Source organism: Mytilus galloprovincialis, chromosome 1, assembly GCF_965363235.1.
Source record: "Mytilus galloprovincialis chromosome 1, xbMytGall1.hap1.1, whole genome shotgun sequence".
In the NCBI taxonomy this organism is placed as follows: domain Eukaryota; kingdom Metazoa; phylum Mollusca; class Bivalvia; order Mytilida; family Mytilidae; genus Mytilus; species Mytilus galloprovincialis.
Genome location: NC_134838.1, coordinates 127,428,225 through 127,500,313, shown reverse-complemented (window position 1 = coordinate 127,500,313; position 72,089 = coordinate 127,428,225). Strand labels below are relative to the sequence as shown.

The following is a 72,089-nucleotide window of genomic DNA, read 5'->3' as shown; positions in this document are numbered from 1 at the left end:
TTTTTTTTTTTAATTTAGAGCTTTAAAGAGGCATACATTTTCTCTGCAATTAGCTAATATAGGGTAAGATGTGTCGCAAAATGCATTGCAAAGATTATTTGAATCGGTATAACAATTTCCAAAATTTATCTTTTTCGGATGATAAAAAAGATAAAAGAAAAATAATTAATGACTTCAAGGCTATGCAAATTATAAAATATGTGAAAGTAACGATAGGTTTATGTCGTTCTTCATACATTTTTAGGGGAAATGGTATCATGGTATAGGTTATTGCAAGATTAAGAAAAATAGTTCAACCCCTGCCACATGTTCTTCTTCAAATCAAAAACCTCCCAAGTAAATATCCAAATAATTTTGTCGATTTGTTCAATAACTTGGTATTTCCTAACTTTCTAATTTGGTCAGATTATTTTAATCTAATGCATTTGCTTTGTAAAGGAATGTTTTCATTTGACAAGGTTAACTGTTTTTCTTAGTTATTACATTTTATGATAAATTTGAGTTTAAACTTGTGTATCGTTTCACTTGTTGACTGGTATATTATTCAAAGGTGATTTTGTGTGTAATAAGCTAGCTGTCTAATTGGCATATACCCACCATCTCTATTTACCGGATTAGTAATAACATAAGCAACCCGACGGGTGCCACATGTGGAGCAGGATCTGCTTACTCTTCCGGAGCACCTGAGATAACCCCAAGTCTTTGGTGGGATTTGTGTTGCTTAGTCTTTAGTTTCATATGTTGTGTCTTATGTACTGTTATTTGTCTGTTTTTTTTTTTTTTTGAATTTTTTGCCATGGAACTGTCAGTTTATTTTCAATCTCTGAATTTGGCTCTCCCTCTGGTATTTTTCGTCCCTCTTTTTTGAACAGTGGTATACTTCTATTGCCTTTATTAAACTATTTGAAATCTCGTTAATCGATTTGGAAGGCACAAAGAAGATAAAACAAAAAAAGAACCCCAAGGAATCTCGTGAACTTCAATAGGAACGAAACTGCACACATGATAAATAAACTCATCAAAGATACCAGGACTAAATTTAAAAAGGCCAAATAAAGTACGAAGTTGAAGAGCATTGAGGACCAAAATTCCTAAAAGATTTGCCAAGTTCAGCTAAGGTAATCTATGCCTGAGGTAGAAAAGCCTTAGTATTTCAACAATTCAATATTTTGTAAACAGTTAATTTATAAATGTAACCATATCAATGATAATTCATGTCAGCACAAAAGTGATGACTACTGGGCTGGTGATACCCTCGGGGAAATAAAACTCCGCCAGCAGTGGCATCGACCCAGTGGTTGTAAATAAACTCATCAAAGATACCAGGACTAAATGTTGTATATACGCAGACGCGCGTTTCGTCTACAAAAGACTCATCAGTGACGCTCGAATCCAAAAAAGTTAAAAAGACAAAATAAAGTACGAAATTGAAGAGCATTGAGGACCAAAATTCCTAAAAGTTTTGCCAAATTCACATAAGGTAATCTATGCCTGAGGTAGAAAAGCCTTAGGCATAGATTAATAATCACTGAACTATAATAATAATCACTGAACTATATATTGTGTACTCACAAACACAGGAGTTTCAAATGTCTAAAATATAGCTAATTAAAACAGAATAGTCACATTAGGATGTTGGCACTTTGTGTAATCTTAACCCAAACTACAACGATACATACCGCAATACTAACTTAATTTTGGATCTTTTATTTCAAAATATACTTTAAGTTTAAAAAAATACAATAAAAATAATGATAAATGTTAATCGTGATAAGTGCTTGCCCTAAATTTGAAAAAAAAAATATGACTGTCAATCTGTAAGTCGATACGTGGACGGATAGTATAATATGATTTGAATTGGGTCACTGAAAGTGATTATGTACCAGTATAGTTGATGTTATGAATGAGAACAATTATAAGAATCTGGATCAATAAGATCGAGGTAGTTGTTGATATTTGATTTAAGGTTAGATGGTTTTTCACCATTTTGGTTGAGATCAATCGAATCATCTTGTAATTTCAAAATGATGTCACCATTTTTGATTGGCTCTGATGTCAAATAACCGTTATTGTTAGATTGTTCCGATGATAAATAATCATTACTGTTCGATTGTTCTGATGATAAGAAACCATTACTGTTGATTTGTTCCGAAGGTAAGTAACCATTACTGTTGATTTGTTCCGAATGTATGTGTCCATTGCTATTGATATGTCCCGAAGGTAAGTAGCCATTACTGTTGATTTGTTCCGAATGTATGTGCCCATTACTATTGATATGTTCAGAAGGTAAGTAGCCATTACTGTTGATTTGTTCTGATGAGATGACATCACTGCTGCCATTAGAGACGATTGATATCCTATTACTGCTAGATGAATCTGATGAGTATGATTGACTAACTAGTGGTATTTCTGATGTTTGACTACTGAAGTTATAACTTGAAGGACTACTACTACTACTTGACATGGCTTTACGTTTCTCTTCAACGTCTTTTTTCTTCGGCATTGATAACACTAATTTCTTCCAGAACTTTTGTATTTTCAAGCTCTCCTCTTCACCTGGCCATTCCAGGTAAGTCACTGAATGTATAATTTGCTCTAAGTTCGGATCTAGTTCACCTTTTACAGAAGATATGTCATCTAAAACTAAGGGAATAATTCTGTGTCGTCTTTTTAACATTTCTGTTTGAGCCATTTGATATTCAAACTTTGTAAACTCGCTCTGTACATATCGTGGTGTTAACAACATAATTGTACGTCGACTCCCTTGAACTGCACGTATGATGTTGTTGGCGATTGCTGAATAAAGAACGGATACATGCTATTATACATACGAACATATAATAATCTTTATATAACCGCGACCTCCGTAACATAAGCGAAAAAAAAACCAGAAGAACTTGGAATACACTTCAATAGTCGAATATATTAATTATTTCCTGTATGCTTAAGATCAAAATAAACTGAAAATGGTGAATAAACGGGACCGTTGCAAAGGACGGCTTTGACGCTTACAATTTTTAGTTCTCGAAAGTAACACTAGCCCATTAGCTCAGTTTTTCTATATAGACATGAACTTTGGGATATTGTTTGATTTAAATATAATGCTCTTTCTTATTTTACAAAATCAATTCAAATTAAGAAATGTATCTTCCTATTTCCGGGTTTGGTTATTAGAACCATTTCGTTCATATTAGGTCTTCATTGTCTGTATTAAGTTTTTAATTTTCAAATAGTGTTAGCACCACTGAACAGCCTTGAATTGTTGAAATTCGCATTCAATGTAGTAAAATTGATACCACTTATGTCATTGTCATATACATGATGAAGTCAGATCTATTATAACATTGTTAGGCTGATTTTCTAGGCACTTCATGTATATCATAGCTTATATAAGTTTGTTAATAATTTGTAGGTCTAATTTTGAGACTGGAACCAGATACAATATATATAATCTAAAAGCAATTTATACATACAACAAAGTTACTTAATTTTAACGTGGACCTTCCTCACCTTACAAGATCCTCAACTGTCATATGTATATGTATATATGATTTGTAGTCGCTATTGTCTGTAAATCTTAACCACGATGTTTTGTTAGAGGAATGTAACATAGTTTTAGTGTTAACCTCAATGCATCATCTGTCAAAACATGTTCTTCCTATCATTTCAATTTTCTTATATCTAGAATTTAAGGCAAAATTTAATAATGATAATTGTGCCTAAAATGATGTTAAAGTTTACCTTATTTAGGTAACTGCACATGATGCATTAAATAATAGTAGACCTTCCTCATTTTTGTTTTTTGAACCCTTTACAAGCAAAATTTAACCGAGACGGACAAATGAACGAAAGTAGTACATATTTTATCAAAATAGTTCCGACTCAATTATCATGTTTTTATACTTTTCGCATGAAATGAAAGCTGAGGTACTTGGAGGCACTGTAGAAGCTTTATGTAATATTTCTTTTAAATAAAAATAAGAAAAACATATACAATTAAAATTGGAGAACATACTTGGTTTTGTTATCAAATTTTAATAAAGGTATGTTGAATTTTTCAGAACTAATCAGGAAAAGTATAGTTTATACAAGAGGTGATAGTCTCTTTATTTGAACTAAAGACAACACAGCTATGAATGCTTGAAGTTGCAGAAATTAACATAGACAGAAATGCGACTATGAATTTGGGAAATTTATTCCAAATTTCATGTTAGAACAATCAGCTTGGTAGTCGTTATCAGCATGATAGAGGATTTGGCGCCGCCACATTCTGTGTGTATGTGCATGTCCCGAGTCAGGAGCCTGTAATTGTGATAGTGGTTGTCGTTTGTTGCTGTGTTACATATTTGTTTTTTGTTCCTTATTTTGTACATAAATTAGGCCGTTAGTTGTGACGTATAAAATTTTCTGACGTCAGACACACAAATCAATGAATGTGTTTGTAAATAGATGTTTTTGTCTTCTGTTAACTTGTTCCTTTTAAAATTGTTATACGATGATGACTGATAGTGGAATTAACTATTTGTGGATTCTTATAAATTCTATAAATAACTTTTGGACTATTTTCAATCTCGGTCTATTTCTGAAATTTATTCTTACATACTTTTGATTTTTCAACTCTAAATGCTAACATTCATTTTGCCTATGTAAATTTTAAAATTGGTTGTATGCACATTGAACGACAAATTTATGTGACGTATAAAATTTTCTGACGTCAGACACAAAAATCAATGAATGTGTTTGTAGATAAATGTTTTTGGTGTTCTGTTAAATTGTTCCTTTTAAAATTGTTATACGATGATGACTGATGTACCCATATTTTGACTATTTTATTAATTGTGTCTGTTTAGTAAACGCATCAATGTAAATATAACGGAATTTGATGAGACTGTCATCAAAGTGAGAGGGTTAGCGCTATAAAACCAGGTTTAATCCACCATTTTCTACATTTGAAAATGCCTGTACCAAGTCAGGAATATGACAGCTCTTGTCCATTCGTTTTTGATGCGTTTTGTTATTTGATTTTGCCATGTGATTATGGACTTTCCTAATTGATTTTCCTGTAAGTTTAGTATTTTTGTGATTTTACTTTTTTCTCATTTGAATAGTGGTGTTTGTAATTTTGTGGCCTTTTATAGCTGAATATGCGGTAAGCTTTGTTCATTGTTGGTGGTCGAACGGTAGCCTATAGTTGTTAACACGTCCTCTTTTATGCATATATATCATATACATAAAGTATAAACTTACTGTCTCCTGGTATGAAATCTCTGAAGTGAAGACACAATTTAAAACCCATTTCCACTTCCAATTTGGAATATAGCTGTTTAAGAACAAATGATTCGTCTCTGTCGTCACACTTGTAAGATACAAAGGCATCCCATTCTCTGTCATCTAAAACAATAAATAATGATAAGGGTAGATTCGTGGTATACTGCCATCTTGGATTGCACAGTAGCGGTACAAAATTGGTCAAGTTAATTGCACTTATCTGCAAATTTGTTGACAGATTTGCAATTTAATGGTTATTTTGTATGTTTATATAAGGAAATCTTGATGATTTGTTGTACTATTTAAAATATTAAAACAAATATCAAATTTTGTGATTTTAGAATCATTTATCTCAAATACGTCATTCAAGGGGAGATAACTTTTTTTTAGTAAACGTTTATACTGGACTGATGAGGAAGTTTTTTACTTGTAGCAAGAAAACAAGTTCGCCGACACAATTTTTCTTTTTATTTTCTTAAAACATATTATAGAACTAATATTCTCACAATTTATTTCAAAATTCTATCTCATAGAAATGTTTATGCACACAAATGTGTTTTTTTCATGAACAATCTATCCAGATTTAGGCAATTTTCAACGACTCGTAGCTTGGAAAATAGCACGATGACCCATACTTTTTATTATATTTTTGAAAAAAAACGTACTAAAATCTTCATTTTGGCAAAGTATCAGAAAATTATATCTCAAAAAATATATACTTATATTCTACTTAAGTCGAACTATTTGTGCATGTGAAAATGCCACTTTAAAGTCCTAAGAATTTTATTAATATCTAAACTTTTTTTTTACCTGTTCCAGTTAAATCAACCTGTTAGCTGTTTGTGCTCTGACACATAATGAAGAGCAGGAATTTCGACTGCCACTTTCAAATGAGGGTATGATAGTAAGGGACAGAAATATAGTCTTTCAACATGAAAAGTACGGACCGTCAACACGTTCTTCATTTGAAAAGATCGTAGCACTTTCTTTATAAGAGGCACCAAATTTCATTTCCAGATTCGGAAAGTATTTTAGGTTTAAACAGCGGTATATGACTGTTGCCTTTACAAATCCCACAGACCAAAACAAATTCCAATCTCTTTGTGATGCAAAAAAAAAGATTATTTTCATCTTCGCTTCTTCAATATATTTTTGGGTCAATCTTATGGAGATCTGTTTCATCCTCTTGAATGCTCTGATAGCTTAAATGATTTAAGTCAACATAATCATGATTACTTAAAGTGATCTTTCGGGGTAAATGTTGAAACAGTAGATAATCGTTTTGTGCTATTTATGAAAACCTCTTTCTTCAACTGCTGAGTATTTGAATAAATGAATATGCCAGAGCTCAATTTGTAATGGTCAGGTTTTCAACAAATGTGGCTGAAGTAAAACATTTGCGTTGTCTTTGAATAAAACAGGGTTTGCAGTCCCTGTCATTTAAATGTTTTCAGTTTGTCTTCGACCTTTGAGTTAGAATAGCCTCATGGAATCTTCTGCATATCTACAGATCATTCTACGAACAAACTTATCTGGTTAATACTTAAGGAGCTCAGTTTTATAATTGTTTTATACTATGTTATATTTCATTCTTTTTAATATAAAAAAAATCAAATAATAAATAAAGTGCATGAACTTCAAAGTCATTTTCATAAAACATCTAAAATACCTGTAACATAATACATGTTCATTCAAGGTTACAATAAGACAATCAATTCAACAAATGTTCGACACAACTATTAGTACAAAAGACAACTCATGGATTTCAGTTACTTCAGTTTGCTATATTATGTATCGAAAAAACAATATGATATACGTATATATCTAGATAATAACCTATACTATTATATGTCAAACAATATTTAACCTACATAGATATGATTTGTTTTGTTAATGATATAATTATACTGATTAATAATGATGGTTTCTGTGTCACTTTTGTTTTTTCTTCCTTGTGTGGTATAAAGTGCTTGTAATCCGACAAATGAATGAAGGAATTGAACTTATAATTGGTTTGAATATCTAATATACTTTAATATATTTGCAATGTTTTTTACTACTGTTTTATATGTTGAGTTTTAAAAAAAAATGATAATTTAGAATTCCTATAGAATCACAAATAATTTTTTTTAAATAGCTAAAATGCATGGTTCCGAAAAGGACAAATGCTGTGAATTCATTTGTTCATTAAAAGAGTTTGGTTATAATTGTGGCGCATTCTACAAAAACATAGTGTTGTCAAGTCATTTTAATGATGATTAAAACAACACTTGTCTATTTTGATTTTGGACAGGAATTTAAAAACCACAACCGCGGGCTAGACTTCTTTTTTCAACAAAATGAATGCAATTATCAAACGAAATGATTGAACTGCGTTCGCCTATTTGCTAAGGACTCAATGTTGATAATCTTGGACCTATTTTATTTAGGCACGTTGTGGTGCGTTGTTTTTGTTGGATTCTGGTTGGTTTAGAAGCCAAATGTTTGGACAACTATCCAACAAAGACGAAAAAAAAAAAGATTTTTCATGAATCTCAATTTAACTTCATAGGTACCCCAACTGACCATTGATAGTTATTTTTATTGAAATTCATGCGATTCAAAACGGTTGATAAATTTAAGAATTAATACAAAAATGTATATTCTATAAGCTGTATTGCTTCTTTTGCAAACGTTTTTTGAGTTCGTTCTAATGTTGTACTGTAGGGATCCCGCTTACATTTTTAACCCAGACACATTCTGCATGTATGTGTCTGTCCCAAGTCATGAGCCTGTAATTCAGTGGTTTTCGTTTGTTGATGTGTTACATATTTGTTTTTCGTTCAGTTTTTGTACATAAATTAGGCTGTTACTCTTCTCGTTTAAATTCTTTTACATTTTTCATTTCGGAACCTTTTATAGCTGACTATGCGGTATGGGCTTTGCTCATTGTTAAAGGCCGTAAGATGACCTGTAGTTGTTAATTTGTTCTTTGTTTTTTTTTCTCTTGTGGAGACTTGTCTCATTTGCAATTATACCATATCTTCTTTTTTATATATGTAAGATTGAGATCGACGTCCGGTCTCTAATCGACGTCCGTTCCTAAAATCGACGTCCAAAGCTGACGTCACAATAAAATAAGATTCCAATTGTTGGCTCTTCTAATCGACGTCAAATATTTATCTTCTCTAATCGACGTCCGTTTTAATAGACCTATGGAAAGACCCAAACGCTGAATCATTTTGGGCCAACATGCCGTATTATACAGAAATACATCTTAAACATGCAAATGAACAAAACTGCCGAAATTGGGACATAAAAGTTTATAACAGAGCTGAAACTTGATTTGTCAGAAAGAGTAAAAAGACAGTTCTAGTTCGATATTTTTACAACCAAAACATAGTATATGTGGCAAAAAAATATATCTTAAATTTTTTTTTTTTTAAATGTATTACCGATGTTTGCAGGTTATCAATTTGTATGTAATTTAAGAGCTTATTAAAAATATTTAAATTAAGTGGATGTTAGCCATTATATAGACCTTTATTTTTATAGCTTGCTGTTGGGTGTAAGCCAAGGCTCCGTGTTTAAGATCGTATTTTGACCTATAATGCTTTTCTTTCATAAACTGTGACTTGGATGGAAAGTTGTCTCATTGGCACTCATACCACATCTTCCTATATCTATAGGCAAGCGTACGTCCTTCCAAAATAATAAAGACGGCTATTAAAGGTCACGACATTAAACATGCAAAACAAATGGAACCAAAAACTAACTTATAACAAAATAATTCCGAAAAACAAATATGCCAGACATAAACCAACGATACCACTCGACTACAGACAAATAAAATATTTGGCTGGGTTTTACATGTTTGTGAGCGCTTAACCCTCCCCAACCTGGAACAGTAGTGTAACAGCACAACATAAAATCACAATGCCAATTTATTTTGTATATGTTTCATCCCAGGTGTAAAACTATTGAATTTGTTGAAAAATACCTTACAGAGTTCAAATTATAAAAGCCCGGTACTCTCTAAACAGTTGGCATTACTTCTTTATTTTGTCCATTGTTGAAGACTGAGTGTTGCCCTATATATATGTCGTTTTGTTTTCTTTGTCGTTGGGTACTTATTTACGTATACTCACATACCTTTTATCAATATGCAAGAACATATATAAGTGTAAGGGCAACAATTTATTATTTCATTATTAATTGATATTGGACATCGATTATAGAGAAGACTACAATCAATAGGACGTCGTTTTGGAAATACAGGACGGCACATTGCATTGGACGTCGATTAGAGGATAAAACAATTGGACGTCGATTTGAGGAACGGACGTCGATTAGAGATCGGACATTGATCTGAGTCTAACATATTTCTTAAAATACAATAGCTTACCATTGTCTTCATATCTTTGGAAATAATGTACAATCTTCATTATGAGTATGACCCTGTTTCTCCACATCCAGTAAGGAAGGACAACTAATGCCAGAACTAAGATAACAATCAAACCAAGACATACGCCAACAACCCACCAATACCACGTCTCCTCTTCAAGTACTAATGTAAAATGATAGAAAATATTTATATTAAATTAACAATTCATTTCATATTTACAGAAATTGAAATTTGCCATCAATATTCATATTGATAATAATTGCTCTAATATTTTCAAGAACAGTGAAAAAAACATTTCATTAAAATTTTTAAATTTGTTTAAGCAAACTAATGGATTATATTACATGTGTATCACTTAAGCACATTGTAAAATTAAAAAAGTAGGATCAGACCTCTGAATATTTCATTATAAAAGATAGGATACATTACTAAATGATGGCTCGCATTTTTGGATTGATGTACACTATATTTTTGAAAATGTTATTGTTGTTTATTTGCGTAAAATATACAAATTGGATATATTTCAAGGTTCGGAAAATTAAATGGACAAATGTTGAAATGTGACAATATGACTGTAACACCATTTTACTCCAGGTAATATTATTTGCCCTAACTTTTCCTTAAAATGTCCCACCTTTATTGAGCCATTAGCAAGGTATTTTATATGGTTTGACTCCTATTTAGCATTTTTAAGTATGAGGGTTTTTTTTTTTTTTTTTTTTAATTCTTTAAAAAAACATTTTTTTCTTTCATTTAAGCCTTCATGTACGATGTTCGGGAAAGATTAACCGATTATCCTGCTATAAATATCCAATGCACGTACATGTAATACGTAGGCAGCGACATCACACAAACTCTAAATTCTGTTTCATTAAACATTTCTTTCATAGAGTTTTCGAATGTTAGTTTTTTTTTACATATTGCTGTTATTTAAACTTTTTTAACGGATGGAGATAGAAAAGTACTCGCTTGGTATTTTTCTTCATATAAGTGATTGAAGACACCAAATACTACGGAAAAGGGAGCGTTGAGAAAAAAATAATGTGTCAAAAATCATCAAAAATCTAAGTATTAATAAACAGTGAGTCAACACAAACGATTGAAAGATGTTGTATTTATGATTAATGCTTGACAAATACTTTAAAGATGTTTGGAGGGAATTGGAATACTAGTCTGGAGAGAATATCAAGGAATGTTGAAATAAGCATGATAAATTGGCGCTTGTTGAACTTCAAGTACAGTAGCAAGTATTTCATGAATATAAACGATAAGAGGTATTGGCGAGTATACTTCTTTTCTTATTGCAATACAATGTTGCGTATAAAGTCAAAACGGTATAGTGTATCATGGCATCAAAGTATGATGTATAATGGAAACTCTATAGTTTATCATGGCTAAACGATATGGTGTATCATGGCAACACGATTTGGTGTATAATGATAACTCGATATGGTGTACCATGCCTTCACGATTTGGTGTATCAATTCGGGTACCCAAGTAATTACGTACACATGAAAAAAAATCAAAAGCAAAGGAACAGTTCTTGTATTGTTTTCATCACCTCAAATTCATAGTGTTATTTTGCACGTAAAGAATGCTCTATTCTCACTACAAGTTAACACAGCCCCTAGTAACGTTTTTAACAGGGCTCTTTTCTATATGTCTTCTTATATGTTTAGAAACAGGCAGTTGTAATGTCAACAATTATATTTGGCAAAGAAACTTCACAAAAACGGTTATAAATATTATGTTTATGACATTTTACATGTGTTTCCTCTAAAGAGCAACGATAACACAGGTATTTAGTGTCTCCAACTGACTGTTCTAATTGTTGTAGGTCCTAAATATCGTTTAATGTTTTAACATTTGATTTTATTTCATTGTACAGTGCTATTAATATATAAATGCTGATACGTTTCGAAACTCGTAACTCATTATAATTAAATTGTGTATGCATAAGTGGTTTCGTTTATAAGGAGCAATTGATCAAAAATAAAGTAAACGTCGTGTCATTTGACCAGCGACTTTTGACATGGATGTTTTATTTACATACAGATAACATTAATTGTTAATATTCTTATGAGTCATGTTCAAACCTTTTAGTAATATATGATGAGTTTACATACGAAAAATGCGTAAAATATAATTCGACCTACATAATAGAAAAGACGGCATCCATGTTTACTGTCTATTTGTAATTGTCCGATTCAAAGTCTAGATGTATTTTTTGCTAGATTTTGCATTGATATTTAAAAAAAAGCATGCTGTATCAATTGAAAAAATAAAGACTCCTACTAGAATTTCGGTTTCTGTATTCGATATTACAGAATATTAAGATTATTTATCACATGACATATGTGTACTCCAGTATTAAGAAGGTCGTGGATTTTGAAAGGGAAGGCGTAGTTATCGAAAGTGGAAAATATATTGTAAATACTGCCATGCAGCATATTTTTTTTTAATGTTTTATCTTTTATAACAAAATAATGATATTTTTTTACCGATAGCAAAAGAAGTACGCCCTATACCACCTTTGATTCGCTACCCAAATAATAATGCTTATGATCAGATATAGAAAAGAAACTTAACGTTTTTTTCAATAAGATTTTAACTAAAGATAATAATAGAATACATTTTTATTTATTTTATATTTTATCCTTTGAAAATGTACGGAACCCATTCAATTGTTGGCAATTTGATATACTTTGCATATAAACAATTATATAATAATGTGATCTTACCTTTTGGAATAATTTTGTTTTCACAGAATTCTCCCTCATAGTCAAAGTTACAGTTGCAATATTCTGTTTCATTCATGTCCCTCCTACAACGGCCGTGGTCACTACAGAATTTACAACATGTTTTCTCACACATGTCTCCATCGGCTCCAGGATCACAAATGCATTTAATCAAATTGGAGCCAATAAGTTCATATTCACATTTTCCATATCTACAAGGGAAAATACCCATACATTTTGTTTGGTTTTCCGTGTAATTGCTGGAACAGACATGTCCGTCCGGAAATGAGCCATTTATCTGTCCAACAGTTGTTGTTGATATTTCAGTAGGCATTGAAGTAAAATCAGTCGGTGTTGATATTGGGTTAGGCATTGAAGTAAAAGAAACTAATAATTCTGTTGCAGTGTTGCATACTATAGATCCGTCCTCTAACTCACAGCCATGCGAACAGTGTGGACATTCTAACTTATCACAGAACATTCCTCCCCAATTACTGTCACAAACACAGTAAAAACGCAATCTCTCCTTCTTGCAAAATCCATGAACGCACACAAAAAACTTTGGTAAACATGTTCTGTTTTTTAAAGATTTAGGTAGCTCTTCGTCAATATCTGCTGCTGTACTTTGCACCATCGTTGATGTTTCCAACGTAACAGGACTTTGTTCAGATAGTTCGGATGCATGTTCTAAACATTTGACAACATTATTGGAGATGTTACAACCCTCGGAACACTTTGCCGGACAGTCGAGTTCATCACAAAGTGAGCCTTTCCAGTTGTCATCACAAACACAACTCAGTGTTTCACGTTTACAGTACCCGTGTACACATGCTATGGATCCATCTCTACATTTTCTGTTTTCTATGTCATTGTGGGTTGTTGTTTCTGTGATTCGAGATATCACAGCTCTCTGTTGAATTAGTGGAAGTTGTCTCCCTTTCACAGGGTTGCTGGTAATTAACGTAATGGCTGTCGATACTGGTTCTGTTGACTTACATTCTATTCTATTGTCAACCAACTCACAAAGTCCTTCACAAGACCGGGGACATTTCAACTTTTCACATTTCGCACCAGTCCAGTTAGGATCACACATGCATTTCATTCCACCAAAACAATATCCATGTTCGCATGCCAACATCCCAAAAAGACAGCTTCGAATAGACATAGGTCTTAAAGTAGTTTTTAATTCCGTAGAGTTTTGAAGCACGACGTTAGTTGTTTTTGAGACAGTTGATGTTGCTGCGGATGATACCTTCAGAACTGAAATTGTTGTTTCCTGAATTGTAACGTCGGCTATTTCACACTTACTTCCATTAAAAGACGATAGACATGTACACGTTTTAGAACAATCATTAATGTTTACAAAACATGTACCTCCATTTTTGCATTCGGCCGATTGACAGGTAATAGTACATTGTCCATTGACGTAAATTATAAATACTGAAGTCATAACAACGACTAAAACCAACGGTCTATTTTCCATTTTTACAAATATTTTATGAATGTTGTTTATACAAACTCATAGTTGTCATAAAATGCCGATACTGAAATAAATAGAAACTAAAATTTTCGATCACCTCGTCTATACTGAAAACATCATTACTATCCGTCACGGTACAATACGTACAAACTAATCATAAAGATGTCGTTAAATCAGAGTGACAGTTACAAATATCATTGTATATTGGCCCGGTTTTATAACATCTTACTGTATTATGCTTTAATTTACGTCTAAATACACATTTATATTGACATTTGATGTTCCCTAATTAAGTCATTTCTACGTTTCACAATGTGTTTATGTTTTTTCATCAAATAACTTCACACTTTTAAGTACCGGATAAAAACCATAATTTAGAAAGTTTACATGAAATATTATTACAGCGAAGGGTCAAGTACGCGTAATATGTCCGCTAATTCAACTTTACAATAGAAAAACTTCTAAGAGAAATGCTGAAGTACAGATGAAATAACATTCATTTTAACTCTTTATTTTTCCGGTCTCTAAAAACACCGCAAAGGACCTCCTTTGTGCACAAAGGAGCACAAAGGAGCACTTAGGACACCAAAGAGGTTTGATAAGAGCACAAAGGACCTGAAATCGTTTGTAAATTGGGGTAAAAGGGATTTCTGACGAAATTTTATTAAAATACTTGAGTTAAATTCGTATTAGAGTTGAAGATTTACGAAACCGTGTCTATAATCGGTACGGATGTGCATAAGATTACGGCCCTTTTCTATAAGATTTATTTTTACTAAGTTATACATTCATGTATTGAAAAATATTGAGAAAACACAAACATATAAATATACAGACTGGACATTACAACGAAAAAAAAAAAGCACAAACAATGTTTGTCAAGATTTCAACTCGACAATTAAAAAGTAATGTTTTATAATGAGGACTTGATTGCTCTTGGGATGAACAAACCGTTATAAATTCTTTACAGTTAGTTATATAAAAGACAGTTTTAAAACAATGACATTTAGAAAATAATAACAATATGTTTTTAATTTAATATATTAAGAACAAACAAAAAAATAACTTCAGACATATACACAATAATTTGAAAGTTTTCTAAATATAGATTTAGGCAATCAAAGACATCGTCTATTGAAGTTAAAAAAAAAGAGGATAAATTTAAACCATTTACCCAAAATTTTATAAAAGAATAAAAAATCAGAGAGTTCTTCATTGAAACATTCAACATGTTCAAAGCTATATATAAATTCTACATTATTTAATCTCAATACAACTACGTGTCAAGTCTATCTATCAGGTATATTTTTTTTCAAGTTTGTTTAAAATTATTTTTACTATCAGAGCATTTTATTTCTCATTATCATATTTTATTTTCATCAGCATTGCTATGGAAATTGAAAACTTTTTTCTTATTTTATATAAATATATAATTCGGTGCATACTTTGTATTGTGCAGAATAAATTTTCTGAAAAACGGATGGAAAATTCAAACAATTTCCTACCTTAAGAATAAATCCTATACTGTTCCCTTTGTGTCTTAGAAACGTTTTCGTTAAATCAACTAAGAATCGCAATGTAAGAAAATGTCGGTACATACTTTGTGTTTGTGCAGAATTAAGTTTGATTAAACAAAGTGTCTACTGAAATTTATGAAATACTATATATTCAAACTAACTTCCTACTTTTGAAATTATTGCCATACCATTCCCTTTGTGCCTTTAGAAACGTTTTCGTCATGGCAATACATATTACCATACATAAGGAAACAAGCTGATGATGACATACGAGACAAAAAAAAAAACCAGCAAAACATCGGTATTCTTACATAATTTTTGAAGTTTTGGTAAAGTCTCTTATCTTAAAAAAACATTACAATAACAAAATATTAAGAATAATAATTGACTTTTTCTTTCATTTGCATTATATTATAACTATTTAAAAATTCACATACATGAACATAGCCCGGATATAAAGTCGGTTCCGAACCGATACCGGTGATAACACCAAATCGTACATTATAAACATCGCAATTTTTATTGAAATTGTTTGATTTTTTTAACATTTTTCTTCAGGAATAATAATATTTATATGCTTTAAAGGGAATTTCAGGTCCTTTGTGCCCTTAACAAACTTCTTTGGGGTCCTTAGTGCTCCTTTGTGCACAAAGGAGGTCCTTAGCGGTGTTTTTAGAGACCCTTATTTTTCTCGTTATTAAAACATTAAAAACAGTGAGTGTTATCTAAAAATAAATATGGTATTGATAATGTAACATCATATAGCAAATTAAATAATTGAAATGCAGAATTTTATTGCGAACATCTTCACTTAAAATTAAAATATATATCGAACAGTTAAACTCATAAAAGATTCTAGATTTATACCAGAATATAAGCTGATATATATTTTATTATTTCCGGATCAAAACTGACCATAATTTAGAAAGTTTACATAAAATAATATAATATTGAACGGTCAAATATGCGTAATATGTCGGGAAATTCAAACTTACAAAAAAATAATATCTAAGACAAATGCTAATGAACAAATGTATTTCAACAAAATCATTTTTCGTTTTTAAACAAGAAAACAGTGCATATGCTCCACAAATGAATATGAGATTGTAGACGTAACTTCGCATTTCAAATGAAAAAATAAATGCAGAATTTTATTGAAAACATTTTGGATTAACATTTAAAAAATATTCAACAGTAAACTCACCAAAGATACACGGCTTATATATAAAAAGAAGATCTGGTATAATTGCCAGTGAGAAAACACTTCAAAAGAGACCAATATGACACAGAAATTTAACAACTGTATGTCACCGTACAGTCTTCAACAATGACCAAAGCCCATGCTACATAGACAGCTACAAAAGGACTCGAAATGACAAATGTAGAAAAATTCAAACGAGAAAACAAAAGACCTATTTTATGTACTAGTAACAATAATGAACGAAAAAACAAATATGTAATACAACAATAAACGACAACCACTGAATTACAGGCTCTTGAATTGGGACAGGCTCATAAATAATTTTAGCGGGCGCCAAACCCTCCTCCTAACCTTGAACAGTACTATAACAGAACAACATAAACACAAACTATAACAATCAGTTAAGAAGTTAAGGCTTTACTCATCAGATGGATACAAATAGAAATGCATCTAACAAAAGCACAAAGAGGACACATCAAAACGACACTAAATGCGGATCTGAGACTACTCGCAGTTATTGAAAGCTAGTTCAATGCCAATAACAACTATTAAAAAAATGGTCTGAGGCTAAATATTCCAGAGTGTTGAATGTGTACTGATTGATATTTAAGTCTTATAAATGAAAGATTTTTTTTATATGTTATTGACATTGAACTGACTTTTAGAAACTGAGAGTACTCTCAGATTTGCAATTTGTTTCTACTGTGTTTAGTTATTTTTATGTGCTTTTCTACGAACTGTTTTTTCTAATATTACACCACTGACCCGGATTAAGACAGGGTTCCAGCAAAAATGTTCAGTATAGCCTCATTTTATGTTTTATTTTTTATTTCCCAAGATAGGAACATGTAATTGAGTGGTTGTCTTCAATCGCTTTTTATTATATAATATCCATATGCTGTTTTGAACATGTTCCGGACATCATACATATGTGTACCATACGCGTATGGACATTATCATATGCGTATATGGCCCGACCAAACGAGTATGATCCGATTAATTCCTAAGTAACACAATAAACATTGAAATGTGTAAAGGGGCATTGGCTACGATATACAGAAAAAAAGACAAATTTTTCTCAAACACAAACCACTCCATTTGCTTAGCTTAGTATGTTATCTTTATAAACCACAGAATGACAAACCTGCCAAATTCAACTTTCAATCATACACATGATACATGTGCCTCGAGTATTATTCAACGACTTTGGGAGAAACAGTCTTAATTGACAGTTTTATACATGAAAGCGAGAAATATTTTTATTCAAACACAATCGTGTACGTGTTTTATAGTTTCAATGAAAACCTCATGTTTCGCCTACACTGTGACAGAGGACTACTTTGGTTAGTATTGTTATCTGTATATACAGTATACCATTGTTATTTTAATCAACTGAACTAAATCTCAATCGAGCGAAATACATTTTTATATAAATAAGTTTATTCATCAAGCATGCAACCCTTGGTGTCGAAAGATGTTAGAACTTTACCTAAATTATATATGTAAATATCTTTGAGTACAACCATGTATAATGCGTTGACAAAATAGAAAAAAGTCAATATTAAAAGTGTTTAATTTCACTTCATATTACACGGATAAAAATGTGCACAAATGTGTTCAAACCCTATTTTACTTCAGTTTAAAGTTGGCCGTCAAACAGTTGTATTTTAGTGAATTATTTGTTTTCATTTAAGCGTTTAGCTACCAAAATTGACTTCAAAGACATAGCATTGTGGCATGTAGTTTGACTTGTTATTTAAAGGCAGCACTCAAATTCATTTTTTTTTTAATCTTATTTAAACAGCACTCATAATGCCGATTTACTAGACGAAAAAGTTAACCCTTAAGGTCTTATGATGAACAATTAGGAAGATACAAATTACTGTAAACTGGGACATATTGTGTTTTACCGGATTCCAACATCATACAAAAAAGCATAGGCGGATTTAGGGGGGGGGGGCAGGGGGCCCGGGCCCCCCCTTTTTGGGAAAAAAATTGGTTGCTTATATAGGGAATCACTGAAGCTTGACTGGAGCGGGCCCCCTCTTAGGTCAGTCAGTGGGCCCCCACTTATGAAAATTTCTGGATCCGCCACTGAAAAGCACTGATGAATAAGGTGTATCGTCTCTGCTATAAATTGATAAAACTACAATTCTTCTTTACAAATTTTCAAATGATAATCAAACTTATTATTCGAAGACAATATCACAACGTCATGACAAAAGTCGAAGAACGACGTAAAGACAAATAAAATTCTACAAAACTACATAGAAAGCTAAGGATCAACACGAACCTTACTAAATATCATGGGGTTATCGCATGTGCTCCAGAAGGTGTAGCAGATTCTGCCCCGCATGTGACAAATGCGTGTCAAAAGTGTAAATACAAATTTTGTGATATGTAATGAGTTATGAGTAAAACCCGGCAACTCAAATAGACACATATGATACGTTTTTAGGTCAACATCACGAATTGTATAAGCTTTAAGCTTTGCCGTCTCTAAACTCACTATCAACACCTTTTTCCGGATAACGATCTTTTAGTTCCACATTTCCTTTCTCTATTTTATTAGTACCAGATCTTGTGTGTTTGTGTTCAATTGCTGTTTGATGCATGATGTTGACGCAATCAATCGGAACTCTTTCTGATAACATCGTACTATCTGAGTTTTGTTTTTAATTGAACATCGCTCAACAAATGTTGGCTCTTATAATTTTAGAGACAAACAGATAAGATAGCATCCGACTCATAACAAGAAATCGAGGTCACGGGTATCAAAGTTTAAATTGTTAACCCGTATTTATATGCTCCATATATTGTACAAGCAATACGGAGGGTTGCAGATATAACGGGGCTTTATTGTGTGTGTATGTGTTTTGGGACTACATGTCATTATTTCGGGAATATGTATCCTCTGGATCGATAACTCCATCTTGCCCGTTATATATAGCACTCGCATATCTTTCTTCATAAAGTCACTGTTAAAACAGCAGGTATAACTAAGTCTACGTAATGTTCACATCTTTAATCTTGTAACAGTACATGTATAGATAATATTCACAGTTTATAAATTCCAATATAAAACTACATGTTATTTCATTCTCAAATATAATGCAACTTGTTATTTCAAACTCTTTAAAACGACTGACCATTATAAAGTTTCTCACAAGATCGAGCTATAAACATCTATTCTTAATTTATAAAAGGCATTGATTAATGGTCTTATATTATTTGGATAAACTTGTAAATGCTATTGCAGTTCAACTGTGCAACTTGTGTATCGTATAAAGTGTCACATTAATCAAGATGAAAGATCATTAAACTGATTAAGAACTGACCATCAAATCTTAGCTGTAACTGACCACGCCACACATACTCTAATAATAAAATTTGATACATGCTAACTTGCCATACAACCACTGTAATCCTTTCAAGGATTCAAACTTTTTTCAATCATTACAAAGACAAATAAATAGACACAAGTGTCTTTTTTACCATAAGCAGTGCGAGATATTAATGATTACCCTAGTTCAGACATCAAATCAATTTGTAAAGGCAGGTAGGGCAGAACAATCACGACAATCGGACACTTTCTACAACTACAATTATATGATCATAGCGGGTGTATACAGTCGACCAGAGATGGCCTTTTCCTTAACTTTAAATGAAGGATATTAAAAGTTGCAAGAATCAAAACAAACAATCCCTTTTTGGACAGAATTTATTTGACATTCATTTGTTCTTGACGCGCAGAATGGTTCACTTTTTATGTTCCACAAATTCTAGATTGATATGATATACAAAGAAGAAGTCAATGCATTGCTAAAATATCCTGACTTGGTTATCTTGTCTATTTGTTTTGTACATACATCGTTGTCAACATAATGGAATTTGATGCGACTGTCGTACATGTGAAAGTGACTTTCGAACTTTTATATCTGGGCGTCACTAGTAAGTCTTGTGTGGACGAGGCGCGTTTTTGGCGTATTGAATTTTAAACCTTATGCCTTTTGTTATCTATTATTCATGTGTTTCTTTGCCTAATACGTTCTCCTATTTATTTGTAGTGTAGTCCTGTAATATCATGTTGTCATTTTAATGTTATATTTAACATTGCCATTAAAGTGCGAGGTTTGGTATGCCACAAAACCAGGTTCAACCCACCATTTTTTTCTTTAAAAATGTCCTGTACCAAGTCAGGAAAATTGCCATTGTTATATCATAGTTCGTTTCTGTGTGTGTAACATTTTTACGTTGTGTCGTTTGTTTTTTCTTATATTTTAATGTGAATTCACATAACTATAAGACGTACGTGTCACGGTACTTTTCTATCCCAAATTCATGTATTTGGTTTTGATGTTATATTTGTTATTCTCATCGGATTTTGTCTAATGCTTAGTCCGTTTCTGTGTGTGCTACATTTTAATGTTGTGTCGTTGTTCTCCTCTTATATTTCATGCGTTTCCCTCAGTTTTGGTTTGTTACCCCGATTTTGTTTTTTGTCCATAGATTTACGAGTTTTGAACAGCGGTATACTACTGTTGCCTTTATTTAGCTAGCTTTAAAACCAGCTTTAATCGACCATTTCCTACAAAGAGAATGCCTGTACCTAGTTAGAAATATGGCACTTGTTATTCATCCCGTTAATGTGTTTGAGCTTTTATTTTGCCATTTGACTGGGGACTTTTCTTTTATAATGTTCCTCGGAATTCAGTTTTTTTTTTTTTGTGATTTTACTTTTTGGTACATGTAACAAATTTTAATCATATATTGAAAGTTTTTTTGTGAGAAAAACATTGAGTTTCATAACAAGGTTATACATGTTGCACACATGAGGTGAAACATAACACCTGTAAACATAATTTGATTGAAAGAATGACATGTACATGTTTTAGTTTTGACAATGTAATTCAAAGTATTAATTTAGATACATGAAAAAAAAAAGAAAAAAAAAGAAACCTTTTAAGAAATAGATATCTCACAAATAGTTTGACAGATGTTTATTTTTAGTTTGTTGAACAAATTCTTAGTTACGTTATATTTTTTTGTCAAATTTCATTAAAACCGCCCAGAATTTCATAGCAATATATCAAATATTACATAACGCACATTTTTGTGCAAAACAAATTGTCATTAATATGCGGCAATATTTATATTGAAATAAACTCTAAATAAAGGGTCTATGCATCAGACCAATATCCATCCAAACACAAATGTGACAACCCATTTTATGACACTCGTTGAATTCAAGGTTTCTCGTTTGGGACAACCATATAAAGAAAGTGGCGGAATTTAACACCAGCATTCGGCCTAAGTTGGGTCAGTGGTTTAACTACAGAACACAAGAACCTGTCAAAATCAGCAGTTTTGAACGCAACATTGTAGTAGCTCTCCTGTTTTCAGCAGCCTTTGTCTTGTTGTTAAACAATCATGGAATAATTAACTAAACTAAAAATGACTAAAATGTTTAATTAATTACGAGTGTGTTGTTTCATGTCAAATCAGTTTAGGTGAAAAGGGAATGTGTTAATAACAATGTATAAGGCTTTTCTACCCCAAGAATAGATTACCTTAGCTGTGTTTGGCAAAACCTTTAGAAATTTTTGGTCCTCAATGCTCTTCAACTTCGTACTTTATTTGGCCTTTTAACATTTTTTGATTCGAGCGTCACTGATGAGTCTTTTGTAGACGAAACGCGCGTCTGGCTTTAATATAGAATTTTAATCCTGTTATCTATAATGAGTTTATTTACTTGGCTGTAGTAAATATATATTAGCGACATTATCTGTCTTTTTTATTATTATTCTTTTTGAATACGAAACTAAGAGACGAAATGACGTGGACGTTAAGAAAGAATGCAGGTCACCGTACGTTCTTCGAAAATGATCAATCGCAAAAGTATACAAACAATTCAAATGAAAGCCAGTTCAAAGCCAATAGCAACTTATACATGTATATATAATAATACATGAAGACTGTTGTTTGTTATTTGTGTTTGTAACTATGTATACTGTATTGTTTATTTGTAAAATAATAATATTATAATGATATTATAGTATGCTCCTTGTGAGCCCATTTTATGCAAATAAAGCATCTTCTTCTATATACAAAGCTCATGTATCTAAGATAAAAATATTAATCAGTCAAATCAAACATCTGTTTATCTGACTTTCAGGAATCATGCTGTCAATGTCATTCTTACAGGTTTATTACAGAACCCCCTATGGTGTGTAACAAATTAAGTCACCTTATCAATTAGTTGTTTGACCTTAAATATGGAAAATAGGGGCAATCATTATCTGACAGTATACTATAGGTTGATTATTATATTTTTCTCCCATAAAATTAAGAATATGACAGTTCCCCTGTTACCATAAAGATAAATTTCAATGACTAATACCGAAAAGGACAGCATCATTTAACTGTGCATTGTTTTCCTTCAAGAATATTCCCTCCTAACTTGCTTTAATTATCTGTTACATATTAAACAACGCATCTTATGAATCGTTTGTCAAATGTTGATTGGCAGTCATTGCATCTTTAAGCAATAGGTCATATGAATTATTAAAATCAATTTTGAAATTAAAATATAGACTCAATGGCAGGTTTTCGGTTATTTTTCCTTATGGTATTTCCTTATAGTAAGCGTGGGTAAACTGTATTTAAATTTTACGTTCAAACAGTTTACAAATAAGATTTTTTATGAATGATATGTATTACTGTTAACAGTCATATGTGGGTTAATAGATGTTGGTTCTTATTTTTACAGTTTTCTTCATAACAAAATGATTGATATAGCTTTAAATATGTAATTATTTTCCTGTTTCACAATTAAATCATCTCTGCTTTAAGATGGGGACGGGAATATGGTTTCATGCGTTATTTCAATGTAACAACATTCCAGAAGCACTTGAATACGGAGTATATATTTTCCAGATAATACGATATTCCAGGGCTTGCGTTTTCTATCATGATTTCTTGATATAGGGTTGCGACTCACAAAATCGCTATTATATATCATGATTTCAAAGTGGTTAAGTTGACATCGTCCCGTTATAAATTTTACGGACGCAATCACGAGTTGGTAGACCGTTATGAAATATCTGTTTTTCAGATGACGACAAATATGTTCAAATTGTTGCAAGTACAATCCCGTCAACTTTCCCCGATTGTTACCTAACGAATTACATTTGTAACCGGGTTTATACTTGCATGACAAGCACGACGATGCTACATGTGGAGCAGGATCTGTTTACCCTTCTTGAGTACTTTTTGTCGGGTTCATATTACTTAGTCGTTGTTTGTTTTTAGTGTTTAGTTTAATTTTATCCTGTGTTTGTCTGTTTGTGGTGGGTTTTTTTGCCATGGCGTTGACAAGTTATTTTCAACTCATAGTTTGAATTTCACTTTGGATTTCGCCGCTCTTTATACGCATAAGGTTGTATGAATTCCTGACATCCACGAATTATAATGGCTACAATACCGTTTATAATTGACAAAAGCGGATTAAAGATACCAGTCGTATAATTTACACAATATGAGCGTTTCGTCTACATAAAAGCTCCCCAGTGACACTTGAATCAAAACAGTTGAGTACCAAGTTGAAGAACAGTGGCCTAACGGTTCTGAAAGATAATGCAAAAAAAAACAGATAATGTAATCTATTTCTGAGGTTGAAATTCTTTGTGTTTCCAACAATTCAAAGTTAGATGTATTGCTCATTTATAAAGATGACACATTAATGTTAAATCAGGTAAACAGAGAGTTCTAACTACTGGGTTAGTGATACCATCGGGGAGGAAACCTCATCCAGCAGTGTCATCAAATCTACATTTTTAATAGATTATAGCTCCCTTTTATTTATTAAAGCGTCAATACATAAAACTACATGATCCTATGATTATATATGTTGATCAAAATATTATGCAGATCTTACTCTATAAGTAGTTTCCATACTTTTAATTTTTGAAATACTAAGGCTTATAGAATACCTTAGCTGCATTTGGCAAATCTCAATGGACCTCAATGCCCTACAAATTCGTACTTTATTTGGCCGTTAACATTTTTTTATTCGAGCGTCACTGATGAGTCTTTTATAGACAACACGTGTATCTGGTGCAAATACAAAATTTTAATCCTGGTATATATGATGAGTTTATTTATTCCATGTGCAGTCAAAAAAATCCCCCAATTTTGAATTATGTAGGGAAAGTACATCATCTACATAAGTAGCATACCGCTGTTCGAAAATCATAAATCGATTGAGACAACAACAATTCCAGTTGACAAACTAAAACAGTGGGAAACACATCAACTATTAGAGGAAAATAACGAAACAAGAACCACTGATGTGAATAAAAGAAGACGACAATGCAAAAACGAATAATAAAATAATAACTGCCATTTTCCTGACATGGTACAGGATGGGTTGAAATGCAAGAAAATTAAGGACAGTGACAATAGTACATTTCGACATGCTAACCACAGAATAAAAAAAGAACACGTACAAATATATTATGCAAGCTTCTACAAATTTTCTACATTAACTCCCGATGAGAACAATAATTTGTTTTATGTCAAGGTCGACTGAATCGGAATTGTTTCGTTTTCTGTGAATAAACTTGGCGTTTTAAGAATCATCATGCAGGGGTAGAAAAATCAATTATATAAGAAGACTCAGTTTGCAACCTTGGCTACAAAGGAAATTATTAGCGTGAAAATGCCACAAAACAAAATATAAAAAAAAACAATCTGTAAAAATTAATCCTTGCAGATATTTGTCATACTTTTATCCAAAGTCATCCTGTTCACTAAAGTTTGTTCTGCTTTTGCTTACTAAATATGCTATTTTCTTATACAAAAATAATTGTCTGAGTTTGTTATAAATGAAAGTATTGCGCGTTTTGCGGTCGAAAAAAAAATGATCAAAGAAACTAACAAATATTCAATAGAAAACTGACCCGAATGAAAGAAGATGCATTGGAATTTAAGAACACAATCGTTTTAAATGAATAGAATAGAATAGAATAGAATATTTTATTATTCCAATCAAGGGCCCTTGATGGGCAGCATAACATGTACACATAGAACAATACATCATGATTTGTAACAGAAAAACATTTTTATATAATAAAAGGAAACATTAAAAAAGTTCAGATAGGTGTTATTATCTTCATTCTATAAAAATCAAATACATTTAGTTCCAGGCAGGATGAGAACCATAAAATCATAACAATTATCATTGTTATTACATACATTAATTAACATTTCGTCTAACTTCTAGACATGTAATAATATAGCTCCCTAAATATTTAAGTATAGACAAATTTTCATTAGTAAATAACCAAACAAATTTTGCCTCATTTGAAAGATGTATAAAATTAGGACAAATACAGTTTATCTCCTCGAAAAATATCTCCCTATCATTTTTGTATGCTGGACAACTAGTTATAAAATGTTGTTCATCTTCAACCAGATTTAGAGTACATTTCTTACAAAGCCTTTGATTTCTTTCTATATATAATGTTTTATACCTGTCTCTTTCTATTTTGAGATCATGTGCACTGATTCTAATTTTACATATGGCACTTCTCAATTAAAAATTGTTTAAAGATAGATACATTTCTTTCGAAAAACAAGTTTTAAGTTTGAAATAAGTATCTAATTTACTACTCTGTGTATCTGTTCTTTTTGTGTTCCAAAATTTTATAAAACTATTACAAAGTTTTTGCTTAACTGACTTGATAAAAAAGTTGAGCTTCACTTCCAAATTATGAATATTCATCTTTTTAAAAATGAAATGTATGGATGAATACCAGCATTCAATATTATTATTAAACATGTTTTTGTTACACATATAGGTATCATACAGTAAACCATCTTTCATATTCTTTATTCTAAACCAATATTTTAGCATTGATAATACAATTGAAAAATATAAAGGGAATCTACCAAGCTCTTCTAGCACAGCTAGGTTAGAAGACTTTTTGTTTACACCTAATATATACTTCATATATCTTAAATTGGATTTATCTAAAAAATCATTCATATAAATGTGCTGTAATAAATATTCACTTTCTTTCTGGCATGCTGCAGAGCTAGTTTTAAACATACCTGTAATTTCACTGCCATACATTAAAATGGGTTTTATTGTATGGTCATATACATGTAATAGAGTAGAAATACTTGGATTGGAAGATGATAAAGATCTTTGCAATTTGAATACAGCTTTTCGTGATTTTTTGTATAATTCTTCCTTTCCTTGCTTAAAAAGTCCACTAGATATAAATTTTAAACCTAAATACTTATAATTGTTAACACATTCTATTGTATCTTATGAATATACATAATAGGCAAAAGAGAGTTAACTCAATTTTTAAAATCGTCATTCTTGCACAAAAAGAAAATTACCGTTACCTTACAGATTCAGTTGACAACGGGGAGGTATCACAAATTAAATTGGTTCATGAAGTTGTGAAAGTAAAATGTTGGGATGATCCAGGTAATGGGATCTGCTTCCCCTTCCGCAGAACCCCTTTCTATCCAGTTGTTTAATTGGTATGTATCCCCTTCCGCAGAACCCCCTTTCTATTCAGTTTGTTTAACTGGTTTGTATTGCTCAGTCCACAGTTTTCTATGCAATGTTCAGTGGTATTTTTTTGTCTGTTCGTCGTCTTTCGTTTTTGCTATGACTTTTCCCTTCGTATTTTCCATTTTTGTTCTATATGTTCAACAATACATCTTTAATAGATAATTAATAATGTATTGCTGAAAACGGAGGGGTTTTACTGATAAAGAGGGACACAAATACGTGATGGACGGACCGACGGAATTTCAATATCATTATAGGCTTTTTAAAACCGACTAGTCTGAAAACAGGACAATACCCCTAGAGTTCATATAGTTACTTTGGATTCTTTGTAAATCTTAAACACTTTACTTTTTATTTATTTTTTATATATACTCTTCCGATCGAGTCAAATCAAAATCGACGTTTCAGTAAAAATATTTATTAGTTAATGCTTGGTTTTGATTTGTCAACGTTGAATGATAAATAGTGCAGTTCCTCGAAAACAAAGTTTTTACCAAGTCAGGAAAATGGTCATTGTTATATTATAGTTCGTTTCGTTTTTAATGTTGTGTTTCTGTTGTGTCGTTGTTCTCCTCTTATATTTGATGCGTTTCCCCTCAGTTTTAGTTTGTAACCCGGCTTTGTTTTTTTCTCAATCGATTTATGAGTTTCGAACAGCAGTATACTCCTGTTGCCTTTATTTATTTCTTACTTCCTGAACCAAAGCCTACCGAGAAAGATTTAACGATTCTTTTGGGCATCCCTCTTGTTGTTTAGATCTGAGGTTTTCTGATGAAAATAAATGCTAAATATGATTTACTTTACTTGCATAATGTTATAAGCATAGCAAAATAACAGATAAATTCACATGCCGGCACATGCACATATGATGATTATAATATTTCTTGCAGTATCAACCATCCCACTTAGTAACGATCACTCGATAAATAAACAATTCACAATATTTTAACAAAACACATCATTGATAACTCCACATAGTAGCTTTTCTTCCAAATCGCTCATACGGTACCTGTACTTTACAAACTTCGGTGACAAAACATTATACGATATTACCTTCATCAGCTTGCTAAAAGATTTTTATCCAATCCGTCGTTGAAAACATTCATGGTAAATACAGTTTAGTATATTAAATAATCCTACTTCGGTCTCCTCTGTTTAGCATTTCACTTCAACATGATCTATTTCCATTTTAATTTGAATTTCACTTGAACGTTCATTGTCATCATCATTTCTGCCTTCATCCTGATCGTCACAGTAGCTATGGTAGGACCCAGAGTCCCGAATTTCTACCAGTGGATTTTTCTCAGGTTTCACAAATTTATTTAAATTAGTTTCGGAGACAATATTTAGACTGCCTTTATCACTGAGTCTAAATGAAGAAATACTGTCTGAGAAACTAAGAGGTGAAAAAGATGACTGTTTATGTTTCTTTGGTAATGATAAATGTAGTTGTTTCCAGAACTGGTCTAAAGCTTTTGAATTATTTTCACCTGGCCATTTAATGTAAGTTACAGATTCTATTATTATTTTTAGATTTTCGTCCATTTCATGCTCAACATGATTTATGTCTTCAAGAAGTACAGGGATGATCTTATGTTTTCTTTTTAACATTTCAGTCTGGGCTACTTGATACTCGAACCGTGTAAAGTCGCTCTGTATGTATTGTTGACTGACCACGATGATTGTACGGCGGCTGTTGTTAATGGCCCATATAATGTTGTTTGCTATTGCTTTAAAAAAAGAAATGAAGGCTTAGTAAAATATCAATGCAGTATTTATTAAGATGATGTTGAATATAAGTCAATTAGATTGCAACATAATTTTAAGTTAGAACTAAGACATTAGAGTTTAAAGTAGTTATTAGCGAACGACTTTCTATATAAATGATCACCTTTAATTAATCATAACTTTTGATCGTTCCATGTCTTGTTGCATATTAAAGTATGATACTACATGACCTTAATCATTGAAATGGTTGATTAAAGTGTAATAAAAAAACAATATACTCACCCTATCCAGGTATTAGTCCACTTACTCTTACAGAATCACCCTATCCAGGTATTAGTCCACTTACTCTTACAGAATCACCCTATCCAGGTATTAGTCCACTTACTCTTACTCACCCTATCCAGGTATTAGTCCACTTACTCTTACAGAATCACCCTATCCAGGTATTAGTCCACTTACTCTTACTCACCCTATCAAGGTATTAGTCCACTTACTCTTACAGAATCACCCTATCCAGGTATTAGTCCACTTACTCTTACTCACCCTATCCAGGTATTAGTCCACTTACTCTTACTCACCCTATCCAGGTATTAGTCCACTTACTCTTACTCACCCTATCCAGGTATTAGTCCACTTACTCTTACAACAATATACTCACCCTATCCAGGTATTAGTCCACTTACTCTTACAACAATATACTCACCTTATCCAGGTATTAGTCAACTCACTCTTACAGAATCACCCTATCCAGGTATTGGTCCACTTACTCTTACAGAATCACCCTATCCAGGTATTAGTCAACTTACTCTTACAGAATCACCCTATCCAGGTATTAGTCCACTTACTCTTACAGAATCACCCTATCCAGGTATTAGTCCACTTACTCTTACAGAATCACCCTATCCAGGTATTAGTCCACTTACTCTTACAGAATCACCCTATCCAGGTATTAGTCCACTTACTCTTACAGAATCACCCTATCCAGGTATTAGTCCACTTACTCTTGCAGAATCACCCTATCCAGGTATTAGTCCACTTACTCTTACAGAATCACCCTATCCAGGTATTAGTCCACTTACTCTTACAGAATCACAAGGTTATAGTTCCTGAAATCTAAAAAGGCCAATACTCAGCATAGTCACAGTAAAACAATGTAAAGGTAATACTTACTATCCCCGGGAATAAAGTCTCTGTAATGTAAACAAAGTTTAAATCCCATCTCTTTTTCCAACTTAGGGTACAGTCGTTTATAGACAAACTCTTCATCTGTTTCTGACGATCTGTATGACACGAAGGCATCAAACTCCTTATCATCTGAAAGAATACACAATATAACATTTACTTCTGACGATCTGTACGTACGACACGTAAGAATCAGACTCCTTATCATCTGAAAGAATACACAGTGTAACATTACTTCTGACGATCTGTACGTACGACACCAAAGCATCAAACTCCTTATCATCTGAAAGAATACACAGTGTAACATTACTTCTGACGATCTGTACGTACGACACCAAAGCATCAAACTCCTTATCATCTGAAAGAATACACAATATAATATTACTTCTGACGATCTGTACGTACGACACCAAAGCATCAAACTCCTCATCATCTGAAAGAATACACAATATAATATTACTTCTGACGATCTGTACGTACGACACGTAATAATCAGACTCCTTATCATCTGAAAGAATACACAGTGTAACATTACTTCTGACGATCTATTTGACACCAAAGCAGCAAACTCCTTATCAAACAAAATAACATTTACGTCTAAGGATCTGTATGTATCAAAGTCCGTATCATCTGAAAGGATATACAATAACATTTATCTGGCTGACATACATTTCCCAACTTATTCGGTATGCAAGAGCTTGCAGCTGATACTCCGACTTTGTAAAACATCACCAGTGAGTAAAAAGTTGATGAGCCATATGTCACAGAACGTCGCGAGCTTTTTCTAAAAAAAAAGTTCATCGGAAGGTAGCAAGACCTCGTTGATAAATATTCCGTATCAACTTCACGAATAGTAAATAGTACACGATGGAATTGAAGTATAGGTTATGAGTACTGATATTGTTTATCATCCAAAATAACGTGTTATATTATTGGTTATATCCATTTGACTTGCTCTGTACATTTCGTCATTGTGTAATTGTGATATGTTAATTTTTTGTATTCTTTTCTTTCATTTTACTAATTGCTTTGTCTTTATGCCTTGTTGTGTTTTTTTGTTACATATTTCCTTGTTTTTATAGTAATTAAGATATAACACAATGTTGACTTTTGCACCCAAGTTTTTTACATTTTTGCCTAGTATGTTTGTTTGCTTCGTCAATATAATGAAATTTTATGCGACTGTCATAGAAGTGAGAGATTTAGGCAGATATAAAACCAAGTTAAATGCAACATTTTCCACATACGAAAATGTCTGTACCAAGTCAGGTATATGACAGTTGTTATCCATTCGTTTGAGGTGTTTGAGCTTTTGATTTTGCCATTTGGTTAATACTAATCAGCACACCTCAGAACGTCATAAATGGTCTGAGAAAAACACGAACATGTACAATGTCAAAATAAAAATACGTTTACTATATCAACAGTAATAGAATAAAGAACCATTAGGTTTTAGAATTTATGTAAAACAATACATATTTAGTTATATTTTGATTTATCAAAAACAAATATGGTGGTAGTACCTAGTTTGACGATTTTATCCTCAATATAGCAGTAACAATAAAATAAACTATTTTCGGTAGAATACACATATAGATTATCAGCAAAATTATGAAGATATAGCGAGTTTGGCTTCGTGTTTTGTATTAATTGTAGTTTAATGTTAGAAACTTACCAATATTTGGTGGAAGGAAATTGACGGAAAATCAAACTAAAATATTGTGTATCGAATAAACGTACGTATATTATAACTATAATGTTCTCTTACTTCATCTAATTTTCGATATTGCATGTAATGCATTAATTCAGCAACTGTAATTTATAATTTTAAGATACATGTTTACATTGAAGATGAAAAATATAAATATTAGGTTTGAAGTTTGAAATTCCGCTTTTCAAAACTCACCCACTATCTACCTTTATGTTAAAATATTTATTGATTTTAATAGAGGTTAAGAGATGACAATCTGTATATGTCATCTTTAAGAATATTGCCTGTAGTATTTAGTAAAATAATATCTATAAAACCGAGAAGATGTGCTGTGATTACAAATGAGAAAAATATCCATTGAGAAATGTCACATATACGTGTTGAACAGTTTTACTGTACACTATAAACATTCTGCATTGTATGCTCTCAGACATTTTATTATTCATATCTATTATCTCTTGGGGATTATATGCTCTCAAAATTTCGTCATTCATATTTATTTTTAACATAAAAGTGTTGGTTACGATTGATTGCACCTGCTTATGGTTCTTCCAGAATCACGTGTAGTGCGCATGGTATTCATATCATAATTTGATTAATAAAGCTGATTGCGTATAAAATACTTTTGAAAGAAATTAAGATATTAAGACATTTAAGATATTTTTTATTCCAATTAAAGGACCCATGAAGAGCAAAGTAATTTATTACAATGATTTTGGTAAAAGTGTTTGATATAAAAAAAAAAAATACTTACCACCGTCTTCAAACGGTTGAAACCTGTGAACAATTTTCATAATCATGAGAACTCTATGCCTCCACATACAATAGAGAATCGCACCAACTATGGCAAAGAGACAAAATACCACAATAACAGATCCAACAATAACCCACCATGTCCAAGAAGTGTCTTCTGGTAATTCTTAAATATAACAGACTTTAAAATGTCATATGATTAAACAGCATCATGTTTTTTTTTATAATAGACGATAATTTTTTCTACTACAAATGTATTAATGAAAAATTCACAAATTATAAATTTTGTATGGTATCGACTGACTAGTATAAGAAATCTTCTGATAGTTGTTCTTTGTTAAGTGATACACTCTGTTTTATACTAGTTTAGAACTAATTTGGATTTACAAGTTAAACCACTATTATACAAGATAAAACACTGGGTTTTTACTACATTTTAATTGATTTTGGCAAAACAAAAACCCCTTGATTCATGAAAGCCTTATTGTGTGGTTGTTAGTAAGTTATTGGCGGTTAATTGTGTGGTTGTTAGTAAGTTATTGGCGGTTAATTGTTGGTTGTTAGTAAGTTATTGGTGGCGGTTAATTGTTGGTTGTTAGTAAGTTATTGGCGGTTAATTGTTGGTTGTTAGTAAGTTATTGCCAGTTAATTGTAGGTTGTTAGTAAGTTATTGGCGGTTAATTGTAGGTTGTTAGTTAGTTATTGGCGGTTAATTGTTGGTTGTTAGTTAGTTATTGGCGGTTAATTGTAGGTTGTTAGTAAGTTATTGGCGGTTAATTGTTGGTTGTTAGTAAGTTATTGGCGGTTAATTGTTGGTTGTTAGTAAGTTATTGGCGGTTAATTGTTGGTTGTTAGTTAGTTATTGGCGGTTAATTGTTGGTTGTTAGTTAGTTATTGGCGGTTAATTGTTGGTTGTTAGTTAGTTATTGGCGGTTAATTGTTGGTTGTTAGTAAGTTATTGGAGGTTAATTGTTGGTTGTTAGTAAGTTATTGGCGGTTAATTGTTGGTTGTTAGTAAGTTATTGGCGGTTAATTGTTGGTTGTTAGTAAGTTATTGGCGGTTAATTGTTGGTTGTTAGTTAGTTATTGGCGGTTAATTGTTGGTTGTTAGTAAGTTATTGGAGGTTAATTGTTGGTTGTTAGTAAGTTATTGGCGGTTAATTGTTGGTTGTTAGTTAGTTATTGGCGGTTAATTGTTGGTTGTTAGTTAGTTATCGGTTAATTGTAGGTTGTTAGTAAGTTATTGTCGGTTAATTGTAGGTTGTTAGTAAGTTATTGTCGGTTAATTGTTGGTTGTTAGTAAGTTATTGGTGGTTAATTGTTGGTTGTTAGTAAGTTATTGGCGGTTAATTGTTGGTTGTTAGTAAGTTATTGGCGGTTAATTGTTGGTTGTTAGTAAGTTATTGGCGGTTAATTGTTGGTTGTAAGTAAGTTATTGGCGGTTAATTGTGTGGTTGTTAGTAAGTTATTGGCGGTTAATTGTGTGGTTGTTAGTTAGTAAGTTATTGGCGGTTAATTGTTGGTTGTTAGTAAGTTATTGGTGGCGGTTAATTGTTGGTTGTTAGTAAGTTATTGGCAGTTAATTGTTGGTTGTTAGTAAGTTATTGGCAGTTAATTGTTTGGTTGTTAGTAAGTTATTGGCGGTTAATTGTGTGGTTGTTAGTTAGTAAGTTATTGTCGGTTAATTGTTGGTTGTTAGTAAGTTATTGGCGGTTAATTGTTGGTTGTTAGTAAGTTATTGGCAGTTAATTGTTGGTTGTTAGTAAGTTATTGGCGGTTAATTGTTGCTCCGTTTTTTTTTTTTTTTTGTTGTTGTGTTTTATCTACTGTTGTTTGTTTTTTTATCGTTTTTATTTTACCATGGCGTTGTCAGTTTATTTTTCGACATATAAGTTTGAATCTCCCTCTTGTATCTGTCGCCTCTCCTTTGTCATAATTCATGAACTATTATATATAAAGTGTCAATAAAAGTGTATCATACTCTAAATGTCGATTAAAATACACATAGTGTAGGTACATCTACGCGATGTTATGTTTGTTTACAAGTTGCTACTCAGCTAAACCTTTAATGCACCTCTAATAAATATATATATTAAAATTGAAAATTATTCAGCAGAGCATTAACACCTTAACAATAAGTGATTACGCTGAAAACTGTGAGACGATTTTAAATGGGCTATGGTTTAATGTAATCGAACTATATAGATCCGGGTACATGTTTGTCCAGTTTTATTATTTACATGGATGACAGGTACTTTTATATCCGGGTACTTGTTTGTCCAGTTTTATTATTTACATGGATGACAGGTACTTTTATATCCGGGTACTTGTTTGTCCAGTTTTATTATTTACATGGATGACTGGTACTTTTATATCCAGGTACTTGTTTGTCCAGTTTTTTTTAACCATTTTCTCATAATAACATGTTTCAGTATGATAGATTTCATTTAAGAGCGTCATTTCCGATTGTATAAACGCCGGTTTTTTTTTCAAAAGAATAGAATTGGGATTGACAATTTTATTATGAAGATATTACATTTAATGTCTTTCATCCCCTATTTTTCATTTTTTTCATTTTTATTTTTCTCGAATCTTTAAGGTAAAATTGATATTTAAAAGGAAAAGGTATTCAGTACATTTCCGATAAGAGCTGTTGACAAGAGGCATTATTATAAAGACATTTAGTAAGATGTACTCTCCAATATATCCATAATTTACTATGTTTGTGATATTCATCAGCGTATAAGACGGGTATGTGTCTATGTAACGAATTGTAACAAATGTTATGAAAATAATATCATTGTAGCCACAATGCAAGCCATAAGTTGGTGGAGGAAACCTAACACTGTACCAACAGAAAAACGAGTAAATAATATCTGAAGGTTGGGCGTTCATGGTTTGTATAAATTTTAAGAAGTTCATACGAATATTTAACTCAAACACAATCATTATGTGCCTGTTCTAAGTCAGGATTCTGTCACCCAATGGATGTGGTTTGGTACTCTCTGTCACATTTGTTTTCCGTTCATTATAGTTGGTATTGTGTTAGTTTGAAGTCAAATTTGCATTCCGTAAAAAGCGTTACCTTCTGTATGTGGTAAACCTAAAAATAAATGTTTGCTTGTTTGTTGTTGTTGTTACTGTTTTGTTTTTCGGTGAGAGGGGTATAAAAAGTTATCAAAAGGTACCAGGATTATAATTTTATACGCCAGAAAAGCGTTTCGTCTACACATATAATGCCGACGTCACACAATGGCGTATAGACCGGCGTGCAACAAACGTACAGAGAAATTGACAAAGCCGGTGTACGTTAGTTGCACGCCAGAGGAACGATAACCAATCGCTAAACGTGCGTTGTATAAGTTTAAAGTACGTCGAAATACAATGGTATACGCTTGGTGAACGTTACAAATCGAGGACATTTGTGCAGCATAAAAATTTTCTTCCAGCTCAAGCGTGTGTCTAGAGGATACCTGTACGCTACATGCACGTAATACATACGCTACAAGCGCGTTGAAAACTATAAAGATACGTTGGAGACACGTTAAGGGCACGTTGTATACGCTTTAAGATCGTTCGACTTTAACTAACACGTATGCGGGTGTGTTTGTAATACCGGCGTCACACATCAACGTATAGCCCGACGTATGTTAAAAAATCATGTACGCTGCCAATACGCTAGTAGTTGTGGATGCATTCAACCTGTCAATCATATCTGTAACGTGTGCACAACGAGCTTTATAAGAGGGACGAAAGATACCAAAGGGACAGTCATACTCATAAATCCTAAGCAAACTTACAACGCCATGGCTAAAAATGAAAAAGACAAACAAACAACTGCACACATGACACAATATAGAAAACTAAAGAATTAACAACACGAACCCCACCAAAAAACTAGGGGTGATCTCAGGTGCTCCGGAAGGGGAAGCGTGGATTGGGCGTATGAGAAACGTACCTAAGCGTTTATCGGGCGTTCAAGAAACGTATGGTTGCGTATGCCTGACGTTTGTCTAACGTAGATGGAATACGCGCTTCGAAGGAAAAAAGTTTCTTGAACGTATTTGAGACGCGTCCCGATCGTATCTTGGACGTTCTATTATTGGTGGTACAAACACACCCGCATATGTTTTAGTTAAAGTCGAACGATCTCGAAGCGTATACAACGTGCCCTTAACTTGTCTCAAACTTACCTGTAGAGCGTCAAACGCGCTTGTAGCGTATGTATAACGTGCGTGTAGCGTAAAGGTATACGCTAGACACACGCTTGAGCTGGATGAAATGTTTTATGCTGCATAAAAATTTCCTCGAGTTGCAGCGTTCACTAAGCGTATACCTTTGTATTTCAACGTACTTCAAACTTATGCAACGCGCGTTTAACGATTGTTTAGCGTTCCTCTGACGTGCAACTAACGTATACCGACTTTGTCAATTTTCTCTGTACGTTTGGTGTACGCCAATGTGTGACGCCGGCATTACAAACACCCCATAATAGAACGTCCAAGATACGACCGGGACGCGTCTCAAATACGTTTAAGAATCTTTTTTCCTTTGTAGCGTGCATTCCATCTACGTTAGACAAACGCCAGGCATACGCCAACATACGTTACTTGGACGCCCGATAAACGCTTATGTACGCTTCTCGTACGCCCAATACACGCTTAAAGCTCGTTGTGCACACAGATATGATTGACAAGTTGAATGCATCCAAAATTACTAGCGTATTGGCAGGGTACATGATTTTTCACCACGCCCGGCATACGTCGGAGCTTTACGCTGATGTGTGACACCGGTTAAAGACTCATCAGTGGCACTCAGATCAAAATAGTTATAAAGCCAAACAAGTACAAAGTTGGAGAGCATTGTGACCCAAAATTCCAAAAAGTTGTGCCAAATACGGCTATGGTAATCTGTTCCTGGGATAAGAAAATCCTTAGTTTTTCGAAAAATTTTGGTATACATTGGATATGGGTACTATATGACTCAAGATTCCACGCAATTCCGCATCTTGTTTTCGTGATACAGCTTTAGTCTTAATAGTTTTACCAAACATAGTAATGAATGCTCGGAAGAAACATAAGCCTTAATAAGCATGACAATCGCAGTGTCCTTAAAATCCTCGTATAGCATGTAGTATTATAAACTAACTTACTGACTGGTCTCATTTTTTCACAATGTTTCCCAGTGTAGTCATGGTGACAATCACAGTACTCATAACCAGTCTCATTCAGACGACAAGCACCATAGGGTGGACTGCAATCTCGACAACAAATCTTTTCACATTGGCCTCCATAACTACCAGGATCACACGTACAATTCATTTCTATTTGTTTTGGTAGGTAAATCGCATTGCACACTCCAAAATCACACCTAAACCCATTAGGCATACATTCCCTTTCATGGACAGGTCTTGTGAGATACAGATGAGAACATACATTTCTAGCTTGGACATCGACAGGTTTGTTAACTGTAGTACTGTCAACAGCAACAATATTGGTTGTGATGTCGTTTATAGTTTTGTTTATAATTTCACACGATAATTGTCCATTATGGTATACACATGCTTTTGGCGGGAAACAAAAACGTGGGCACTGTTTTTCACATCGATTACCAGTCCACTGACTATCACATATACAACTTCCTTGTTTACACACACCATGTTCACATCCAGAATTATTAACACAGTGAACGTTGGATGGTAAAACTGTTGTTCCATTGTCAATGTTAGACGTCCAGTAGGTTCCTGAGGTTACGTTTTGAATAGATGTTACGTCAGTTGTGAAATTATTTGACTTTTCTTTACAATGGTAAACTCCATTTTGAAAAACACAACTTTCTCCATCCACACATTCGCACTCTGAGGTTTCACAAAAAGGTTGTTTCCATCCAGGGTCACATACACAGTAATACCGTGATTTGTCGCAGTAGCCATGCACACAAACAAACCCTGGTGCACATGTTCTTTCGTCTAAAGTTCGCATCTCGCCTACTACCCTGATGAAGTAGTATGACATATAGAGTAAAAACAAGATTACAAATTCATTACAAGTCATGATTATAACAAACGATGAAAATTTTAAATGCCCAAAACTTTCAAACGTCAGTCACATTTTACATTCTCAGCCTACATATATGTATATATAGACCTATATACTTTTACATCATTACACATTATTTGTTTTTATAACAGAGAGTTTTGTCTCCATATTGTACGTTGTTTAACAACCTAAAGGTGAAATGTATTCATGCTTATAAATTTTTTTATCTGAAATGAAGCAGAAATTTGTCAGCTCGATACAGATTTGTTTGTTACAAATTTTACTGGTGATATTATAAAGAATTCTCGTAAACTCAAATAATTTAATGACGAATAAATAACATTAAGAAAAGTTAATCGGGGCTTATTTAGACTTTTTATCATATATTACACGTGGAAATGTTTTATTTATTGTATCCGATCAAAGAGTTAAGTATGCATCTATACTGTGAAGCACGTGTTACCGATGGAAATCAGTCAGACCATTAATGTATATGGTAAAGTCAAACAGCTTTACATGATACGAATTATGACCGATTGTACTTTACGGCAGATCATTGTAAATAAAAATGTTGTTATGAAAGCGTTGAATGTTGCTCTGATGTGCTTTACTTCCAGGTTAATGTTGTCTCACTAATATAAAACAGTCCATATATGATGGTGTTATGTAGAATCCTACCATGTGCGGCCATAACCCAGGTTAACTAATGGTTGTTCATGTATTTCTATTGTACGTATGAACCAACAGCCAGGTGTAGCGTGTATTGAATGACTTTGATACCATTAGCTTGTCGTGACTTTGATACTTATGTGTAATTAAAATGCAATAAATATTGATTACATGCTTTAATAGACTATAAAATAAGCTAACATCAATATTTTGTATTTATATATTTGCTCAATTAGATAGTTAAACTTTTAGTTATGAATAAAAAGGTATTTTCTTGAAACCGCAATCCAAAAAGCTAGACTAGTGAAGCAGAAATATCTGTATGCTGATATCAACTGTAAAACAACTGTTACTTACAGACTTTTAGTGGAACTCAAACAATCGAGGTACTCCTTTTGTTATGAGCACAACGCTCGAAAAGCTGTATATGCAAGCTAGCAAACGAGGCATGGTTGTCAATGATATCATAAATGAGCAAGTTAATATTCATGTGTTTTAATTTTGTTATATCTAGGACCCAAACCGTTAGGTGAGTTTATCCAGTAAAATAAAACATGAATATCAAACACTTAACAGTGTTATTTAATAAAAATAAGAAAGGAAACACAGTGTAAACAAAGTGGAGAAAACAAAACTGAACGAACTACTGGCTAATTTAGTTCTGATCGAATTACAGGCATGTTTAGTAATTATCGAAACACAGACTTATTTAGTTATTGTCGAACTACAGGCTTATTTAGTTATCATCATATTTCCGACTTATTTAGTTATAATTATCTATTAGGCTTATTTAATTATTATCGATCTACAGAGTTATTTAGCTGTTTTCGATCTTCAGGCTTATTTAGTTTTTATCAAAGAACAGGCTTATTACGATTTTATCGAACTACATGCTAATTTGGTTATTATCGAAATACAGGTTAATTTAGTTTTAATTGAACTAAATGTATATTTTGTTATTGTCAAACGACATGCTTATTTAGTTCATGTCGAACTATACATGCTTGTTTGTTTATTCTTGAACTTCCGACGTATTTAGTTATTATCGAATTACAGTCATGTATAATTTTTGCCGCGCTAGATGTTTATTTAGTAATTATCGATGTACAGGCTTTTTAAGATATTATCAAACTTGAGGCTCATTTAGTTTGTATCAATTTACAAGCTTATTTAGTTATTTCCTAAATACCAGATTATTTAGTTATTATCAAAATAGAGGTTTATAATCTAAAAATAAGAAGAATGAGGCAACTATCCACAAGAGATCAAATGACACAGAAATTAACAACTATTGGTCACCCTACGGCCTTCAACAATGAGCAAAACCCATACTACATAGTCAGCTATGAAAGGTCCCGAAATAATAAAAGTAAATAATTTCAAACGAGAAAACTAACGACCTAATTTTTATACAAAATAATAAACGAAAAACAAATATGTTACACAGCGAAAAACGACCACTGTATTGTAGGCTCCTGACTTGGGACATGCATATGCAGAAAGTGGCGGGATTAAACTCGTTTGAAAGCGCCAACCCTTTCCTAGCTTGGGACAGTGGTATACAGTACAACATAAACACAAACTATGTAAAGTATTGAAAAAGGTTATTTATCAGATGAATACAAATTGAAATACATCTAACAAAAATACAGATTGAACGTAGACGGGAACTTACACATCCCCACAACAAAATGACACTTAGTACAGATCGGAAAGAACTCACAGTTACTAACAGCTAGTTCAAAGCCAATAACAAATAATATGAAAATCATGCATCTAAGACTTACTAATTTTATTATTTTATTTAGTTACGATTAACTACGGGATAATTTAGTTATTATTGAATAACAGGCTTGTAAAGTTATTGTCGTACAACAGGCTTATTTAATTTTTTTCTAACTGTTTGCTTATTTAGTTATTGGCTAACAACAGGCTTATTTAGTTATTGACTAACATACTTGTCTTATTTAGTTATTGGTTAACAACATGCTGATTTAGTTATTGGCAAACAGCAGACTTGTTTAGTTTTGGGCTAACAACAAGCTGATTTAGTTATTGGCAAACAGCAGACTTGTTTAGTTTTGGGCTAACAACAGGTTTTTTTTAGTTATTGGCTAACAAGAGGCTTATTTAGTTAATAGCTAACAACAGACTTATTAAGTTCTTGGCTAATAACAGGCTTATTTAGTTATTGGCTAACAACATATAAAAAAAGATGTGGTATGATTGCCAATAAGACAACTCTCCACAAGAGACCAACATGACACAGAAATTAACAAATATAGGTCACCGTACGGCCTTCAACGGCAATGAGCAAAGCCCATACCGCATAGTCGGCTATAAAAGGCCCCGAAATGACAATGTAAAACAATTCAAACGAGAAAACTAACGGCCTTATTTATTTTAGAAAATGAACGAAAAACAAAACGACAACCACTGAATTACATGCTTATTTTGGTTATTGGCTAACAACAGGCCTATTTGGTTATTGGCTTACAACAGGCTTATTTGGTTATTGGCTAACAACAGGCTTATTTAGTTATTGGCTAACAACAAGCTTATTTAGTTATTGGCTAATTAACTGATGCTTTTTTTTAAAGACCACAAAGTTTAAGGCCGTATGGTTGCCTTTCATTGCTTATATATACTTTATTTCAACTCTGGTTGATAGTCTCATTGGAAAACATACCACATCTCCTTCCTTTTATACCGAAAGAAATAATTTTTGTTTAAAAAATATGTATTTTAATTCTAACTGGTTACAGCTAAGAACTATAGAAAAAATCACAACGAGAAAAGGAACGAAATAAATAATAAATAAATAATACATTACATGAATAATAATATAGCCAGTGTACATCAAATACAAATTACGTTATATATAACATGTAACATGATGTTTAGTGAATAAATGATTATGCATTATAAGTTTTTTAATGGTATTAGGTTATAGCGAGTTATTAAAATTCTGGTCCGTCTGTTGCTAGACATTTTATATCATGAAGGTATATGATTGAACTGAAAAAAAACGTCCAGTAAACTGTCGTAAAAACGTGAATGATGTTTGCAGCAATGGGCCGCCCGGCGCAGCAATACATTCTTCATCATTGACCAAAACTCATACCATATAGAAAGCTATAAAAGGCCCCGACATGGCAACAAAAACAATTTCTTGCTAGAAAACTAACGTTTTAATAACTGTTTTCTAATGTGTGTACTTATCATAACTGAAGCAAACTGAAACCCAACCCATGAAAACGGGCAACAGGAACTTACAGTATTCCTTGGTGAGAAAAGATAACGTTCGGACAGAGTTTCAAATTCAACTTCATGATTTGTTATGAAGCCCACACACTTTGTGCATTTATCTTGAACTAGTCACCGATCATCGTCTTTTTTCATATCTTTAAACTGTATGAGAATACATATACCTTCTCTTTTAGATTTGATGTTATTTTTATATTTTATCTAATATACATAACTTTCATGTGTAGCAACATATAGTGTTTTGTATACATAAATCAGTCTACCAGATCGAAGATGGCATTCAACTTAGTTTATTTGTTTACTTTCCTTGAAAATACATTGTAGTACACCTTTCATTAGTATAGAAACTAATAACATAAAAGAATAATAAAACAGGTTTATTTGTACATTATTTTATTATGTCTACAGCAAGTGTGTTATTATTTTAACAAAATTTAGTGTGTTGTCCTAGAGATAAATCAATATATAAACGATATTCTTCCATAATAATGAATAACACAAAAAAATTATGTTTGTCCCAAAAGGGTGGGAAATATTTGCCACTGGACCATAAAGATATTTATAAGTTAAAGTCTTGCTTTATATATTTGCAGTTCACACTAGCAAACTTCTAACAGCAGTTTTAAGTACTAGTAGTGTCTGTTAGCGCTTTTTGACTAAATAAAAAGAAAACAAATTATGTACTGGGAAAAGAAATAAGCAGATGCAAAATAGAGAAGGATATAGGGGTAGTCATTGATGAAGAATTATCCTTTGAAAAGCATATATGTGAGAAAGTAAATAAAGCAAATTCAATTTTTGCGGCATTAAGAAGATCATTCAAAAATCTAAATGCAGAAATCTTTATTCCATTATATAAAACACTTGTAAGAACACATCTAGATTATGCTAGTTCAGTATGGGCACCTTTTAAGAAAAAATATATCGATAAAATTGAAAGTGTACAAAAGAGAGCTACGAAACAAATACCGGGACTTAAAAACCTAAGCTACGAAGAAAGGCTAAAGAAATTAAAATTACCAACACTAGCGTACTGAAGAATAAGAGGGGACATGATTGAAACTTATAAGATCATACACAATAAATATGACCCGGAAACTAGTACTTTCCTAAAACTGATGTCGAGCACAGAGAATAGGCACAGTACTAGAACTAATAGTAGTAAAATCATTCATCAAAGGTTTAATACTAATCTTAGGAAAAATAGTTTTACGGTGAGAATAGCAAAAACCTGGAACAAACTACCAGAAAAAGTAGTTAAGGCACCGTCTGTTAATGCCTTTAAAAACAGACTTGACAATCACTGGAAAAACGAGGAACTATATTAGTCTGATTACCGCGCAGTTATAACCGGAAGCAGCAGTAACAATAATAATTACGACCTAATATATGAGTCTGGTGAAGAGGAGGCGTGAGGATCCTGTACCGGAAAACATCTTTAAGTATCTTTAATAAGTACTCCAGATCCAAAGATTTTACAGTTATACACTTACACACATTATACATAATAAAGTAATACACATTTTCTGTATGATAAAGATAATATCAGAACAGTGCTTCGGGTGCAAACAAAATATACAGTGTTCTTTTCGTTATTATACAAACACAGGATTATTTTTTTTTTAATTAATGACGGATGCGACTACAAAAGATGTTGTAATTGAACAGTATAATATCTCGAAATCTATAATATTACTGCAATCTGGTTGGTTCATATTCCCTTGTGACGTAAACACAAATATGAAATCACGATATTTTACCAAAAATAGATTTAACAAACTTTAAAACCTTTAATAAAATTTTGGGCAATGAACCATGAAAACGGTAATCTTTATCGTTTTAAAAGTTTTAATGATGAATAAGACTACCCAAACAACAGTCTTCGTGAAATAGTACCATCATAGTTGGTTGTTTGGAAAGCCATGTTTACCATGATAATCGGACTTGTAACACTTTCAGCATCTGTAGCACCAGACTGTATTGTACAGCGACCAATATCTGAACGAAGGTGTGTCCATGGATTTATAACTTGTGAACACGGCTATTGTGACAGGATCACTGACCCGTGTACATGTGATAGTGATATTTGGTCTGGCGTTAAATGTGAAAAGTTATATTGTCCTCCAGAATGTTATGGACTGTGCGAATGTTATGACAATAACGTTGTATGTTTGCAAGCGGAAACGAGCCAAGTATCTGGCAGTACAGTACCTATCAACCAAGTAGTCACCACTCAAATACTCGACCCCCCGAGAAACGATGTTATTCAACAGGAACATGTATGCTCAGATAATTATACACTACGTCCACTTTTCGAAAGATATTGCAATGGAGTATTCTGTATTTATGGGAAGTGTGTTGTTACTGAGAGGGGGAACCACAGATGTCAATGTGACCTTGGGGGAGATGGAGATTTATGTGAAAATAGGTGTTGTAAATCATGTGGGGATTTCGGTTGTAAGATTATTAATGGAACAGAATACTGTGATTACGAAAATCCTCCTGGAAAAGATCCTATATTGGGTGAGTATAAAAAGTAAAATCACCCAAATACTGAACTCGAAAGTTCGAATCAGATAGTCCCTAATCAAATGGCAAAATCAAAAGTTCAAACACATCAAACGAATGGACAACAACTGTCATATTCCTGACTTGGTGCAGGCATTTTCTTATGTAGGAAATGGTGGATTGAACTCCTCACTTGTATGACAGTAGTATAAAATTCCATTATATTGACAATGATATGTGAACAAAACAACGGACATAATATGATAAATTGTCAAAAATAGGGGTACGGCATTGTGTTATAATCTTAATCACTTTAAAATAAAACATATAACAAAGAAACAAACAAGACATATAGACAACGAACAGTAGCAAGCATAAAAGACAAGAATACAAAAATTATCATAAAAAAATAACACAATGACGGGATGTACAGAGTCACGTTAATTGGCGAACTTTCAATAATGGAAAGATGGACACGACACCAGTTACACATTGCTTTTAAAAATTAACTGATGATCGGAAACCTATGCCTACTAATACAACACCGTTATACATTTCCTGATTTTGTGAATTTACCTTCATAGGAAATACCACATCATATATCAACTTTTTCTGATTGTAAAAAGAATCCTCTGAAATGATAAAAAAAAAAAGATAGAAAATGAAATCAAAGAAATCATATAAAAGATGAAAACAAAATAAAATAGAAGTATCTTTATTGCAAAAAATAAAAGTCGGCGTATATAATTTGTATCAACTCGGACATAAACAATAAACACAGATGTTGTAACCTTGCACTTATTACATTTAGACCCAGTAGAGAAAATATGGTACTGGTACCTGATCGTAGCACTGGCAGTAGTAACAGCATCATCAATTCTCATGTTGTACATACTGTGGTGGAAGAGATATATACCTGTTTTAAAACTTGTTCATTACTTCAAATCTTATGAGGATGCAGGTAAGATTTGTATTCTTCAAAATCAGAATAAAAAAATAGACAGCGTACATATATCACAAATACAACGAAAAATTATCATAAAATAACACCGACTCCATCAAATCACAGAGTCCTGTTAGTTGGTTAAAAAATAGGTTGAACATATTCCTCGCAGAAGTCATTTCACATCGTATTATATTGTTCAGTGGTCAGTATTATTAACAACATCATCAATTCTCATGTTGCAAATACTGTGGTGGAATAGATACATACGGTATTTCGACCCCTGTACATACCTTTTTTAAAACTTGTACATACTTTAAATGTTATGAGGATGAAGGTAGAAATTGTACTTATAGCTACAAATATCATATCAAATCACATCAAAAAAAATTCAAAACAGGGATAAAAATGAGACCCATACAAAGACAACGAAAACTTATCATAAAAGAACATTGACTCCATAAAATGACAGACTGTAAAAGTTGATTAAAAAATAGATTGAAGATATCCCTCGCAGAAGTCATTCCACGTCGTATCGTTTAGTGGTCAGTATTGGGCAATATGTAGCCATCTTGGTTGTTATTTTTGTTAACAAGCAAATAGCTCCGCATTATATAATATAATGTGATACTATCCCTTTATAACGGGGTCTAGTGCCAGCGTGGTACAGACACCTGCGTCATCAAAACATAGTATGTACAAATATCAATATATTATTGTAATAAAATATGTATCAAGATAGTTACAAATATTTAAAAGTCTAATGGTTACATTAACGATAAAAAGCATAATAATTATATTGGTTGTGTCGTAAAAGTGCATTGTAATAACAAGCTTTTATATATCAGTATATATATAGTATATATCTGTCATCCATGAACAAACATAAAAACTCAAACTTTAAATCCAAAATTTTCGCTCACAGTTCATGTAATAAATTTGAAATTGTTTCTAGCAAAAAAAGACACTCTCGAATCTGATGTAAACTATAATTTTAGTCAGAACAATAAAATATATCATCACAAACTGACTGTATGTGCACTAAGGGCTGCAACTGTGAACATGTTTAGACTATCGAAACAGGTTAGTATATGTTATCTTTATACGAAGAAGGATAATCTAGCATTGCGTGAAACATATTTTGAGGTGTATTTGCGGAACATTACTGACAGAAATTGTTTGTTATTTGATTCATTTATTGGAGCTTGGTATTTAAAAGCAGGTCACTAGATCTTGCCTGAAAATAAGTGTTACCACTGTTGGAGTTATTCGGTATATATGCATCACGGTATCGGGGTATTGCTTTTGGGTGTTTTTGGGGGGAGATGGTCCAGATTAGCGATTCTGATATTTTTTTTAAGTGTTGTTGATCGAGAGCCGTCAATAGTTGATTAATACCACTACTTAGGGACGACATCAAAAGATCAATGTAAGATAAAAAACTTAATTCAAATAGTTTTGGGGTGGGGGGGGGTTGAACTGCAGCAAGATTTGGTTATCCGACATTGATTTTTACATATATCCATATGGGTCAATCAATTTTTCACAAATTAAGTTAAGAGGGGTAGGGGGGGGGGGGGGGGGTCAGTGAAAAAACTATGTGAATTAAGCTTTTTATCCTTCATTGAACTTTTGATGTCGTCCCTTATGTTTAACAACACAACTACAAAAAAAGTAAAATCACAAAAATACTGAGGAAAACTCAGTCATATTCCTGACTTGGTACAGGCATTTTTATGCAGAAAATGGTGAATTAAAAGAGCATATGATACAGTTACAGGGGAGGTAATGACGTTTCTAACGTAAATTGTTATTTTCGCGACGCCAAACTATGACTTATCGTTTTTTAAAATGCCTTTTGGTTTGATTACACGAGAAGATCATGTGTGCTAATTTTCATGAAAACGTAAATAGTGCATTTTTTTTTAAAATTTAATAAATATACAGCAAAAAATTATGTTTTTTTCTACATTCATGAAAATTTGATAAATACGAGTTATTTCTGAATTAAAAATGTATAAATTTTTAGGATACTTAATATTAAATACAGTTAAAAAACAATTTGTGTTGATCTTTGAAACAAAAAAGTTAGGTCTTTCGAAAGAAAAAATACGGCCACAAATCCGAATTTTGAGCAAATATACAAAATTTCGACCTCATTTTAATCAAAAAGTAGCACATGAAGGTATATTTTTCATTACATATTTTATTTAATCAGGTAAAACAGTCTATATGGATTTCTTTTATCAAAATGTAAATACGGGATTAAAACTGTATCGTATGCCCTTAAACCTGGTTTTAAAGCTAGCTTTACCTCTCACTTGTGTGACAGTCGCATCAAATTCCTTTATATTGACAACGATGTGTGAACAAAACAAACAGACATAATAGGTAAAATTTTGGGTACAGCAGTCAACATTGTGTTATAATCTTAATCACTATAAAACAAACAAATATGTAACAAAGAAGCACAAAATGGCATATAGACCAAGCATATCAGCAAACATTAAAGACAAGAATACACCAATTTACAATTGTACAATAGCACAATAACGGAATGCATATGTACATAGCCACGTCTAGGTATCAAAGAAATACCAAAAGGCGTATATAGACAAAGCTCATTAGCAAACATGAAAGACACGAACACGAGAATTATCATAGAACAATAACACAATGACGGGATGTAAAAGTACCGAATCACGTCAAATGGATATCAATAAAATCAGACTGAACAGTAAAGTAATAGTCATAAAGGCAAATAAAAGTATAGTATAACACAATATTAAGATGATAAACAACGTTAGTACCCAATTTCTATACTTCAAGTCCCTCGTGTATATTTTTAGTGAAGTTGATACGGAATATTTATCTACCAGGACTTGATACCTTCCGATGAACTTTTTTTTTGAAAAAAAGGACGCAACGTTCGTTGTCATACCCCTGGTTCATTAACCTCCTGCTCAGACACTGGTGACGTTTTACAAAGTCTGAGTAGGAGCTGCAAGCTGTAAAATACCGAATAAGTTGGGAAATGTAAATACCATATGCAGGTGAAGTTGGTATATTGCTACTCAGGTGGGGGGGGGGGGGGGTATAATTTCAAATTTAAATGATTGGCGCTAGTGGTAACTACTTTTTTTCCAAATCTTGTATGTTTGGCTTTTTGTTACATTAAAGCTGATTAACATCTATGTTTCCATTTTTATACGACCGCAAATTTTGAAAAAATTTTCGTCGTATATTGCTATCACGTTGGCGTCGGCGTCGTCGTCGTCGTCGTCGTCGTCGTCGTCGTCGTCGTCCGGCGTCCGAATACTTTTAGTTTTCGCACTCTAACTTTAGTAAAAGTGAATAGAAATCTATGAAATTTTAACACAAGGTTTATGACCATAAAAGGAAGGTTGGTATTGATTTTGGGAGTCTTGGTCCCAACATTTTAGGAATAAGGGGCCAAAAAGGGCCCAAATAAGCATTTTCTTGGTTTTCGCACCATAACTTTAGTTTAAGTTAATAGAAATCTATGAAATTTTGACACAAGGTTTATGACCACAAAAGAAAGATTGGGATTGATTTTGGTTTCAATAGTTTAGGAATAAGGGGCCAATAAAGGGCCCAAATAAGCATTTTTCTTGGTTTTTGCACAATAACCTTAGGTTAAGTAAATAGAAATCTATGAAATTTAAACACAATGTTTATGACCACAAAAGGAAGGTTGGTATTGAATTTGGGAGTTAAGGACCCAACAGTTAAGGAATTAGGGGCCAAAAAGGGACCCAAATAAGCATTTTTCTTGGTTTTTCGCACTATAATGTTAGTATAAGTAAATACAAATCTATGAAATTTAAACACAAGGCTTATGACCATAAAAGGAAGGTTGGTATTGATTTTGGGAGTTTTGGTCCCAACAGTTTAGGAAAAAGGGGCCCAAAGGGTCCAAAATTAAACTTTGTTTGATTTCATCAAAATTGAATAATTGGGGTTCTTTGATATGCCGAATCTAACTGTATATGTAGATTCTCAACTTTTGGTCCCGTTTTCAAATTGGTCTACATTAAGGTCCAAAAGGTCCAAAATTAAACTTAGTTTGATTTTGACAAAAAATGAATCGGTTGGGTTCTTTGATATGTTGAATCTAAAAATGTACTTAGATTCTTGATTATTGAAGTTTTTTGGTCCAGTTTTCAAATTGGTCTACATTAAGGTCCAAAGGGTCCAAAATTAAACTTTGTTTGATTTCATCAAAAATTGAATCCTTGGGGTTCTTTGATATGCCAAATCTAACTGTGTATGTAGATTCTTCATTTTTGGTCCTGTTTTCAAATTTCAAATTCTACATTAAAGTCCAAAGTGTCCAAAATTAAACTAAGTTTGATTTTAACAAAAATTGAATTCTTGGGCCTCTTTGATATGCTGAATCTAAACATGTACTTAGATTTTTGATTATGGGCCCAGTTTTCAAGTTGGTCCAAATCAGGATCTAAAATTATTATATTAAGTATTGTGCAATAGCAAGTCTTTTCAATTGCACAGTATTGTGCAATGGCAAGAAATATCTAATTGCACAATATTGTGAAATAGCAAATTTTTTTTTAATTAGAGTTATCTTTCTTTGTCCAGAATAGTAAGCAAGAAATATCCTATTGCACAATATTGTGCAATAGCAAGAATTTTTTTTAATTGGAGTTATCTTTCTTTGTCCAGAATCAACTTAAATCTTTGTTATATACAATATACAATGTATATACACTTTTTACTACCAACTGATAAATTTAAATAATCTTTACCATTCAGTGATAACAAGCAGTTTTTTTACATCTTAATATTTTATGATGTATTTAAATGAGTAGTTATTGTTGCAAACTCCATTAGAAATTTGAATTGATATCAGTTTTGAAAAAGGGAAACGGGGATGTGAAAAAAAAGGGGGGGTTAAATTTTTCTCATTTCAGATTTCATAAATAAAAAGAAAATTTCTTCAAACATTTTTTTGAGAGGATTAATATTCAACAGCATAGTGATTTGCTCAAAGGCAAAAAAAACCTTTTAAGTTCATTAGACCACATTCATTCTGTGTCAGAAACCTATGCTGTGTCAACTATTTAATTTTAGATTTAAAAAGTTTGAAGAAGAAATCTTTAATTGATTTGTAAAATCTTGGCATTTGTTTTGTGTAAAAAAAAAACATGTAATGTCAAAAATTTGATCACAATCCAAATTCAGAGCTGTATCATGCTTGAATGTTTTGTCCATACTTGCCCCAACTGTTCAGGGTTCGACCTCTGCGGTCGTATAAAGCTGCGCCCTGCGGAGCACCTGGTTCATAATGTCAAGGCTCGCAGTCAGTAGAATACTTTCAATCTTTTCTGTTTATTTCCATTTACTATATTAAGAACTATAGTTTAATTAAGAAATACTTTTGACAATTGATTATAAGCAATAACTAGTCCATCCACAAATCTTTTTTTCCCAAGCCATGCAGCCATTAATGCACATTTGGGGCATTTTAGTGTCTGTGATAACTTTTCCAACTTTATATTGAAACCCCTTCTCTGGAGTGAGTGAAACAATACATAAGAGCCAGGTCGAACTGCTGATATCCACGTCAAGAGTTGTACGACCAAAGGAAAATTATAGCAAAAAGGACAAAGAATGGGAAAACTACGTATTTGATATTAAAATAAAATACAAAACATTAGCACCTAGAACTCACGACCTCTTGAACTATTTGTGAAGTAGACACTGGGTATTTATCTTTTAGGTCTTGGCATTTTAAAATGAACTTTTTGAGGAAAATGACGTGACGTTCTTTGACAAAACCTGACGTATTGTAAATGTTTTCCCAGAAACTAATGACGCTTTACAAAAACTGAGTAGCAGCTGCAAGTTCTTGACTTCCATATGAGTTGAGAAATGTATACTCAATACGCGAATTATTTAATATATTACTGCTAAGGTGTGGAAAATTTATAATCTCGTTTGTCATAGATTCTGTTACTGGGATGACCGCTGTAGTCCTTGATGTATATATGTCTAAAATGAGGAGGAGGAATTGTATCTCTGTGTTTTAAGCTCTAATTCACTAGATATATACATATATATGGGATCCAGTCAGTTTAGATTGTTAATGGAAATATCATCATTAACATACCTGTATGTGAAATTAAATGATCTAGCATACTTTATCTTCTAGCTTCTTTTTAAAACGGACTCAAACAAATGTCTTTGAAATTATTTCCATACTTTTTTTACAGATGAAAGGGAATGGGATGCTTTTATTTCTTACAAAAGCGCGGGAAATGATGAACAGTTTGTGCTGAAATATTTATATCCCAAATTAGAACTAGAACTAGGTTTTAAATTGTGTCTTCACTTTAGAGATTTCATTCCTGGCAATGGTGAGTAAATCATATTTTCATAAAAATTAAGAATGGATATGGGTAATGTGTCTTAGAGACAACAACTCGACGAAAGAACAGAAAACTTGTCTATCTATATTCCTGAAATTTGATAAATATTGTAATGTAAGGATTTGACGTCACAAAACATTGACAATAAATTTACCATTGAAGCCGTGTTGACCCCTCCCCTCCCCAAATACCTAGAGAATACGGCCAGCATTCGAAACTATTCACAATTCAATGTTTAAAATGAAAATGTTACCATTTATATATTATATAGATCACACGTAGGAAAAGACAATGACAAATAATAATCAACGTACATGAATTAGGCCGTTAGTTTTCTTGTTTGAATTGTCATTTCGGTGCCTTTTACAGCTTATTATGCAGTTTGGGCTTTGCTACTTGTAGAAGGCCGTATGGTGACTCTTGTGGAGAGTTGTCTCATTGGCAATCATATCATATCTTCTTCTTTATATATACAACAAAAAACTGAAAATGAAAATATACGAAGACGCTATAACCTTTACCTTATATATAAATAAGGAGATTTAGTATGAATGTCTATGAGACAGCTCTACACCAGACCAAATGACGTGAATGTACGGAACTATTGATCAGTGTATGTAAAGTGCGGATCCTAAAATATCATTTTCACTGTATATGCCAGAAATTTTTGATGTAGAATGATAAATAAACAGACGACTTTTTTTTATTTTTGAAGAAAATAAAGAAAATTAGTTAAAAAGTATATGTTAAGAAACACATAATACTAATAAAACAAAGTAAGAGATGCGAACGGGTTTTTTTTTCGCGCCTAAATCCAAATAGCTGTGAAATATATACCAAAATAGGTGAATATTTAGGACATTTCACAAACAGATCGTGCAGGTGTTTTATAACTAACAGGTAAGATATTGTTGCAGAAAAAATATTCATTTCAACACAATTATTAAAGTTGTATAACGTAGAATAGGTTTTGTCATTCAGTTTCTTCATATTGAACTGAATTCCACTATGATGCTTTCTTTATGCGAGTCATGTTTACTGTCGAATGATGATAAAATTTCTTATGAATCGTATAGGGATCTTTATCCTTGTTTTTTATTATCCATTTCCATATCCTTGTTTTTTTTTATCCATTTCCATGACACTTCACCACTAATTACGTACATCTTGATAAAGATTGAATCGTTGGTTTTCCCGTTTAAAAGGTTTTACACTGGGGCCCTTTATAACTTGCTGTTCGGTGTGAACTAAGACTCCATGTTGAAGACCGTATTTTGACGTATAAAGGTATACTTTTATAAATTGTGACTCGTTTTGAGAGTTGTCTTATATGACATCTTATCTATCTGTGGCTCAACCCGAAACGAGACGGGATAAAAAGGGATAAAAAACACACTTTTTTAATATATTTATAATGGGCTTAATATGAGTCAGAAAAGAGTAGAATAGTGGGTCGCGTTGGGGTATAAGCGTGACGCGGAATTGCCGATTTTTTTGTAAGCGTGACACGTGATAGTCAAATGATTGTGTCGTGAAAACGAGAAATAAAGTATAGCGGGACACGGAAAATTTAAAAAAATGAGAACTGCATAGTATAAGCGGGATACGGGAATCTGATAAAGCAGTAAGCGGGATCAGGGATCAGACCCCCCCCCCCCCAATGAGACCCCAGAATAAGATATTTTTTTTATCTTCATCCTATTGTTACAGTCATTCCTTCAATAACAAATGTATCCCATGCATGCATTTTTATAGACAAAAGACCTTATGGATATTTGGGGTTCTTTGACATGCTGAATCTAACCTTGTATCCAGTTTGGGGATTTTTACCAAGTTACCGAAATATCCCACATAGAGGTCCAAAGGGTCTAAGATCATCAAACATGAATTGTAGCATGCATGTTGTGTACAATTACCCAAATGTGCATTGTTTGACCTCTGTGGTAGTATCCACTCGCGGATCTAGAAATTTTTATAAGTAGGGGTCCAATGACTACCTAAGAGGGGGCCCGCTCCAGTGATTCCATATAAAAGTAACCAAATGTTTTCCCAAAAAGGGGGCAACCCCCTGTCCTCCTAAATCCTCCTCTGGTATCGAGCTGTTCATTACGGATAATTCTTTTTATATCAAGGGTGCTCTACTTCACGTACCAATGCAAAGAAAAAAGTTCGCCCACACCTTACATTTCATGTTTTAATGACTGTGGATAATTTATGTCACATACCGTTTCACCTTATACAGTTAAAATCATGCAAGCAACAATCGAGTCAAGAACATTTGTTCTACCAAAACTGTCTTTTTCAGAATATGGAAATTGAGGCAGTTGAGGGTACAACTGGGGAAAGTTAATCTTTTATAAGCTTTTCTGTCACCATTGCGTTTCAAGATGCATATTTCTCTGTTCGCAAGTGTATTTATTGCGTGGAAGATAACGTCCTCAAATGTACTCGTCTCTATTTTACACAGACTGCATTTAAACTCCGCAATATCAATCTTTGACTTAAAAAAAATACAGAAATATCTTTTAATTTTTTTTTAAATCAAGGAAAAACGTAATTTGAAGAATACAATATGACATTTTGAGAAGCGTTTTTGTTACAAGTTTGAAAAGCTATATTTGATAAAGAATGAACGAGGAGTTTGTATTTCAATTTGAAAATACATTTACTAGTCATAAATTCTAAAGTCATCAACTAAGTTTTTTCATTTGTTTCAAGTGCATTTATCACATAATTCTACAATAAAAATTCCTCGCATCTTCGAAAATTCCACATCAGAAATGACTGCACTAACAGTGATAATTCATCGCATCTATAGTTAAAATGGATCGCTTTCAAAAATCGATATGCTATATTATGTTGCTTTTATAACACTTATTTGAACTTTAATGCTATGTTTGTACATAATAAAGACATATCACAATGAAAATATGTAAAAACTTTCCTTCAAATCAATTAATTTGGTATTTTCAAAACGTAAACAAATACAGTTTTCCCATGATCCTTTATTCTACAATAGACATACCCGTATATGACAGTTAAAATGAACTAGCTGGATTCGCACTTTATATATACACTGTTGATCACCGAACGATCTTCAGCAATGACAGAAATGCATTCAGTATAGTCAGCAATGAAAGGCCCTGTCAAAATGTGAAACATTTAATTTGATGACATTTTCAACAGCCTGATTTATGACAAAACAAGAAAAGAAAAACATACTTTTATAACAGCACGAGCTACTCATTTGAGCAGTGAACTTTTTTTATCCAAATTATGAAATGAATCTTAAATCGAAACGAACCTAAAATTACAGAGTCCTGAGACGAAAAAATAATTTGCATGCCTTAGTTTTATTTTATTTCGTTCATATTGAATACTTTTTGCTGATACATTATACTTTCGTTGTAGCAATAGCCAATAACATACTACAGTCCATTACTAAAAGCAGAAGAGTTATTTTGTTGTTAACGCCCAGATTTATAGAGAGCGAATGGACCAAGTTTGAATATCAAAAAGCTCAATATGAGATGATTCACGGAAGACAAACGATCATACCTATTATACTGGAAGACATTTCCTCCCTCAAAAAGACTATGGATGTCAATTTACAACATATCCTAAAGTCAGTTACCTATTTAGAATGGCCAGGGGGAGATAATCCGTCGAAAGAAAAGAAGTTCTGGACAAGGTTAACGTTAGCGTTGCCCAAAAGAAAAGAAGTTGAAGAACGCATTCAAACTTCTGATGACCATGCTAGTCGATATAGTGTTCAAAATGATCTTCCGGAATCAATTATTTATACAAAGGAAGGAAAAAACTTAGATAAAAACAACAAAATGACAATACAGCCAGTGGTTAAACTTAAACAAGAAGAAAAGATTCTTAGTGATATTATTGCTGGAAAAACTTAAAAAACTGAAAACAGTGAAATTTTACTCGACTCCTACAAGTCAATTCCTTTAGAATTAACGAATTAGGACTTTGTCGATTGTTATAAAATTCTAGTAGGCTTTGCTTTTGATATATAAAGCAATCGGATAATTGAAAATATTCTTCTGCAAAATATAACAAACGATAGTTAACACAGTTTATACAGAGTATCACTGTTGTTAGACATTTTGTTTTATTAAAATAGAAATAAACTTAAAAATGGGACTGATTTATAAACATAAAGGATACCAAAGTCGTAATACATATAAAGATAGCTGCCTATGATAGTGAAAATACACCATAAATAACCACACTACAAAATACCTTAAGGATTATGTACCCTTGTGTTGATTCAATGTTAAACATATGGAAATTTTATAGAAAATCCACAGCCTTTATCCTTGTAATCTCATATTTGGCAATTTGATTACTGATAGATATAGGATGATTGCATGCAGTGCTAGCATTAATTTTCTTAAAACAAAGTTTATTAATGTAGTTATTGGTTATTATTGTATTATATGTCTCTGGTTCAAACAAATACAAATATGGACCAAATCAATTACTGCTTTTATGGTGCGCTCGACTTTAGTGACTCAGCACGGGGTATTTTGGATTTTACAGGTTGCTTTGACTTTTTGTTAAGAATTAACACTAGCACACCATAGAAAAGCAAGTGAGTAATCTATGTTTCAAATTTTATAACAAAAATCTTTGTATTAAAGGCTGTGGATTTTCTCTAAATGCAATGAAACAGTAGATAATAATGCCTTGCATCAAGTTTCCCATTCGTATCGTTACAAAATGGCCTATCTCTATTATTCATTATATCTGTAGTTTTGATACAATTGAAGTTTAAAAAGTCCATGCAAAAAAAGGGCTACAGAAGGGGTCATTAACTTTAAAACATCCTTATAGACAGTGAACATTTCATTTTAGCGATAAGGGCTCTTTTTTGTCACAAAATCAATAGGTTGAAGACATATCATTTATAAATTAAAAAAATATAATAAAAAAAGCATAAATGCTTTTCATAAGCACAGATGTGTAAAATATCTTGTAGAAGAAAAGTAAAAAGCATATTTTAAATAAATAAATGTTCTCATAATACGTCATTTTGTCTCATTTACAATCATGCAATCATTTTATTATTCTAATTATGTATACTGGTCTATTTTTCTCATGATGATTTTTCTTGTAACGATTGACCTTCAAGTTCCTGAATTGGTTCAAGCACCTTGAAAATAAAGGCAGTGTACCAATTTTCGATTTGTATATAATTAATAATCGAATTTAAATAATTCAAATAATAAACTAAACAACATTAAGTCTATGGATTTGTTACAACGTTCTTTCACTGTCAAAGTTTTCACGGTTAGTCATGTCCAGTTTATTCTGTCTTTTTTTCTACATTTAAACAAATACAGTACAAAATGCTTGGGGAAGACCCATACATGAATAAAATAAAAGAACACATAACATAAGAAGTCCATTCCCAAGCGTGGTAGCGAGTTCGTAAGGAGTTAATTCAGTCAATATACAGAGTTTATTCGTGCAGCTGCCTACATGCACTATTAAATAATTTCAATTGAGTTATCTCCGTTTGTTCGAAAAACCTGTTGAAGATTAAATGTTGGTTACACAACAACGGTTAGCGATTTACACGTTACTTTCACATTTGCCTATAATCGATGTTAGTCAACAAAATCCCATTTTTCATCCAGAATATAATGTACTTAAGGGCATCCGATACAGTTTCAAGGGAGTTAACTCTTGGCGCGACGTTAAGCGTTTGAATTCCCACAAAACGTCACTTTTTGCGGGACGTATTGCGTATAATTTTCCGTAATAAGAAACGTAATGTGGAATTTCGATGCTCCAATTCTGTTTCTCCCGCATGGTAACTTCTACGCCATTAATTTTAGTGCATTTGATTCTTACAGGATAACAGTCTAATAACAACATAAGAAATAAAACAAATTACTGTTTCTTTGAGATCTTCAACAAAATAATGTAAAGTGAGCAATCTGAAGACGACTAACCCTTCTGGTGTTACTAATATCATGCATGTTAATTATCATTTTTATTATCATTTATCATCCATGACATTGTATTGCAGCACAGGAAACCAATGATATTTTAAAACTAATACCGAAAACGTAGGTACACGCCGCTAATATAAAAGATCCTCAACGTTGCACGTATTTTATCTAACAAAAGGCAATAGCTAACAATATGTTTATACACTCGTAATGTTTTTTACGGGACGTATTATGGTATACAAATGTCCGTCGTAAATATGGAACAGCATATTATCCAAATTTCATTAAACTGAACATGGTTGTTTTTTCAAACATGATGGTCTGTTTAATTTTTGGTGAGCTTTTTGAGTTACAGGTAAAACAGTTTTTTTCACAGTTCGCACTGTAACTCAAAAACAATTTATGACTATTGCTTAAAAAATAACACACTCCTTAGCTACTCGTATATTGATCTGAAGATTATACTTTTTGAGGATGATTCAAAATTTGATTTTAAAGTTATTGAGTTTATGACAAAAGAGTGGGTGTTCACATGTCGCGCCGTATCTCAGAAACTATTTATAATTATTTCATAAAACTTCACATACTTTTTAGTTAAATCATTCTTAAGATCTGTATACTTTTTCGTGATGATTCTTTCATTCATTTTTGAGTTCTTGAATTTTTATTGAGCTTCAACTTGGGGATCATATAAAACATGTTGTGATATACAAACTTACTATTGAGCAAGAATAATGAATGAGTCAAGATATACTTAGCATGACTTCCTGTACAACCCCCGTGTTATTTTAAAAACATGTATAATGGTTATATTTTTTGTAAATATATTAGAGAAATGATGGGATGACAGCAAATACAATGCAATTTCCAATATAATCAATGTTTTCAAATGGCATAACTCTTTTAAAGAATAATTGATATGCATTGATTTTCAAACGTGTCCATACGATATCAGTTATATAAAAAGTTGGCAAGAATTGTTCACTTGAAAAATGTAATTAACCAGAAGGACCGGAAGGACAGACAGAGGAATGGACGTGCGATATTTTATGTACGCGCTATGGTGAAAAAAATATAAAAGTTATTTACCAATAAAATTACGCTATGAGAGAAGGATTTTTAAAATCGCAACTAATCCAATCGGTTTTGCTAAATCAAACATTTCAAAATTATAGTTTCATTGTTTGCATGGACAAGAGCATTCTTTAGGAAATTGAAGATTCTCCTTTATAAGAGTTTGCTTTTGTTTTCTGACCACATAAAACAGAAGATGTAGTATAATTGCCAATGAAACAACTCTCAACAAGAGACAAACATGACACAGAAATTAACAACTATAGGGCACCGAACGGTCTTCAACAATGAGCAAAGCCCATACTGCATAGTCAGCTATAAAAGGTCACGAAATGACAAAGTAAAACAATTCAATCGAAAAAAAGTAACGGCCTAATGTATGTACATGTACTGCCATTTATGTACAAAAAAAGAAGTTCCGTTTGCAGGATAATGCTAAGTTCACACGTAATTCGAATTCGATTCGCATTAACTAATTCGAATTAGTTTAATTCGCATTCGAAATTCCTAACGTAAATTCTAATTCGAATTGCAATGCGCGTTAAATTTGATTTACTGTCCAAACGACGTGAACTTTTAATTCGTATCAACAAAAACAGATTTCTCAGTGATTAAAACGTGAATAAAAGGATTTTAAGGAATATTTGTAATGAAAAAGCAGCCCACCAAACAAAACAAAACAAATTTAGTGGTCAACATACGGTATGAAACAATATAACCAATTTATAGATAGTACTTTACAAGCAATATTTATACATCTGAAAAATGTCGCCGGTAATTTGCAGAGATAACGTCGAAATTGTCTGCCAGCGACGTCGTGCACTTTAGCGCTAACGTTGGGGTTACAAAGGGGGGACTCAATTTTTAGGATAAATCGCGTTTATTATGGAATCAAGCACGGTGACCTATATTTTTTATTTGAGATTTGGAGAAAGCATGACAAAATACAGTTTATGCAGAAAAATGATAAAAATGACATTTTCAGAAACAGTTTATATCATTTTTTTTAGGTTTAAAAAATACCACTTTGAACATCTGGTCCGCAATGTAAATCAAGGCTTGAATAGTTGTATAGTTATTCGTGTAGTGATTTTTTTTTTCCTTTTTGTCACTTATCACAGCTTCAGATTGAACCCGATCTTAATAATTTACGACGAAAAATATCTGCTCCAAAAATTTTATAACATTGCCTAATTGTTTAACAAAATTGCACAAATCCCCAATTTTCAGCCTCAATTTTCTCGGAAACAAGCACGGTGACCTATGTTTTATTTTGTGTTTTATTTTATAACTCGCCAAGGCCTACAACATATTACAAAATTATAAAAATTACGTTTTATCGAGAAACTGTATCGGATGCCATTAAAATTGGGCTTGGATCTAAATTCAAAAACATTTCTCAGATCAAAACGTTCTAAATTGTCCCGCGTCTTTAAAAACTATGAATATACCCGAATACAAAAACAAACAAAGATGTTTCGTCAACACCAAACTCTTAAATGAAATATTGAAAATAAAGATTTAAAAAACACTTGAACATTTTAAAAGGTACGTTCTTCTTTTACATCTATACTTATACGATTCGATTATTTGGTCGCAATGACGTTCTACTACAATTTTGATAAGTAAGACCCCTGTCTTTCCTATTCGAAAAAAAAAATATAAAATGTTGTGAAGACAAATTGCTGAAAAAAATAAGTTTATTTTATTTGTTGGCATCGTCAGCTCGAATATCAACTCGATCTTGCGGCGTTGCTAAAGAAGTCTGTATCAAAACTTGTGACAAAAGTGCCACGTATTAAAAATGAAAATGCCTTTATTTCATATCTATTTATCTTAAAAAATTTTTATTTCCCTGGTGATCTGTTTAATTAATTGCGGTTTTTAAATTTAAAAATAAGCAATTGCATTATTTCCTTGGTTGCTCGGTACAGTTTGAGGTTTACATATAAATTAGGAGATATGGGTACACTCCACAAATATGTTCCTAACAAGTCATGTGATTTATCTACATGTAACCTTGTGATGTGGTTTTAACAAAATACTTGTATTACCTGATTCAAACTTGTTATGTTTTGTGTCATTATTTACTAAGTTAACATCTTGCATTCTCTACATTCAAAAAATGAACTATATGACTTTTGTTTTGATATTGTCTGGTTTTCTCTGAGGAACACTGACTGGCTCGTTTTGGTTTCATGGAATCCTTTCAGGTTCAGTGGCGGACCCATAACTTTTCAAAAGGGGGGGGGGGGGGGGGCATCCAAGTCATGTTTCAGTGATTCCCTATATAATCTCTCCCCCACCTGGATCCGCCTACGAGGGTTTGCCTAATACGATCTTATACTTTGATTAAAATGAATTACAAATAAATTTACGACCTCTTATTGACAGAAAATGCCAAAAACATTGATATACCTAGTGTTCATATACTAAAATCCTGATTCGATAGCTTTTACTCCGAGTTCTTATAAAAAGTGTATGTATGTGACCGTTATAGCCAAGAGGTCCATCATGCTTATTTATTTAGCATAAAATGTGATATATCGTTATCATTGTAGGTTTTTTTATCATTGTTAATTCTTCCAGTCCATCCTATATTTACAAGGATGTTTATGATGAAGCTTATTTCCTGATAAATGATGAATTATAGACGCATGCTCTGTCAAAGGTGGTATTGTTGGGAGGTGAAAAAAACATGTTTTCTTCCCCTACTTATCAGTTTACCAATTCAGATTGAAAACTGAAAAAATAAGAATGATTGTAATTTATTCTAATAAGGGTTTGCAAAATATTGTTTTACATTCTTTATAAGCACTCTATCTTGCTTAATTTTTCTAATTAAAAATTGATAATCGACTGTATTTATCCCCCTTTTACCTTCTATATCGTAATGCTGTTTATAGAAAATGATGTATGATGATATGACTCATGTATTAAAAGTTGGGGAAAATTATTGCAGTTTCAACAGCCTACGTGATATACTAACTAACTTAGTAAAAAATGTCTCTTGACCCGACAGTTGGGTAATGACTTGCTGGCCTCGCACAAATACTAAATGTTATGACGAGACGAGACGTCGTAGAACCTTCGAGAGATGTTTTTCACCAACAGCTGTGTCTACTTTGGCTAGCTTCCGGTAGTAAAGTGCACACTTAAATGTCTTCGAACTTCATGATCTGCTTTCTAAATCGTTTTTTTCTTTTATAGTCTCGAGCACATCTTGTCTAAGTGTTTTATTTCTTGTTTGTCCCTATTGTGTTTTCGTATATATTTTCGTAGGATTTTTATAAAAGTGTTTCTGTTTTACTGTCAAATAACGTTTTATGCATTGCCGTCTCTTAAGTTACGGGAAGATATTCCCATACCAAAGATTGTCTCGTTTTCAATACAATGTGAGTATGTAGACAAAAGCATTACAGATAAACAAACAGATAATACAATCTTATGATGATGGAAATGTTTAACGACCTTGACTGGATATTCATCCCTCGCACAGTCGGCTCGTTGCCCGAACGCGTTTGGTGAGCGTTTAAATAATTTTGTGCCAACGGTCAGGAACAGGTGGAGGACGCCATTTTGGAAGGTCGCCATCTTGGTTTCGTGAGTTGTTTTGGTTTTCTTTTGTTGACTATTTTGATGTTATGTCTTCACAACGGCTGCTCTCAGGGCCAGATTGGTAAACTTGGCAGCCCGCTCACCACGATGATGCAGTACTGGTCGATGAGTCACGGACGTAGTATTAACGATGACAGGAAGCATTATCAGGACCACTGTCGTTGGACAGTAAAATGGAATCCATTATTCAACACCTCGGATACACTCCTCGAATGTCAGTCGGCATACCACTCCCCCATCGATTATGGGTTTTGGGTGTATGTTGACGCGGGTTACGCGAATAATGTCTGACGTATTCTGACTCTGTACAGCGTTGGATTGGTTTCTGTCATCGAAAGTAGTAAGTCGTTGACCCATCTATCAGTAAACCCTTATCGAAGATAGCGGATAAAAGAGAGCTGACCCAGCACGTCCGTTCAGCTGTTATAACTGAGACGAGACTGTGATTGATACAATATTATCCTTGTGATGATGATATCAATAGTAAATAATAATGAGTGGGGGCACGTTGATTTCTTGTATGACATGAGGGGGCAGTCCATTCCATATTATAAGGTCAAGTGTATTCCTTATATGGACATGCAGGGGCAATACATGATACTAGAAGATCAAGTGTATTCCTTGTATGGGCATGCAGGGGTAATCCATTCCATAGTACAGGACAATGACAGATGTATAACAGGTTTTATTTAAATAAAGCAATATAATAAAGTGATTGATAAACCTTTTAATTAAATTTAATTTTATTGACAAAAACATCAAAGTAAAGAAAAAAAGACTGATTTATGGAAATGAAATTAAATATGACAGTTTTCTAATTGTCACAAATGATATATTAGTCGAGATAATGCACGAATTATTTGAAGTTCATTGTATTTTATGCATATTTTATCTATTTTAAAACACTAAAAAAGAGAATCAGGTGGTATTCGTTTTTACTTGACTTGCTATTATTGCACCAAAACCACAGGATCATCGAATACAAGCAAAAGCAAGCAGTCTCTAAATAAAATCCAGATAACCTAAAAGTGGTTTCTCTGAAGGATAAAGAAGTATATTTGTCGCTAGCCTATATCCATAATGTCCCATTCCCTTATAAAAATGATGCCGTTAATTTAATCCGGATGACTATAATTTTTCGATTGCAAACTTTTCATATTTGTGACGTAACAGAACTGCAGCACATTCCCATGAAGTAAAGATCTCTCAGATGATTATTTATCTTACAAGCTTACTATGTAACTTTGTTATGAGCAGCACGACATATTCTACACGTAGAGAAAAGAACTTCTTACACTTCCGGATGAATTTGAGTCAAGATCTTTTGTTTTGTTTTTTTTTTCTTTCTAGCTTCATTTACTAATAATTAAGCTAATTGTGTAGTGTTTTGTTATTTTTAGTTATTTTGACTTTGAACTAGCAGCCAGCAACTGCGGGTACTCTCTGATCTATACTTAATGTTTATATTGTTGGGATGTACAAGTACCTAGTCACGTTCACTCTGTGTTTTTGTTAGATATATTTCTATTTGTATCCATATGACGAGTTAAGCCTCTTTCAACTTATTTTTATAGTTCGTTCCTATGTTGTACTGTTACACCACTACTATCTCAGGTTATATTTTCGCTTATTTTTTTAACATTAATAAAGGGCGTTAGTGATTTCGGGGCCTTTTAAAGCAGACTATACGGTATGGAGTTTGCTCATTGTTGGAGTCCGGTGACTTATAGCTGTAAATTTCTGTTTCATTTGGTCTCTTGTGAAGAGTTGTCTCATTAGAATTCATATCGCATCTTCTTTTTTATAGTTTTTCGTTTCGTCTTTTTATTTCTTTTGATCATACTCTTTTATATAGATAAGAGCGTTGGTTTTCCTGTTTGAATGGTTTTACACTGGTAATTTTAGGGGCCCTTTATAGCTTGCTGTTCGGTGTGAGCGAAGGCTCCGTGTTGTAGGCCGTACCATGACCTATAATAATTTACATTTATGAATTATTATTTGGATGGAGAGTTTTCTCATTGGCACTTATACCACATCTTCTTATATCTATCTTCTAACTGTTATTTCGTATTCCATTTGTTATTATCTTTTATCAAGTTATTTTGTGTTTTGTACCAATGTCGTCTTTTCACTTGAATACAGTATTTTTAAGATCAAGATTCTGATTTATGGTTTTTAATAGACTTTATTGTGACTAGATACCAAAAGATATAAAACGAAGACTCTTAAATATAGCATGAACGGACACTAGCTTGATTTAAAAGGTACCCTAGACGCTCTTTCGTATTCCATTTGTTTCCGGGAAAACATAATATATAGATATAGGAAGATGTGGTATGAGTGCCAATGAGACAACTCTCCATGCATCCAAATAACAATTTATAAAAGTAAACCATTATAGGTCAAGGTACGGCCTTCAACACGGAGCCTTGGCTCACACCGAACAACAAGCTATAAAGGGCCACAAAATTACTAGCGTAAAACCATTCAAACGGGAAAGACAACGGTCTAATCTATTTAAAAAAACGAGATTTTAAACATGTTTATGGACACCCAGTCCTCTCTACCAACTTGGAACAGTGGTGCTTGTTGTGCAATATTTATAACACACCACATGAACAAACTTTACTAAATAATGAACAAAAACATATATAATATACAGAAGCAAAGGAAAACCACTCAGTTATAGATTTCTGATTTGGGGCATGCCAATATATAATGTGACGGGGTTAATATAAAAATCAGATGTGATATGATTGACAATAAGACCAAACGTTATAGAAATTAACAAATATAGGTGAAACGTATGGCCTTCACCAATGAGTAAAACCTATACAGCATAGTAAGCTGTTATCTGCTTTTTGGCCGGGTTGTTGTCTCTTTGACATATTCTGTATTTCTATTTTCTTCGCCGTGATATAGCCTTTCTGTGCTAATGCGGCGTAAAGCAACCAGCAATCAATCAATCAATATTTCGAGTTTTATATTAAAAGTTCATGACATGACAAATGTAAAACAATTCAAATTAGAAAAACAAACGGTCTGATAAATGTACAAAACAATACATAAAAAACAAATATGATATTCAGCAACACACAACAGCCCCTAAATTACAGGCTCCTGAAATAGGACAGAAGTAAGAAATAAGAAACACTATAAATCCCCTAATATCAGAAAAGACACGAGGTACAGATCTGAAGGCACTCGCATTTACTTAAAGCTAGTTCGAAGCCGATAACGACTAATAATCAAACATGATTGCGGACAATTTACCTATCATGTTAGCTTTTTATAAAGATATTAGTATGTGTATGTTTTTTTTATATTGTTTTACAATTTGCTGGCTATATCCAGTACTTCATTTTTATATTTTTGTGTTAAATAAATATGGTCTGTTTTCTCCGTTTCTGTGTGTGTTACATTTTAGTGTTGTGTCGTTGTTCTCCTCTTATATTTAATGCGTTTCCCTCGGTTTTAGTTTGTTACCCCGATTTTGTTTTATGTCCATGGATTTATGAGTTTTGAACAGCGGTATACTACTGTTGCCTTTATTTCTAAAGTCTTTAATACAATATTTTATAAAGTCCTAGTACCAAATAAACTCATCATAGTTATCAGGACTAAATTTTCTATATACGCCAGACGCGCGTTTCGTCTACAAAAGACTCATCAGTGAGACTCGAATCCAAAAAAGTTAAAAAGGCCAAATAAAGTACGAAGTTGAAGAGCATTGAGGACCAAAATTTCTTAAACGTTTTGCCAAATACAACTAAGGTAATCTATGCCTGAGGTAGAAAAGTCTTAGTAAGCCAACGGAATAGTGTGATGATTGTTCTTACAAGTTTAACCTTTCTAAAAGACTTCGCATATTAAATTTACGTCAACATGAAGCAATAATTGTCCATCGTGTCTTGCATATTTAGTATCTTCTCCTGTCCGGGAAGTGTTCCCATTTTTTTTTTATTTTGTTCAAGCCAATCGAATACGGCAACCAATCAAAACCGATATTTCTTTACTACAAATTTCAAGATGGCATGACTATCGAATGAAACTAAAGCTTCGCATCATGTGCATATGTATAAACGTGTCTTCAAAATAACGAGACGACTGATGTCACTAAAGGTGAAAATCAATTAACATACTTAATCAGTTTTACATACCTACTCCCCTAAAATCTGATACAAAACTGAAATATGAGTAAAAGTGTAAGGTCTTACCGAGAAAAATTCTCCAAAATTAATTTCCAATTATTCTTTAAGACGTTGAGCTTTAGGCACATTTGCACATAATTTTCGTGGAGATTGCATTATCAGATTACAATTGCTCGATTATGTTCAATATTATATTCGACAATATAAACAAGAGTGTATACGTTTAACTGATTATGATTAAATTGTATGTTAAAACTAAAAGTCTGAGAGAAATATTAGTAAGGTCTTAGTCAAGGTCAAGTCTAGATGAACTCTGTCAGACGGACGTGAATAACATGCATAGATTCTTTGCAACAGAGACTTTTCTTGAAAAAAAAATCGCTTTATATTTCCTTTTAGCTAAAAAAAAATAAAGCATAAGGCAGCAACCATTTGATTTTCGGGGGGGGGGGGGGGGGGGGGGGGGCTATGGGTTTTTTTGGAAAAAAGTTTGTTTCCAGTTTTTGGAGAAAAAAAAAATGTTTGTTTCACCCTCAGCTGCCACTATATGTAATGCTAAAATTGAAGGAAAAAAAATGTTTTCGACTTGTCGCGAAAAAAAAATTTGTCCAGATAAAAAAACCATAGCCCCCCCCCCCCCCAGAAAATCAAATGGTTGCTGCCTAACAAAAGTTCCGAATTCCAAGGCATATTCAAAAGGGTAACGATAGAAGCTTCTTAAGCTGACAAAGTTAAACTATATCAATCAACGGAACAAGTAAAAAGCAGCTGTCATAATCCTGACTTGGTGCATGCATTTTCAGAAGAAACTGAGCGATTAAACCTGGATTCATAGCTAACTACACCTCCCACTTGTCTAACAGTAGTTTTAGTTCCGTTATATTGACATAATTAGGTGTGCAACCCAAACAGACATACTGTGAAAATATTTAGGATCCAGCAGCCTAGACTGGGTAAACATGCATTACAGACATACAACACAACCGACTTTTAAAACAATTCGAATAATCGGATAAATCTCACAAAGAAAATTTACGATGACGTCAACAACAAAAGTTTTGTCGTTATTGGTACACGCCAAATACAGTATACACTTTCTCGATCAATTAACAATAAGTAAATATAAATACAAGGGTAAACAAAATAGAAAAAAAAACACTGTAAAACCCTTTGTATCCGAATCGCACATCAGGACCCACCTGCATCGCGAAGGTCAAAAGCTGAAAAGCTTTGAAAAAGAACAATGGCGGGATGCATAAATACCGATTCACGTAAAAAGTCATACGAGCAAAGGAAATATAATAGCACGCTGACTAAATAAAGGGGTACCTGAAGTAAAAGAAAACTGTATATAACTTCAGCACCTAGAATCTATAACTCAAGACCATCTTGTATTATTTGTGAAGTAGACACATAATATTAAGTACTATATCTTACAACGTTTCGATTAAATATTTGAAAAAAGGACGTGTGAGACGTTCTCCACCAAAACCCTGACTCATTATTCTATTTTATTTCTTACTCAGACGCTGATGATGCCTTTTAAAGTATGAGTAGTTATTGCTTCGGCACTGCATACTTGTCATACTAATATAAACGTGAGGGACATAGTGAAATAATGTTATATATATATTTGTTTAGGGGCCAGCTAAAGGACGCCTCCGGGTGCGGGAATTTCTCGCTGCATTGAAGACCTGTTGGTGACCCTCTGCTGTTGTTTTCTCTATGGTCGAGTTGTTGTCTCTGTGACACATTCCCCATTTCCATTCTCAATTTTATTTAAAAAGTTTATATGTTGCAGTTCTTAATTTGTTATACTTTCACTAGATTTCCTTCTCAATAAATGTATACGAATACGACAGTTTTATTTTTGATTCGGTTAACACATAACAATACACACATAAGTTCTTGAAAGCTTTTTACCAAATATAAATAACATTAAAACATAGAACATGCAGATAAGATATATAAGCAGCAATTACTATTTCAAATGCAAAATGACAGCACTGCCACAGATATGTCAAAAAACATGCAAAGCATAACATAAGCTATACATCTAAACATGCCAAAACTTGTAGCATAACTAAAACTTGAAGCACAACTAAAGCTAGGCACATTTAAAATTAAAAACAAATAAAAACATGGCACACGTGTCACAATTAAGGCATACTACAAACATTTAGAGCAATGATTAAAACTATGAAAACACATTTTAAAATTGAGAGAGAAAAACTTTTTCATCAACGCGTTAGTGGTTTAGTTATGTGATATACGTTCGAAGCGATGGCCTATATATATATTTATATATTATTTTCTAGATGTTTCTGTCAGTTGAGATTATTCCGAAGACCATTGATGTCATTCAATGAGATCCAGTCAGCGGATTTTTTTTATTTTGACCATCCAGTCAGCGGAATTTCAATTTGAACATAACTGTGTTTGATGCAGATATTGAAAACGTTCCGGAAACCAACTTTCAACCAGTCACCGTCATTATATATCTATTTTTGATGTATATATTTGCAGATTTAATTGGAAATTATTAGAATGCTTGAAGTAGATATACAACAGGGATTAAGATTTGGCTATAGGTTCTGTGTATCCACATCATTTGTACATAGTTATCAAAGGTAACAGGCTTATAATTTGATACGCCTCTTCTTACTCTCGTGAATTTTGGAGGGATTTTGCGACCTAAATAGTTCACCAAAATTGATATTTTGGATTGCAATATAATAATAGTAACTATTTGATAAAACTCCTGTACAGCAATCATTTTTATATTAATCAGACACTTTTTTAAAATTTGCAAATATCTTTCACCACTAACCGCTGCATGGTTTTAAATGCGTGTGATTGAACAGCTTAAAACCACATATCAGTTTAAAAATTTAATGACACCTACGGACTAGAAAAAAATGTATGCACTAATATTGTGTCTGAAATCGATATAAATTGATAAAGGTGAATACATTTTGAAACATAAATTTAAATGTAATTATTTAGAAATAGGTATATAACCATATGGTAATCTCGTGACAAAACAACTTCACAAACATTTTTAGTTTTTTGAAATATATATACTTTATAATTCAGCTGTTTTAGCTATTGACATCAATGAATTATGTAAATTGAAGTTGTATGTTTAAAAGTGAGTAATACATGCATTATTGAACATTAAATTAGATAGCTTTACAATTTCAAAACAAATATGATGTATTATTCACGATGTTTAATAAATCATATAAACTCCTACACTTTAATATGAATTTTAATCTTAAATAAATATACTGATTGCTTCATAAAAAAATGTCATATAAGAATTATTTCTAACTGCTACGCCTTTAATAGTATCTGTGTATGTTAATTGGTATTACAAGTTATAACAGACAATATACAAGACTATTATAAGTAATTGATTAGTGTTCTTGTTTTTATCCTCCCCTTGTTAATTTGGTGATTTGTTTTACTTCAATATGTTTGCTTCTTGTCAGCATATATTTTTTGAATAAATTCACAATAATTTATTCATCAATTTAGAGAAAGGTTAAGGTTTAACAAATATTGTTACACCTAACTTAAAAGGATCAACTGTTAGACACACTGCCAAAGAAAAATAAACAGCGTAAACAAATGACAATTTGTCAGCTTTAGAAACATGGTGCATAGTAGTAACAGGTCCTTTTATTATTGGGAAAACAATGTATGCAGAAATGGGTTACATCAAAATTTAACAATCAAAATTGAAAATTATGCTGGGTATTGCATAAAATTATGTATGAAAAATGAAAAAAAAAACAAAAAGCGTAAAAAAGCAAGGAAACATAAAAAGCCAAAGTTCAGTATTACTGAAAAGAGAAAAACAGAAAATGTCATTAAACACAAATAATTCCAAATCAAACAAACGAAAACAAAATCTTTCATATATGGTGCAGGTTCATTTCACTAGCATTTTTTTATGCGACTGTTATACAAGTGAGAGGTTTAGCTAGCTATAAAACCAGGTTTAATTCCCTCTTTTTCTACATAAGAAAATGCCTGTACCAAGTCAGGAATTTAAGGATGTATTCTTCTGACTTTTCAGTCTCGTTCAGTCTCGTTGAAATCTCGTTCTTGAATTATTTCCAAAACATGTGATAGAAGTGGAAAATATCAATGAATTTTAAAAATATTATAATCAAACATAAATCTGTGAAAAAATTGTGTATTTACAATGAATGGTTTTTGCGTAATCCAGTTTTCAAATTTTACGACCAATCTAGTCAGTATTTTTAGCCAAATTTTTGAGAAAATGGGTGGGGGATACAAAAAATGATTTAACAAGAATCATGTACATCCCATATCAATTTGGTCTTTTCAAATTTCTTAGATAGTTATTTTTTCAATCATTTATAACAAAAAAGTTGAAATAATATGCATTTTGTTCTTAAAACTGAGAAAAATCACAAAAATACAAATTTGACAGCATGCTAAATTTTACACAAAAAAGCATCAAAATATGATAAAACTTTCTTATATTAACACCTACCTATAGTTTTTTTAAGTAAAATTTATTCAGATTGGTCCACTTCATCTTTATAGAAAGTATAAAAAAAAGTTTAATTGTGGAACTGTGATTTTTTTCACGATAATAGCCCAAAAATAGGTAAAAATCGATGAAAAATGGGGAAATCATCAAAATTGGGCATTTTCAAAAGGCTGTAGCAAAAAAAGAAGTGCACCACCATATGATTTTTTCTTCACCAATTATTTTGTTACAGTCTTATAAACCCAGAAATCAGGTTAAGCAAAAAAGTTTAATTCTAGAAATTTTTGGCTCCTCAGAGGTGTACATCCTTAACAGTTTGTGTTCATTCGTTAGATGATTTTGACATTTGATTAGG

The 72,089-nt window shown here is 32.5% G+C and overlaps 3 protein-coding genes across 4 annotated transcripts in view; 1 reads left to right on the top strand and 2 right to left on the bottom strand.

The window, feature by feature from the left end:
• The window catches only part of LOC143058465 (uncharacterized), a 14,253-nt gene extending 134 nt beyond the window's left edge, over positions 1-14,119 (bottom strand). Inside the window, exons 1-4 of the mRNA XM_076231952.1 lie at positions 12,394-14,119; positions 9,653-9,814; positions 5,248-5,391; positions 1-2,796 (exon numbers count right to left, since the gene is read on the bottom strand). The exon at positions 1-2,796 is cut by the window's left edge and continues 134 nt beyond it. Of these exons, the coding sequence (XP_076088067.1) occupies positions 1,898-2,796; positions 5,248-5,391; positions 9,653-9,814; positions 12,394-13,873 (2,685 nt within the window). The 5' untranslated portion in view covers positions 13,874-14,119 and the 3' untranslated portion in view covers positions 1-1,897. The remainder of the gene's footprint in view (positions 2,797-5,247; positions 5,392-9,652; positions 9,815-12,393) is intronic.
• A 13,845-nt stretch (positions 14,120-27,964) lies between these two features.
• On the bottom strand, positions 27,965-38,698 carry LOC143058452 (uncharacterized). The gene is made up of 4 exons (XM_076231942.1): positions 37,706-38,698; positions 32,555-32,719; positions 30,078-30,221; positions 27,965-28,909 (listed from the first exon to the last, which is right to left on the bottom strand). Exons 1-4 carry the CDS (start codon positions 38,604-38,606, stop codon positions 28,335-28,337), a joined length of 1,785 nt encoding a protein of 594 aa, XP_076088057.1. The 5' UTR covers positions 38,607-38,698; the 3' UTR covers positions 27,965-28,334.
• Positions 38,699-44,357: 5,659 nt separating this feature from the next.
• On the top strand, positions 44,358-70,224 carry LOC143058437 (uncharacterized). 2 transcript variants are annotated; one of them, XM_076231935.1, is made up of 4 exons: positions 44,358-45,050; positions 45,847-45,996; positions 52,233-52,376; positions 69,525-70,224. In XM_076231935.1, exons 1-4 carry the CDS (start codon positions 44,450-44,452, stop codon positions 69,539-69,541), a joined length of 912 nt encoding a protein of 303 aa, XP_076088050.1. In that variant the 5' UTR covers positions 44,358-44,449; the 3' UTR covers positions 69,542-70,224. The 2 variants fall into 2 exon arrangements, with proteins under 2 accessions (XP_076088050.1, XP_076088042.1); XM_076231927.1 differs by lacking the exon at positions 69,525-70,224 and adding an exon at positions 55,800-56,544 and having other exon boundaries at positions 44,361-45,050.
• Positions 70,225-72,089: the final 1,865 nt, after the last annotated feature.

What these genes read in the sequence shown, in the direction of transcription:
- LOC143058437 (XM_076231927.1), top strand. Translation starts at nt 44,450, where the DNA reads ATGTTTACCATGATAATCGGACTTGTAACACTTTCAGCATCTGTAGCA. An exon ending in CAAATCTTATGAGGATGCAG is followed by an intron (nt 45,997 to 52,232) that starts GTAAGATTTGTA and finishes CTTTTTTTACAG; the next exon opens with ATGAAAGGGAATGGGATGCT. An exon ending in AGATTTCATTCCTGGCAATG is followed by an intron (nt 52,377 to 55,799) that starts GTGAGTAAATCA and finishes CTTTCGTTGTAG; the next exon opens with CAATAGCCAATAACATACTA.
- LOC143058452 (XM_076231942.1), bottom strand. Translation starts at nt 38,606, where the DNA reads ATGACTTGTAATGAATTTGTAATCTTGTTTTTACTCTATATGTCATAC. An exon ending in TCAACCGTTTGAAGACGGTG is followed by an intron (nt 30,222 to 32,554) that starts GTAAGTATTTTT and finishes GTATTCTTTCAG; the next exon opens with ATGATAAGGAGTTTGATGCC. An exon ending in AGACTTTATTCCCGGGGATA is followed by an intron (nt 28,910 to 30,077) that starts GTAAGTATTACC and finishes CTTTTTTTAAAG; the next exon opens with CAATAGCAAACAACATTATA.